General features: G+C 34.1%; 1 protein-coding gene across 1 annotated transcript; it reads left to right on the forward strand.

The window, feature by feature from the left end:
* Positions 1-3481: 3481 nt before the first annotated feature.
* Positions 3482-41565, forward strand: LOC123538735 (uncharacterized). The gene is made up of 9 exons (XM_053529802.1): positions 3482-3659; positions 4735-4918; positions 7239-7425; positions 17221-17397; positions 26920-26956; positions 27967-28180; positions 28738-28895; positions 38108-38326; positions 40958-41565. Exons 1-9 carry the CDS (start codon positions 3482-3484, stop codon positions 41419-41421), a joined length of 1818 nt encoding a protein of 605 aa, XP_053385777.1. The 3' UTR covers positions 41422-41565.
* The last annotated feature ends 30524 nt before the right edge of the window (positions 41566-72089 follow it).

Raw genomic sequence — 72089 nt, forward strand, 5'->3', positions numbered from 1 at the left:
TGACTATGAAATTGTGCTTATTGAGGTGTCACAGTGTTTGTTGTACAATACGTCAAAGCTTCAGACAGAAACCAGAGGTAGACAAATAAGTGGCCGGTGCCAGTATTAACTTTCATTGTAGCCAACTCAATTGAGTAATGACTGCTGTCCTTCTTGAAATTTGTTTAAATCTACATGCCGCTATAGACTCTCACAACCTACCCTCGCTATATTATTACAATTCTTGAGCAAGAACAAACGTGTGCTAAACAAGACAAATCATAATTGATAACAAAGAGGTAATTCATAGATTTTTTTTTTAAATTTCAAGTAAAACTATATTTTTTCTTGCAAGAAACAAAGTAAATTTTATGAAATATCTTAAAATGTTACCTCAAACACTTCGCAAAGAGACTTGACTTTTGGCATCTGTAAGAAATAATGAAGACTTTGAAAACTGCATGTTAAATTTATACTCTTTCGCCATCACTTTTGTAACACAGAAGTACACATTCGCAGATATTCTGATATAAGTGGATAGTTCCTGATGTTCGAACCATACGTTTATAAACTGAAGTATCCTCATGTTCAAATGTGTTTCTCTCTTGTAACTGAAAGATGTTTTTTTTAATTATTTTATCTTATAACCATGAGTTATACTGAAACATTTTTTTTCAAAAATAACTTGCGTCCATTTATGGTATTGGAGGATGTTCTGGATACCAGAAAAGCACACACGTGCATGTGACACTCCTTCGGGCTAACTCGAGGCAGCAAAATATTTGACGCAAACAACCCTTAAAAATGTTTTCTTGCAGTTTATCTGGTTGCCATCAGATTAAGAAGGAACCACTTTTCTTTAAAACGTGCTCAAGAAGTTGATGTTTAAGCTACAAATAGATAAACTGAAGATGTATTTAGTGATCATCTCAACGTTTGTAAAACCTGAAGAATTGTTACTTATTTTTTTGTTATTTAAAGATTTGATGACATAATTCCCAATCATTATCGACACGGTTAAGCGCGCTATACAATTGAATAGGTATATTGTGTCAAGTTACAACGCAAACAAACGTGAAGTATGGTGGAAGGTTTAAGATATGAAACTATCTTTTTAGATTAAACTACCTCGAGAGATCGGTGTAATATGCCTTGCAAATGAAGTATAAGGTCGCAAGGGTCTAGAAAGGATGTCAAAAACTCAAAATAACATGATGTTACTAAATAAATAAGGCAATACTTTTTCTTGTGTTTATTCGAGATTGAATGTGGATTATTATTACGTTTAGGTATACCTTCAAGGTCAACATAAACTAACCAACAATAGCAAAATGTATATTTTAATAAAATTTCTAATTCATCAGTTGTCAAATAAAATATTTATTTTAGGGTATATATTGTTCTATTAATTTATTCAATTAGTGATTGTAGGTTTTGATTTAAGATTTGATTATAAAAAGTCAGAGTCCAACAAACATTGTCACAGGCGTGTCGCCAGATTGGTATGAAAGTTTTAAACCAAAACTGAATTCCGATTGTAAATTTTGTCCATATAGTATTAGAATACTTAATTTATGATGGTGATAGAAATATCCCTGTAACTGGATCATTTTGTTGATATCTTGATAACGTAAATGTGGTAATTTACGATGCTAAACATAAGCGGGCATATCTCTTACATTTATCACAATGTTGGGTATGTATGATATTATCAGAGATAGAGAACTGTACATTCGTTCATAAAAAGAAGCGATACTATATGAATAGTTAGTTTTTTATAACTTGATTTTCCCGGAAAAAAATCATATCAGAATGGTATATTGCATTTCAGATTGGTAGATGCAGACTGAGTTTTAAATAAAATAACCCCAAAATACATCGTTCTACTGATTATGTTCAACACTATATACATATATAGGTGACTTAAGAAGAACTGAAATCAAATTTGACCATATCTCTCTTGGACATTGTGATAGATGTATTCCGTCTGCATTTTTATTAATTCACTTGATTCTAGTACCTCGGAGTGTATATTTGGATATAACTGGCCAACAGGTATTGAAGCCGCTACACAAAGCAGCTTGCCAGCTATCTAAGCTTAAGTGATTAAGGTTTAGATTATATAGTTTCAAAGATGTGTCCTATATATATGAAACAAGTTAACACAAGGACAGGCTCAACTTTGATCCTAGGGGCATGATTTGCCCATACTGCATAGAGAAACACTATATGAAGCTAGCTGACAAATATGACTGTGCCGAGCGTAAACCATGATTCATTGTAATTATAAATACAAACATAATAGGTGCAACGTATCATGTAAGAAGTTTGAGAAACTTTGTAGTGCCTTATTCTGATTATCCGTATACAGGTGACTTGTGTAAATCATGGCTGATTTTATTTTATTCAATAAAACATTGTATTTAAATACGACGTTCAGAGATTATATAAAGCTACACATTTCTTATAAACTTCAACAAGTCAAATTAGTGCTTCACCCTTATCAGGACACGACTGATTCTGCATTTGTGACCAGTGTAGATCATGATCAGACTGCACAGATGTTCATTATAGAAATTTAGCATGGTAAGTATTAATTTGCCTAAATTTAAATGCATTTCTATTTACAGAGAAGATGGCAATGAGGTGCTTGTTCATCCACCCCTCGGAGTTTAACCTTAAGGGCAGTTGAATGCTATAGACGCTTGCAAATATAGGTTGAGCATCGGAGAGCTGAGACAGAGTCCCAAAGTTTGGTAATCTATTGAGATAGGAGAGGTCCAGCTTATAAACGGTTCAGCATTATTGGCGAAGTACAGGCAAGGCATCGAGGATATACCTATATGGTACTTGAATACTACATATGATAGCATGTAGGCGCTGTGCATTCCAGGAGTCAGGACATTCATATATAGTTGTAACTTCAATTAAGAGGACAGAGGCCGAGCATCTATGAGATAGGACTCGTATGTTGTTGATTCAAAGACACTGTCTGACGGGAACTTCAACAAAAAGACCAGTCAAGTATAGAGTCTCCATCCTGTAGGAGTTTGAGCTTATGATTTTCAATTGAATGTTGCAAATTTGAAACGTTTAGTGATTTGCCTAATCTCTGAAATTATTTAGCTCCTAACAGAAATCATTTACAAATGATTGGTACACGAATCGTTTAGGCAAGGCAGCCAGAGGAAAATTCTATATATGAGATATTTGGTCTCACTAGCTATACGTTTTAAAAAAGGACATTCTATTTCGTTTGTCAGCTAGTCTAGGCCATATTCACCTTAGCGACTAGACCCATTTCATTGTACAAAAAACTAAACGCACTTCACTGGGTCTTATAACTCGTATCATGACAATTTGCGGACTTGTCCGGGATCAATATCCAAGGAGGTAAAGAGACTAGTAGTTTTAACATTCTTTTGGTGTACCAGAAGGCGCCGTGTTGTCTGAAGAACATTGAATCTTTTTTCCAGATATAGTTCCAGCCTAAAGCTTAAAAATGAACTACGATAAAAAGGTTGAGATGGGCGAACGTATGGGTCTGTTAGGGACAGAGCTCCTAGAATTTGTAAATAAGAAAGAGAAGCAATATACGGAATGTGAGGAGCGTATGCAGAGACGAGACGAAGACAGGTGTAGGTTTGAGGCTCAAGAAGCCGAGAAATTTCGGCATTATGGTGAATATGACTGAAGGGGGCCCGATGGTACTGGCTACAACTGTACGGAGATCGTGAAGAATCTAACATTTGTGCACTCGTACGATTTTTTTTAAACCGTATGGACCTCATACGGTTTTGTGACTAAGGCATTAAGTAGGTACTAGACTAAGTGTGAATTACAAGTACAAATGAGGGTAGATTTCCTTAAAAAGAAAGACGGAAAAATCAATAGAATCCGAGAGCAAAGGAATTTATTTATACAACTTCTTACTAAGAAGTTTGTTAACGGATCATTTAATTTAGATGCAAGATAAAGGATATGACAGGAAAGGGGATGAAAGCCGAAGTTTCAAAACATTTCCGACATTGTGAAATGTGATGATTCAGATCGGAACCAGTCCATATCCTGTTTTTATAAATGAGGTTTTATGTTAGAGATTCAGGAAAAATCAGGTCATTGTGCATTTTATAGCTGGTGTTAATCAACTTGATCTGCAAGCAAAAAATGATGTTATAAACCAAAGAACTAACCAGTCTGCACTGTAATAAGTAACTTTATTAATTTACAAAATGTGTCGATTATTGCATTACCTATTAGTTTGATAGTACATGTAGTTAGCTAGAGCTATTTTATGACCTCTTTCCTTCAGATTGTCTATGATGATCTATCCGGCAAATATTGAACTGAAAAATAGTAGGCCAGGTACGGATTTCATTTATTAGTAATACATAAATTCAAGAAATATGGAAGTAAAGGGGTAGTCGGCAAGACAAAGTTGTTATACAGCTGGTTGGTGACAGAATACGGGATATACGCCATCTCGAAAATCCATAACAGGCTGAAGCATTGCTCTCTCCTGATAACTTTATCCTCGACAGGGTATACCCTATATCCGTCTGCGTCTTCGAAATATTCCCATTTCCTTTCACCTACAAGCAATGTAACTAATAATACAGACACGTATGAAATTTAACCAAAGAACATAGACAAATGAACGAGGTATACTATTTTCTAAAGAGCAATACATATTCATATCATTTTCTTTAAAATAAGAAGTTACATTGTATATCCAATTTTTACATGAACGACCAGATTTGCCGTATGACCAAAGTGCCACCCTTTTGTTGAACCTCGACCCCTCCATACATGCTAACTTAGACCAGTATAGGGAGACACTTTTCCATTGTCGGACTAATGGCGGCTTCCAGGCCATTTCACCAGAAATTTCATCATTCGGTGAATATTTTCCAACACCAAGGAAGAAACGAACAGTCCGGTGATGAACAGCATCGATGCAAGAGTAAGATCGATATCCCCATAGCGGTGCACTATAACTAATAACAGGCCATACAACTGTGTCATAAAGTTTGGTGTACACATGATATGGAAGACCTCCAATAGATTTACAGTTGGCAATCAACAAACCCAAGGCTCGACTGGCACTCTGAGCAACATACTTTACAGTTATATTTAGATCAAGATGTTCTTGTAAAACAACACCCAGGTTAGTATATCTATCAACAATAGAAAGTTGATTTAAACCACACATAAAAGTAAACGATGTGCATGGCGTTGAATTAGGTCTAAAGTGAACTATATTACTTTTATTACAATTTACAACCATATCATTTGTTTTATACCAATCGTTTAAACCATTAATTAAAACTTGTAAATCTTCAGCAGTTTCAGATAACAAAACGATATCATCGGCGTACAACATACATTGTAATACATACTTTTTCGTTTTCTAAAGACACACCAACGTCAAGTGACTTAAGATATAATGTCAATTCATCAATAAACAAATTAAAAAGTAAAGGGGACAGTATTCAACCTTGGCGAAGGCCACATTTGACATCAAAACCATTCAGTTTCAAAAGCATTTACTCGTACACACGACAAAACACATGAATACAGTGATTTAATAGCTTTTAACATTTTACCAGCAATACCAATATTCTCTAGACGTTTCCATAACATGGTTCTATTTATAGTATCATATGCCTAAAATCAATAAAAGCGCAAAAAGTATCTTTATGTATCTTCTTTCTGCTATCAATTATATTTGTTAAAGATAAAATTTGATCTGTTGTGCTTCTGCCTTTTCTAAATCCATTTTGTTCATCGCTCACTTTTAGGTTTTCCTCAGACCATTTACTTAACCTGTTATTTAAAACATTGCAATGTACTTTATACATGGATGAAGATAACGAAATACCTCTATATGACAAAGGATCTCTTTTATCCGATGACGATGATTTGGGGATAGGTTTTATAACGCATTTACCCCATAAAGAGGGAAATATACCGTTATCAAAACATATATTGAATAAAACATGAAGGAAAGAAACACATGCATCATAGTTTAATACTTCAATTGGAATATTGTCGATACCATTAGCTTTACCCTTGTTAACAGATAACAATGCATTTTTAACATCCAATGAACTGATGTTACTATTAAAACTTAATATCATCTGCATTCAAATCCACGTTAACATTACTATTGTCAATGTGATCTAGTGAGGCCTTTGACGTTTGGAAAAGAGAGCTAAAGTCATGTTTCCACCTTTTCAAAACGGTATTCAAATCATGTGAAATAGATCCATCTGACGTGACGACTTCCATTGGTATCCCGTTACTTGTAGAGCAATTTACCCCAATCTTTCCGATAGATTTCCAAAAATTGGACGAATCAACGTTACACTCCTGTAACAATTGTGTTTGTATTGAATACCAATGGAAAAGCTTAGCTCTCTGGACCATTCGGTCAAAATCCCTGCGTTTTACAATATAAGATGACTTTAAAACTTTCTTACTGCTAACATTATCACAAGATAACCAAGCCTTTTCTGCTAAACAAACTTCGTTCCATATATCTGTCAGTTTATCAGACCACCAAGGCTTTCCTGGCCTTCGTTTTTTATTATTAGACCCATATTTAACATTCTTACATGGTAACCTATTAGACATACTTTGTTGGACTAAGTTACACCAATCATTGTAAACATCATCAATATCTGACTGTGTTCTAAAGCTACATTCAAGTTTAGATATAGTATAATTTACATCTTGCAAAGTACTAAAATCTAACATAAAATCATTTGGCACATTACTAACATCAACCTTTTTAAAACTAGACACATTACGGGTGTTCATATTAGTCGATTCAATATAAGTATCCACAACAACATTCCAAAGTAATAATGAGTGGTCAGGAAAAGAACTAGATGCAACATCTGAGATCATACCAGCTTCATTGATTAAATCAGACACTCGCTTAACATTAAAACGTTCACATGATGATAACTTATCATGACTTACAAAACAATAGTCCACAACAGAATTACCTTTTGAAGATACTGATGTAAAGTACCTTCTGTTTATGCGCCAGGTGTAGGCTGCATTTTTCAGTGCTCTCAAATATTGATAGTTTTCTGACATTTATACTTTGTTCAGAATTCTGAAAATTGGATATATTGGATATCATCTAGTCGTGGTTGGAATGTTATTTTGATTTTTAAAAAAATCATTATTGCAATTAAATTGCCAAACTTTCATATATCAGCATAGCCTGCAGCAATAATGTGTTTCAGTGAGCGAATGTCACCGAGGATTATTTATAAAAGATCAGAGTTGCACAATATTGGACAATTACCAAGTGCACAAAAGAGACCTAATCCCATGATTATCAAAAGATTGAAAGAGTTTCGATTAATTCAGTATAGAGGGACTCGAGGTGGGAAAAACCAGATTAGACGAGCATGGGACACTAACAATGGGGTAAATAATAACAACTTGATACGGATAAAACCTGAAAACTGTACATTAGTTCAGGGGCAGAAAAACATCAAAATTTGCTCCGTCAATACACGATCAGTGAAAAATAAAACACTCTCCATATGTGACTTCATCCTTACAAATGAATTCGACATTTGTGCCATAACTGAGATATGGCTCGGTAGCTCTGTTGACAAAGCGTGCATCGGCGAACTCGTGCCCGACTGTTACAAAATGAAACATGTCCCTCGTAGTGGTAGGCGCGGCGGGGGCGTAGCAATTATTCACAAGAGAGCCATACAAGTGAACATTGTCACATCAAGCAAAGACAACGAATTTTCCCAATTTGAGTATATGGATTGCAATGTAGTTACAGGCGGACACTCCATAGGCCTACGGCTTGCCATTATATACCGGCCACCCCCTTCCAAAGAAAAGGTTTAAACACAAATATTTTCCTGGAGCAAGAATGGCCCAATTTCTTAACTAAATATGCTACAATTGACAAGACCACCATCATTGTAGGGGACATTAACTTCCATCTTGATTTACCGGAAAATAGTGACACAAAAAAGTTTACAAGCAGTCTAGATGCATGTGGCATGCGTCAACATGTACATGAACCAACACATGTAGCTGGGCATACGTTGGATGTAGTGATAACCAGAGATAATGATGTCACGGTTTCAAATATCGAGGTCATAGATCCTGGACTCTCTGATTCAAATGGAAAGATGTCACGTGATCATTTTGCTGTGATATTTGACGCTAAAGCTTCCAAACCACCCCCAGTACGAAAAACTGTGTCGTACAGGAAATTACGTTCGATCGACATTGACTCATTTCGAGAAGACATACGAAGAATTGATTTCTTTAACACACAATGCACTCCATCTGATACTGATATCGATGAATTTGTGGCGGAATATTCAAATCAGTTAATTTCTATAGTAGACAAACACGCCCCTTTGACTACCAAGACTATTGTGTTAAGACCTTCATGTCCTTGGTATACCGAGCAACTCCACAAAGCAAAACATCAGAAACGAAAATTAGAACGGAAATGGCGTGAAAGTAAGCTCACAATCGATCACCAAATTTACCGAACACAGTGTGCTGAAGTGAATAAGATGCTAAAACAAGCTCGTGTTGAATACTATACAGGCAAAATTGACTCATGTGGCAGTGATCATAAGAGTTTATCAAAGATTACCAAAAATCTTCTTGGCGATACAAATCAGGTGATTTTACCATCACAATCATCTCCACAGCATCTCGCACAAGATTTCAGTGACTTCTTTATTGGAAAGATCGAAACAATCAGAAACGATATAGCATCGCAAACACAATCTGTATCTGATTTAGATGACATAGAAACTGAATACACAGGTGTCAATTATGTAGAGTTTACTCAAGCCTCAGAAGACGAAGTGAAATCAATTATCAAAAAGTCAGCGAACAAATCATGCGAACTAGATCCTATCCCAACATGGTTATTAAAAGAATGTCTTGACGAACTAACACCAGTGATAACAACAATTATGAATGCATCTCTAGATGCTGCGTATGTGCCCAAAGCGTTCAAACATTCACGAATAAGACCTCTTCTAAAAAAGCCAAGCCTAGATTCTAATGTCCTAAAAAAACTATAGACCTGTGTCAAACTTGCCGTTTCTGTCTAAAATCTTAGAAAAAGTGGTAGATGTTCGAATTGAAAATCATCTGAGGAACAACGAACTTCATGAAGTTAATCAATCTGCTTATAAAAAATTCCACTCAACCGAAACCGCCCTATTAAAAGTTCAAAATGACATTCTTCAATCGTTGGATAAGAACAATGTGACTATTCTTGTGATGCTTGATCTCTCTGCAGCATTTGACACTATTGACCACGGGACGTTGATTCATCGCCTTGAACGTCACTTTGGTGTTACAGGCAAGCCACTCGCATGGATGATGTCATACCTTAGTGACCGCTACCAAACCGTATGCATAGATGGCGAGCTATCACAACCAGTGCTAATGAAGTACAGTGTACCCCAAGGGTCTGTCCTGGGGCCAAAGAACTACACAATGTACACAAAACCAGTCGGAGCTATCTGCAGAAAGCACGGACTGAACAATCATTTCTATGCGGACGATTCGCAGTTATATCAATCATTCAAACCAATAAATAAAATGTCTATTGAGGAGACCATTCATCGCGTTGAAAGTTGTTTAAAGGATATAGTAAGTTGGATGAATAATAACATGTTGAAACTCAATGCTGAAAAAACAGAATTAATCATATTTTCATCTGAACACAAGACACAATCTGTTTCAAACATATCTGTGAAAGTGGACGGCTCTGAAATCAAACAATCAGGCAGTGTCAGGAACCTCGGTGCTTTCCTGGATTCGAACATGAGGATGGAGCAACATGTTAATAGTGTGTGTAGGAATTCCTATGCACAGTTGCGGCAAATTAGTCACATCAGACAATATATAACCGCAAACGCAACCAAATCTCTAATCAACTCTCTTGTTACATCACGTTTGGATTATTGCAACTCTCTTCTATATGGAATTCCGAAACGGTCAATGAACAAACTGCAATATGTCCAAAACACGGCAGCTAGAATCGTAACCAGAACATCCAGATACGACCATATAACGCCTGTTCTGCGTGAACTCCATTGGCTTCCTGTGCAATGTAGGGTAGAATACAAAATTATAACACATACATATAAGGCACTCAAAGATCAATCACCAGCTTATGTAGCGAACATGCTAGAAATATATACACCATCCAGAAATCTGAGATCGCAGAATAATGCATTAAAACTAGTGGTGCCCAAATGTCGAACAATACGATTTGGTGACAGGAGCTTTCAGACAGCTGCTGCGAGGTTATGGAATGCCCTCCCATCTGGCATAAGAGAGTGCAAGACCGTGCAAAGTTTCAAAAAAAGCGCTAAAGACGCATTATTTCATACAATTCTTTGGCAACTAACATCTCACTGATTACCTGATTTATAATGTAGGTACTTTGCCGGCCAATTAATTACTTTAATTAAGAACTCCAGTGTGACAGAATAATGTTGGCGGTGTTTTTTTTTTTTTTTTTTTTTTTTTTTTTTTTTTTTTTTTTTTTCTGTGGGATGTATCATGGATGTTTTCCGGGCCGTTTAGGTAGCGATTGACCCAATCATCCGGGTCGGTTTGCATGCTGTGATGCATTTCGCAGACATCATACTGTTTAATTCTGTCTGTTCAAAATGTAAGATATCTTCTGTTCTATTCTGCTCTGACCTGTGTCTTTGATAGGTCAGTTAATGTTTTATGATATTGTACTTTTGTTTCATGTTTTGATCGGCCTACCTTCCAATTTAAAATGCTTGGTATCTTATTACCGTAATGTAATTTTAATTTCTTCTATAATAGTTCAATTCCCATTTTTTTATTGAACATTATATAAATGTTTTTATGTAAAGCACTTTTGAACGTATTTTTATATGAAAAGAGTGCTATATAAATGTGGTATATAATAATAATAATAATAATAATAATAAAGTCATTATACACATTATTTCGACCATTAAGCATGCACATGTTAACATTTTTTAGAAAGTCTAAAAATATTTCACCATATCTATTTAAATTAAAATCAATAATTTCTCGGTGAATAATATCATCTACACCCTGTATGAAGTCGTCATTGTCGCCACATCTACTGTTAAAATCGCCACATACATACATAATACCATTATCCTTATACTGATAAAATCAAAGATAATAGAGTATCATAGAATTTATCAACGTCAAGCCATCTAGATGAGTGTTCCGGTGGCAAGTAACACACGCAGAGCAAAATTGAAAAATTACTGTATTTGTGTCGTAACTTTAACAATAGGATACCTTCACACGAATTGTCACGGACTGTTATATTAAAATCGATACAAAGAAACCAACTCCACCGGAACCAGTTCTGGAGTTTCTGTGGATCTGTGTTCTGTTATGCCCGAACCAAGTGAAACCATTAAGATGTAACACTTCGCTTCCAGTTAGATGACTTTCGGCTATACCTAAAATATCTATATTAGAGTTAAAAACACATGACGAACTTAAAACATAATTATCTGAATTAGAGTCTGTTTTCCATCCTCTCACATTCCAAAACCCGGCTCTTATCTATCTGCGGCCACGGTTATAGCCAACAGAGCGTCCCCGATAAGAGCCGTGCCTTGGACCATCACGATCCCTGTGACCATGATAAACCGGATGACGAGAAACATCCCAGCTATCACGACGGTCGTCGTGATCACTTCTCCCGTTTACATGACGAGCCCTGTTGTCCGAGCGGTAACGGTTCGGGTTCCGATTGACATGACCCAAGTCACGATTTACACGGCTAGAGTCACGCCGCTCATCGCTATTGCGATTGACTATTCGGGATCCCCTCATTGTAAGCTGATCCGATTGAAGCACATTAAGAATAGTGGCAAAGTTTCGTCTATTCTTTCGCTGTTCTGGGGCAAGATCATGATTGACATAAACTTTTGAGTACTGACTGATATTAGAAAAAGTCATAAAGGAAGGCAATAAAAATAATTGTATAAGCAATACATCCTAATATTTTAATCAAAAAGGAAATCGTTGCAAAATACATGTATATTGGGAAACAATTATGGAAAATAAGATTCAACAAGAAATCAGTACATTTTGATAATGTAAAAAGCATGGCACCTCGACCTTCTGCAAGCCAAATTGCTGACTTTCCCGAATGATAAATACAAAACTGTGATAATTAAGTAAAGACAAGATGAACAGACAGACCGAATGAAAGGAACTGTGATTACTGAATGTTACCTACATAAAGGGTTAGCATTAATATAAAATAAAGTAATGGAACAATTGAGAATACCGAATACAGTTCCATGCTTATGAAATGCAAAACATAATGTTTATTGAGAACCTGAGCAGTCTTAATGTTTTGGTCATATTTATAGCTATTTCTTCCTCTACATCGCTGTAGATGTTTTATTTAATGCAATATGGCTCGCTGTCTACAGACTCGTCTATAAATGATGCATATAAACTTATGAATACTCGATCCGAAACTGGTCCGGCTCGGCCAACTGATACATGAAGAAAACGTATTCTTCTAGTAAAGCCAGCATGAAACAGTTCATTTAAAGATCAAAATTGAATTTCGTAAAAAAGATTTCTCGTCTTTGTCTGCTTTAATACTGGTAGTAAGATATATAATTAGGGAATATTTATTTATCATATGTCAACACAAAATGTATAACACAAAAACTATTTTGTTTTCATTTACGAATGTATAATTTTAAGTAGTTGACCGTCTTTTTACTCCTTCTAAACAACTTATACAAACTGCTGGACTGATAGAATCGTTTTTCCATCGTTACAACAGTTAAATTGTTTTAAAAGTCTTAAACATATTTCGACATCAAACTGATATTTTACTCGTCATCCTACAAGTCCTTATGTTATTTACATTGTAATGAAGCCCATGTGGTTTATCCTTTCTGTCCATCTGTTCGTAGTTACTCCACTGACATGCTGTTGCATGGCGGCGCTGAATCCAAAACATACGAACATAATTATATAGTAAGCGCCAGATGTAAACCGAATTGTGTCCATCTCTTTAATGCATATTTATATAGCTACCGCATTTAATGGATATATCTGATATTTCTGATAAGGAACGCCCCCTCGGATATTGTTGCTATGTCTCACAAGCTTTCTCCAAAATGGCGGATATACATTATATCGCTATGACGTATTCCCCTTAATAAAGTGTCTAAATCTTTCACTCATTAATGTAAAAAGATCAAAAACCTGTCGTATCACGCGCTAAATGAATCATTGAATAAATATACTTAAGGTTATATTAACTCTATGAAGAAAAGTGGTGAAATGTAGCCGTTAAATGTCGGTGCTAATAAGGTCTTCATAAATATGATAATCGTAGAATTTGATAATTTGTTTATTTTGGGACCGCACAAAATGTTCAGAGACTATAGGTATAAAGTATGATACATATAGTACAAAGAAATCAAGGTACAAGGAATATGTCTTTAGATAAATTAAAGTTAAATTTGTTGATTTAACTGAATCAAACCTGCGCATTGTAAATTCTGTATGTTTGTGCATGATTATGTTTGCTTTTACGCCAACGATATATTAATATGATTAAACATTGAATTCATTTCTGTATTTGTAAGTACCGTCAAATGTTTGTAATATAATACTCATTTTTCAGTACAAAACTCTTAAAACAACACTTATTACACTTTTGTGACATTATCCGAGATCGAACATATCATTTTCCTGAAATCAAATCAGTTAACGCAATTAAAAGAGAGGAATCGGTAAATGGAAATAGATTGTGCATATTCGTCGCATTACTGTGATTAATGTGTTATAATATTGGTTAGTTACAAGTATCCAGCCATTATGTATTTAAATTAAAAGGTTCGTGGTCTCAAGAAAAGAAGAATTGAGTGGAATCATTCATGCCAATTTACCATAATGTAAATTGCACATTCTGACATAGCTGGATTTTGTTGCAAGTTAAACAAAGAGGAAAGTAGTCATCTCTGTATATTTAAGAAATAAGAATTAACATAAGCTTGAGTGATATAATTAATACGTATCAGATGACAAACAATGAAGAAGAAATCCTTAAAGATGATATATTATTTCGATTCTAACACGTTACGAAGGACTTTAAAGTACATCCTTGACGACATCCATCAAATGCTAGTATTTGCCTATTTTCTATTTTGTCTTGATTTCTTTTCCTGCGAGACTGACTTAATTATTATTATTATTATCATAATTATTATGATAAACACGTTCAAATGCGCTTTACAGCAACTGCAGCCACACAGGGCGCGAAATTATCCTCTACTAGTACAGACACAGAACGATCTGACCAGAGGGACAGAGTGAGATAAAGCCCCCAGAACAGACAGAGAGTATTTTTCAGATACAGACGTGGCCGGCTAATTTAGCCTAGCTCTTTTCGAATAGACAGTCTGGTTCTTTAACGTGCCCGGTGTATAGCAACGATACACGCAAAACCGTCTTTCCTGGGAAGAACCTGTTTAGACCTCTAGATAGGTGGGGGGGGGGGGCACTCAAGAGCATCTCAGAAATTCCCAGTGCCTGGACCGGGATTCGAACCCCGGGCCTCTAGATTGACTGTCAAGCGTGTTACCACTAGACCATCGGCCCACCACTAAATAATTGTGACGTCAGGAAAATGTATTGATATATAAATAAACACAGTAATCAGCTAGGAAAATGAATTCGGTTGTGTTAGAATCTGTGATAAACAACGGTTATCGCGCGGACCGGTAAGACAGCATTATGAAATCCATTATAACGTCAAATTGTGGCATGACTTTTCTTTATTACTACTTGGATAAATGAAGCCCAGCAAACTTTTTATCATAACATTTCAATGACCAGGTTAGAATAGAAATAAAGAAGGCCATCGAGTGGGGTTTTCACCTGCTTTATCACAGTTCAGAACTCAGATGCGCAGGAATTGAACCAAAATGTTTTAATATATCTAATTAAAATGCGATATTTTTAACAGCCTGATTTATATAAAGACATGGGTGTGGTATTTTATTAATAAGTGAAATGTTTCTATAAATCTAACAAAGCTGTTTTACTCTTTGTAACGGCATGATTTGTATAACATTCTGTATAACATTTTTGCAACCTAACGTAATTAAAGATATACCTAAATGAATAGTACTAATTCGCGATTTATTTCTTACGTTAATCAAAGTGTATTTATATCTGACATATGAATATTTTTAGATTGAAAGAAAGTTGATATCAGAACATAATTTAATCACACAAAGCATGAAAAAGTCTTACAGAATTATTATTGACCTATCATCCAAAAGGTCTATGGCCATAGTGTAAAATAAATATCAGCTAAATATATTCGTGTTTTAAATGTTAAGGGATGTGTATTTCGAACGCATCAATGTAGTACATACCAAAATGGAAACTGCTAATTTGCTATTTATATTATATAAGCACATTGTTTACTTGTCTTTCTTTAACAGTGTTTACACTGATTCAGCTTTGCATTATTTTAACTGTTTCTATAGATAAACTTTTCAACTTACAGCATATATTTATACTAGCATGCATCATCATGAAAGTGTCTTATGACTAATGTCTAGTGTAATCACAAAGGAATGACGACGCGACGTCTGAAAAACAGTCGTACATTCTAACGTTCTGATATTTTTAGCCCCGTTTTGGAAAGCCAATTAACTTCGGTACAACTATTTATTTCATTTAATTTCATCAAATGCAGTACTAAGTTGTGTAATAAGAGCACCGCTGTCATAAGCTGACTCTTAACATCAAGATACATAACTCCATCCTGCTTTTTGCAAGAATTATGGCCCTTTTTGGACTTAGAAAATCATGGGTAGGACAATATTTCTATTATACAAAAAAATCAGATGAGCGTCAGCACCCGCAAGGCGGTGCTCTTGTTTTTTTTTCAATAAATCAGACGAGCTAAAAATGCTTATATTCATCTTACATTCCCTTTCATTAAGAAATAGACTGTGGTTTAGTGTTTATATCTTGGTATGAAACATATGGACGTGTTTGGCTTACAGAAGGCGGCAATCTTCACACGCGCTTTAAAAAAAAAACCCATGTATTTCATACCAAAATATAAATGTGTAAACCACGATGGTGATGTGTATCTTATAACTACCACTTGGAATATGCAATTCAATTTTACATATTTTGGGAGTTATATTTCTCGGGAACCCTTCAGCAAACGTACTCTTGTCATGTCACAATGCAGTTTTCCAATTGGTCACATTCGGTAACATACACATTTACCATACCGCAATTGTTCCACCTTTGCTTAAAGTCGTAGTAATGGAACGTAGGTTTATCGTTTATAATGCAGAAGCAATTTTGACATATGCTAATGAGGTAGCCTGTCCATATTGTAATGTACTTTGTTGACTTAGAAACATATGTAAAAGTACATTAATAAATATTTTGTCTACAGTCATACGACAGACTAGCACAGTATATCATCGAACTGGTGAAATGCAGTTTGATATAAATATGTTAGATCAAAGTCGCCACACTATAAGAATACCATTAAGCAATTATACAGTTTTTCTCATTAATTTATATAATAAAATAATGTTTCTCTGACAGGTCAAAACACCCCAGAAATGAAATTTAGTAAGGACATAGTTTCAAACATGCGCAAATGTTCAGTTTTATTCATCAGTTAAAAAGCATATTTGGATGACACACACACACAACACACCTTTCCGGACATTTTACTTATAGGGATCAACTTGCATTAGTTCGTGTCAAAACCTTATCTCAAATGCCACTTTTAAATATGGAGTTCTAAACAAATGTTTTAAACGACTACAATAAACAACAAAATATGAGCTAGATACTTAAATAAATATATCAAGTTTTTGACTGAGCCGCTTCTAAATGGGTTGAGGCACTGATGTGAATAAAGTATTTGATATTGCATGTTTCAATTAGCCGTAATTTTGACATTTTACTAATAATATACTTTACTAAATGAGTAAAAATATGTGCTTGTAGTAATTTGAAAGGTATTTGAAAAAGTCTAAGTATGATGCTAGAAGATTTTGAAAGTGCATGTTGTCATACAGTTTACAGCTGTATGCAACATCGCGGTACTAATAAAATCTCTCTGATCTTTCCTACAAATATTCTTTATGGGAATATTTCTTCTTTCAGTTTTGTGAAAGTCATTTGAAAGAGCAGACTTTACGCAGTCAGGAAATCATAGAAGATAAAACATCACAATCAATAGCTGAAATATTACGAGCAAAAGAAGATGCAGAGAAAAACAAGCCGAAAGATCCTAATGCATCAGGCGCAGGCATTGCCATCGAACAGGAACATCATCAAGATGTAAGTTCATGTTTTGCATTTAAGATGTTTACTTCTAATTGAAACGGTCATTGCCGTTTGTAAGAGTTGCTTCATGTTGTTGTTTTTTTTTTTTTTTTTTTTTTTTTTTTTTTTCTTTTTTTTAAGACTTTTTTCGATAACACTATTACTATAAAAATATTCAGCATATACAAATACTTGTACTTTAACAACGACACTCATGAAATAGCTACGTTGTACAAAGACTAGTTCATGTTTTCGTGCATTTTAATGTATTATTATAATACTAGTAAATAGAGGTCACACAAATGTCCTTCGAGGCCGAGCAGTTAAGGTTGTTATCTTCAAATCTCTTCGCCCCTGACCAGTGTGGATTTGAAGCCATATTCGCCAAATGTTAAACGCCCTTAGTAGTAATGCTGTGCCTTAAAGTGTTATCATGGGAGCGTTACTAGGAAACACTCAAAGGGAAAGTAAAACTCTGGAGCTCCGAAACTATTCAAATTTTTGGACTATGTTTCAGATTCTTTATTTCGGAGCCATATTATCTTTTCATCATGCCAAAGGTTGCAAAAATCAACTTTGTTTTTGTAGTAATAGTATTTTGAGTACTTTCAATTTATTACATGAATTTCGTGGAGGTAAAGTTATACTTTTTTATTTATTAACTTTTCTGAAGAACTTTAAACTTTATTTGTTGACACTGAATATTAAAGTGCTCTTGTGATTTTATTTGTGTTCTACGCATATCCTGAAAAAGAAAACTATGATTTCCTCTTGATTCGATTTTTCAGACCAAGACAAAAGAACAATAATTTGTAATGTTTGAATCTAAATTTCAATCACAATTACTTGCAGCTCTTTGAATGTTCCGTTGAATGAATGAATACGTGTACGGTCCTGAAGAATTTAAACGACAATTTGCAGAAATAAGTGTGTACATATAAGAATGTTGATGGACAGAAGAGTATTTCATTGATAGATCATGATATGTGCGACAATTTTTCCGTCAGTAAATTTTACAGACAAAATAAAAAACAACACAAAATTGGTCAGACAGAGGAATTAAACACACAACCCTAAAGTTAGTGGCAAAATGTTTTGTAAGACTTCAACACACGAAAAATAATTGTATATAATTTGTATCATTATTTAGGTTCGGAGAGCGGAAATTAATTTACGGAAACGTACGGAATATTCATGAGTGCCAGGTCAATACTTACGAATAATAAATAGAAATGTTGAACGGTTATCTTAAAATAGAAACCAACAGTAATTAAATAACATATCTAATTTTTGATTGGCCTTTACGCTTGTCATCGCAAGAAGAAACGACTGCTGGTGACTGTGACGTATAAATTGCGGCAATATCAAACATATCGGGTTTTTTTGTTTGTTCAAAGTGGAACGAGGGCAAATCGTCAAACGGGAAAGATCTTAATTCTTAACGAGTAGTAAGAAATATAATTAGGGAGTATTTATTTATCATATCTCAACACAAAATGTATAACACAAAAACTATTTTGTTTTCATTTCCGAATGTATAATTCTACTATAATTTTAGTAGTTGACCGTCTTTTTACTCCTTCTAAACAACTTATACAAACTGCTGAACTGAATCGCTTTCCATCGTTACAACCGTTAATTTTTTTTAAAAGTCTTAAACATATTTCGGCATCAAACTGATATTTTACTCGTCATCCTACCACTCCTTATGTTATTTACATTGTAATGAAGCCCATGTGGTTTATCCTTTCTGTCGATCTGTTCGTAGTTACTCCACTGACATGCTGTTGCATGGCGGCGCTGAACCCAAAACATACGAACATAATTATATAGCAAGTGCCAGATGTAAACCGAATTGTGTCCAACTCTTTTATTAATGTATATTTATATAGTTACCGCATTTAATGGATAGTTCTGATTTTTCTGATAAGGAACGCCACCTTCCCCCCCCCCCACCCCCTCGGATATTGTTGCTATGTCTCACAATCTTTCTCCAAAATGGCGGATATACATTATACCGCTATGACGGATTCCCCTTAATAAAGTGTCTAAATCTTTCACTCATTAATGTAAAAAGATCAAAAACCTATCGGATCACGCGCTAAATGAATCATTGAATAATTATACTTAAGGTTATATTAACTCTATGTAGAAAAGTGGTGAAATGTAGCCGTTAAATGTCGGTGCTAATAAGGTCTTCATAAATATGATAATCGTAGAATTTGATAATTTGGTTTATTTTGGGACCGCACAAAATGTTCACAGACTATAGGTATAAAGTATGATACATAATGTACAAAGAAATCACGATACTAGGAATATGTCTTTAGATAAATAAAAGTTAAATTTGTTGATTTAACTGAATCAAACTAGTATTTGTAAGTACCGTCAAATGTTTGTAATATAATACTCATTTTTCAGTACAAAACTCTTAAAACAACACTTATTACACTTTTGTGACATCATCCGAGATCGAATATATCATTTTCCTGAAAACAAATCAGTTAAAGCAATTAAAAGAGAGGAATCGGTAAATGGAAATAGATTGTGCATATTTGTCGCATTACTGTGATTAATGTGTTATAATATTGGTTAGTTACAAGTATCCAGCCATTATGTATTTAAATTAAAAGGTTCGTGGTCTCAAAAAAAGAATAATTGAGTGGAATCATTCATGCCAATTTACCATAATGTAAATTGCACATTCTGACATAGCTGGATTTTGTTGCAAGTTAAACAAAGAGGAAAGTAGTCATCTCTGTATATTTAAGAAATAAGAATTAATACCACGTGGGCGTAACATAAGCTCGAATGATATAATAATACATATCAGATGACAAACAATGAAGAAGAAATCCTTAAAGTTGATATATTATTTCGATTCTAACACGTTACGAAGGACTTTAAAGTACATCCTTGACGACATCCATCAAATGCTAGTATTTGCCTATTTTCTATTTTGTCTTGATTTCTTTTCCTGCGAGACTGACTTAATTATTATTATTATCATAATTATTATGATAAACACGTTCAAATGCGCTTTACAGCAACTGCAGCCACACAGGGCGCGAAATTATCCTCTACTAGTACAGACACAGAACGATCTGACCAGAGGGACAGAGTGAGATAAAGCCCCCAGAACAGACGGAGAGAATGTTTCAGATACAGACGTGGGCGGCTAACTTAGCCTAGCTCTTTTCGAATAGACAGTCTGGTTCTTTAACATGCCCGGTGTATAGCAACGATACACGCAAAACCGTCTTTCCTGGGAAGAACCAGTTTAGACCTCTAGATAGGTGGGAGGCACTCAAGAGCATCTCAGAAATTCCCAGTGCCTGGACTGGGATTCCAACCCCGGACCTCTAGATTGACTGTCAAGCGTGTTACCACTAGACCATCGGCCCACCACTAAATAATTGTGACGTCAGGAAAATGTATTGATATATAAATAAACACAGTAATCAGCTAGGAAAATGAATTCGGTTGTGTTAGAATCTGTGATAAACAACGGTTATCGCGCGGACCGGTAATACAGCATTATGAAGTCCATTATAATGTCAAATTGTGGCATGAATTTTCTTTATTACTACTTGGATAAATGAAGCCCAGCAAACTTTTTATCATAACATTTCAATGACCAGGTTAGAATAGAAATAAAGAAGGCCATCGAGTGGGGTTTTCACCTGCTTTATCACAGTTCAGAACTCAGATGCGCAGGAATTGAACCAAAATGTTTTAAATTATCTAATTAAAATGCGATATTTTTAACAGCCTGATTTATATAAAGACATGGGAGTGGTATTTTATTAATAAGTGAAATGTTTCTATAAATCTAACAAAGCTGTTTTACTCTTTGTAACGGCATGATTTGTGTAACATTCTGTATATTTTTGCAAACTAACGTAATTAAAGATATACCTAAATGAATAGTACTAAGTCGCGATTTATTTCTTACGTTAATCAAAGTGTATTTATATCTGACATATGAATATTTTTAGATTGAAAGAAAGTTGATATCAGAACATAATTTAATCACACAAAGCATGAAAAAGTCTTACAGAATTATTATTGACCTATCATCCTAAAGGTCTATGGCCATAGTGTAAAATAAATATCAGCTAAATATATTCGTGTTTTAAATGTTAAGGGATGTGTATTTCGAACGCATCAATGTAGTACATACCAAAATGGAAACTGCTAATTTGCTATTTATATCATAGCAGCACATTTTTTACTTGTCTTTCTTTAACATTATTTACACTGATTCAGTTTTGCATTACTTTAACTGTTTCTATAGATAAACTTTTCAACTTACAGCATATATTTATACTAGCATGCATCATCATGAAAGTGTCTTATGACTAATGTCTAGTGTAATCACAAAAGAATGACGACGCGACGTCTGAAAAGCAGTCGTACATCCTAACGTTCTGATATTTTTAGCCCCGTTTTGGAAAGCCAATTAACTTCGATACAACTATTTATTTCATGTAATTTCATCAAATGCAGTACTAAGCTGTATAACAAGAGCACCGCTGTCATAATCTGACTCTGTACATCAAATGACATAACTCCATCCTGCTTTTTGCAAGAATTAAGGTCCTTTTAGGACTTAGAAAATCATGGGTAGGACAATTTTTCTATTATACAAAAAATCAGATGAGCGTCAGCACCCGCAAGGCGGTGCTCTTGTTTTTTTTTTTCAATAAATCATATTAGCTACATATTCCTATGTTCATCTTACATTCCCTTTCATTAAGAAATAGACTGTGGTTTAGTGTTTATATCTTGGTATGAAACATATGGACGTGTTTGGCTTACAGAAGGCGGCAATCTTCACACGCGCTTTAAAAAAACCATGTATTTCATACCAAAATATAAATGTGTAAACCACGATGGTGATGTGTATCTTATAACTACCACTTGGAATATGCAATTCAATTTTACATATTTTGGGAGTTATATTTCTCGGGAACCCTTCAGCAAACGTACTCTTGTCATGTCACAATGCAGTTTTCCCATTGGTCACATCCGGTAACATACACATTTACCACACCGCAATTGTTCCACCTTTGCTTAAAGTCGTAGTAATGGAACGTAGGTTTATCGTTTATAATGCAGAAGCAATTTTAACATATGCTAATGAGGTAGCCTGTCCATATTGTAATGTACTTTGTTGACTTAGAAACATATGTAAAAGTACATTAATAAATATTTTGTCTACAGTCATACGACAGACTAGCACAGTATATCATCGAACTGGTGAAATGCAGTTTGATATTAATATTTTAGATCAAAGTCGCCACACTATAAGAATACCATTAAGCAATTATACAGTTTTTCTCATTAATTTATATAATAAAATAATGTATCTCTGACAGGTCAAAACACCCCAGAAATGAAATTTAGTAAGGACATAGTTTCAAACATGCGCAAATGTTCAGTTTTATTCATCAGTTAAAAAGCATATTTGGATGACACACACGCACACAACACACCTTTCCGGACATTTTACTTATAGGGATCAACTTGCATTAGTTCGTGTCAAAACATTATCTCAAATGCCACTTTTAAATATGGAGTTCTAAACAAATGTTTTAAACGACTACAATAAACAATAAAATATGAGCTAGATACTTAAATAAATATATCAAGTTTTTGATTGAGCCGCTTCTAAATGGGTTGAGGCATTGATGTGAATTTGATATTGCATGTTTCAATTAGCCGTAATTTTGACATTTTACTAACAATATACTTTACTAAATGAGTAAAAATATGTGCTTGTAGTAATTTGAAAGCTATTTGAAAAAGTCTAAGTATGATGCTAGAAGATTTTGAAAGTGCATGTTGTCATACAGTTTACAGCTGTATGCAACATCGCGGTACTAATAAAATCTCTCTGATCTTTCCTACAAATAGTCTTTATGGGAATATTTCTTCTTTCAGTTTTATATACGTTCCTTGTTTTTTAACATTTAGAAAGGGTCTGCTTTTCTTAGTATTTTATATGCCATCCCTTAGCCTAGCTCTGTTGCAAAATATTCATGAAATTAAACCCTCTACTTTGTTCTTCATTATGTTATATCAGGTAAATTTAATTCAAATTAAGATCTACATATGAATTGATTATTACATAAATACGAGGTTTAGTTCGTATCCACAAGAAAGAAACATACAACATTTAGAATGAGCAAAATATAAGACATCGCGACAAGTTTAAAATGACCCGAAAAGGCATTTATAGTCGGAAGAATTCTAAAGCGATATAATCTTATTATGAACACATGTTTCTTCTTTTTTATAACACTATTTTATAAAAATTTCGTCTTTGTTTAAAAACAGGATGTAAAGTTTAAGAAATGTGATACGTCGTTTTAGATAATTTATCCCTGTTCATACAAATTATTCCAAAAGTAACCTTTCTTTGATATTTCTTAAAATAATGTAACTTTGAGAAGCTCTACATATCCCAATTGTTTTGTTATCAGGCCCCGTGTTCACAAAACATTTTCAGTCTCAGCTGAGTTTGATAATGAAACTTAATTTCTCATTTATATCTTAAAAGCATGTTTAAGACTAAATTTTAAGTTGATAACTATTTTAAAGTGATTATTCGGTATTGATGGTCAGTCTCATTTGGAATTTAACCTTGAAGTTTTGGTAAAACTGATATTAAAATTTCAAACTCAAACAGCTGAGATCAAAAAATGTTTTGTGAACACGGGGCCAGATTATTAGAAATTTCGAAATGAGCGATAACATTTTAAACGTTGCTGAACATAATCAAATTATTTTTACGAACTCAAAAAACCTAAAGATAACGTCATATAACAGTTTGGCCAGGCTTTCATGGTTGACTGATTCGAGTGTTCAATGTCCAGAATTTATCTTCTGGTATTGTTCTTTAAGAAAAGTATTATCTTAAGTCTCTACTAGAATGTGCAAGGTTCGGCCATATTTTAGGATTTATAAGCCGGGCTAATAAACACACTAGCTGGGAAACTCTCTGATCACGTGATAAATTTTGTCGATATATCATTAAACTTTCGTAATTTTCCCCCCTATTGTAAATTCAGTTCTCCGGCTATTTGATGCTCTACATCAAAATTTTACTTGTCATAATTATACTTATAACTACTATTTTTGAGTCGGCTAAAGGCTGAAAGCCTTTTGACGAGTCCTTGCTGTTCAGCGATTCTCTAAATGGACCGAATAACACGTGAAGGGATGTAGTTCCATTAGATTTCTCAAACTTCAAACAGTTCACTGCATGAATGAAGTTAAGTTGTGTCAATTCCCTTTGCTATGACCAATATACGATGTAATCTGTCATATTTATGACGTGCAATACTCGAATGTAACTCATTAAGCATAAATGTGCATTTTAAGAATTGCGCAGGCTTACAAAGCTTGGGTAACATCCAGCGAAAGACAAAAAATAGTTCCACAGGGCTCCAGATAAGATGCATATTAGCGTAAATTACGTATAGAAATAATGCAAATACGCATGTCTAATAATTTCTAAGCGTATAAAAACGTATATAAAATTACAGAAACGCACACAATGCTTTTTTAAAAACAAAATCTGAATCGTCCGGATGCGTTAGGTAACATAGCCGATCAGCCTTAATTCTCCCACATTGAACGTAAACACGCATCGTATGATTTCTATAAACTTTGCGTGGGTTGAATTTTGCAGTCAGTAAACGGATAAATTATCGGAAGAAGAAGCTCTTACTGGTTTGTTTAGTTACTACTGATATTAAAAATGATTTTAATTCTTATTTTTCGAGAAATAAACAAATCGGCGAAACATTAAATTATATTTTCTTGTAGTTTTTGAAATCGAAAGTAGATCGTCTATGTTTGGCTGCTTTCACGAAACGAAACAACTTTTTTATGAAAAGATTTAAATAAGAGGTAATTTAACCGTAAACTTCAATGTCAGATACTGCCAATTGCTGCTAAATGTCTTCGTATCATCACAATTTGTAAAATATATTGTTTTAAACTGGAGAAAAGTGTAATCGTATCGGGATATAATATTTTGGGTAAATATCGAGCTGTGTTATGAAATTTTAAGAAAAAAACTAAAAACAAACTGAAACTGGTAGACTATACTGTCAGTACATCAATCATTAGCCGACTCAGGCCCTTCAGGCCTTTGATTAACACTTGAGTTTGATGTGTTCGAAGAAAGATTGAAAGAGCACCATTGAAATATATACCATTTTTATCTGAAATAGAATCTGCTGATATTTTGGAATTTATCTACACCTATCGTGTGTTGGTTTTATTTCAATGTTATTGTTTTGCATTTTCTGTTTCATTCATATTTAGTTTTAATTTAATTTAAGAGCGTAATGATGTTAAAATTATAAGTTTCTAATCTAACACACTCCAGTTTTAGCTCAACTGAGCACGAAGTGCTCGGGTTGGGCTTTTGTGATCGATCCCTGTCTGGTATCCTTCCAACCGTCTGTCATCCGTCCGTCCATACTTTTCTTCAAACAACATTTTCTATGAAACCATAAGCTGGAGGTTGATAAAACATGGACTGGATTTTTTTGTGGTTGTTGTCTTTCATTTTTTTTCCAGATCGTTCTTCTTTGATGTATACTGCTACACTGCTGGTTCGGTTTTGAAAACAAATGGCATAAATGGTCCTAAGTAGCCCTCTACCATGATTGTACGAATTATCTTTATTCGCCTAAAAGCGTGGTCGTGGTCTCTTTTCCTTACATTTATTAAGTGGAAACTTCTAAAAGGCTTCTTGCATGAAACTGCTTGGAATGCCGTTGTTGAAATAATTTGACACAAATGGTCTTTGTGTGACTCTCTCTCTCTCTCTCTCTCTCTCTCTCTCTCTCTTTCAAAATTTTTCAAAATATTAAAAAAAAATCTGATTCGTTGAAAACACGGCTGCCAGAGGTCACGTTTCCTAATATATATATATATATATAGTAGAACTTTGAAAATCTCCTTGAGAGAAACTGCTGCCTCGATTTTAAAATACCTTCACACAAATGTTCTTCACGTGACCCTCTGCCAACATGATTAAACTTTTTTTTTTGTTTGATTTGGCAGAAATCGCTGCTTAGGGGCGAGGTCACTTTTTCTTTTTATGATTTATATTAACATATATATTGCATCAAATCCCCCTTCCCCATCACACACATATACATTATCTGCCTATATGTATTAAGTAGAAATTTTTGAAATATTCCTGTAGGAAAACACTGGCACTGCATTTTTTTTCAAAATGATTTCGCAGTCATTTCCCTTTGCATAACCATCTACCGAAACTGTTTAAGCAAGCCGAGTAACACAGGTGAGCGATCCAGGGACATCATGGTCCTCTTGTTTAACTAACTGCGGCCTATGTGACAACATTAATTTTGTTCTAGTTCCTAGTGGTAATGCACGTGTTCCATAGGTGTCATTTCTATGCACGTATCTTTCACGAAGAACTGTCACATAAGCAATCGAAATGTTAGTCAGAATACATCAATTTGAATATATTCCTTATAACTTCAGGTACCAGTTCAGCACCAAGCGACACCTTTGGAGGAGGGTAATTTGATCATTACAATGTATTTTTTATGTTGAAATATAAAAAAGCTCAAGTCAGTTGTTATCATAGGTAAATGTTTCATTCCAATCCCGAGAGAAATTTCGAAACTGAGAATAAATATTTAAACTGATTTATTGATACAAACGTCATACAATACAGATGCATATGTCATCTTCTCTGACTGTTAAATTGTCTTTTAGATGAGCCATTTGTATATTCAGATAACCATATAATAACTGAATATATCATTGGATTTTCAAACGTATGCCGTTGGTGAGGATGAGCCGTATGTAACTATGTTTTAGAATAGTTTGCCCATAATTTACAATATCTTTATTATTGAACAAGTTACTCTACTGTGTTTGGTCCTATACTTCATTTACAACTTAAAATTTAGTTAATATCATTTATCGTTTCGATTAATTGATTGTATAAGCATGGCTGGCTTCCGTAGATAAAGTTAAAGACTATGAGACGTTGACGCATTCTTCAAGAACATACAAATATAGGGAATATTTCGATGTAAACAGAATCCCCTACTGTTAGAGGACTAATTATCTCCAATGCAGTTTAACGTAATAGTCTGTTATCTTTACTGGTTTATATTTTTATTATATTTTATAATGCAAAATGCTTATGTGTAACATTGCATGTCTGGATATCTACAATTGTTTGCTTTTGAAAATCTGTTTATTAAAGTTTAACTTTAAACGTGTGGAAACACAGAGAAAAATTAAAATGCGTCATAAAAAATAAAGGAAAAAAAGGGTAACAATTCTAAGAAATAAATGTACCAGTTTGTAACCCCGCTTATTATATTGAATAAGGTTTACGCACGAACTGCCAAGAAGCAAACTTAAGACTTTCTTGTAAGTGGTGAAATACTTTTACAGCCGAAGCAAGGTTTCGAACTATCAGTTTTAAAGGAGATATTATTCTTCGAAGCTCTCCACTCAAACCCCACACGAACTTGGAATTTCCTTAAATATGGTATTTTTATGCATCTACAGTACTTCAAGAAAATGCGTTGATACTGAATGACATAGCAGAAACTTGCGCGCAAAAGAAAATAAAACACACAGATAACATACTCTTACTCGGAAACGCTGGATCAGGCAAAAGTGCCCTTTTAAATACAATAATTAAGGCACTTTCTGGAAGATACATACCAAGAGCAAGATATGGTTTTGGACAAACATGTGCCCTGACGAAAACATTACAAAGGTGAGCAAAATGATGGGTTAATTAGAAAATCACGAACAAGTGCCTACCCAAATATTGCATTAAAACTGAATTATTCCTGAGCTAAATCGAAATATATTTCAACATGCTAACATTGTAAGCAACAATTGTGACTTCAAGTAATGCTGGTGTGTTCACGTGACTTATTTTCCTTAACCTGCTTCCAGAAAAGCATCATGGCGTCACAATGGTTATACTGTAATAATGTAAAATGTCTTATAGTTTATACTTAATAATTATGGGGGTGGAAGCATTTACTTTTATCAATTTAAAGGGGCATGTTCTTATTGAAATTTTTGAGAAATAAAGGCTAACTGCTTGATTAACGGTAGGAAATGTCAATTTCTCAACATTTTGATTGAAATGGTTAAGGAAATAATGTAAGTATATTTCAATTAAACATTCAAATATATCGGGGTTTCGTTATATTTTAGATTTGAAAACTTGAAAGCTTAAACTTTATTTATAGGTGAAACACATGATATAAGTGCATTATGCAAATGCTCTTCCGACTGTATACTTCTTTTGATTCACTTAAGGTTTGAGAATTGTGGTATTACTGAAGATGATATTGCCGATGCCGACCGACGGGACATTTTGAAACATGCTATACCTTATCTTCCTTCTTTTTTTGACTCCCCCCCTTTCTGCAACAGTTCACCAGAAATGATGGAAATATTGGAACTGGTCATTGGGGGTAATGTATTATTCCTGTTCTAATCTTAATCATTAATCATGCGAAATATGTTTCTATTTTAATATCAGTAAACACTCATACACTGAATGCATGGTGTAACATGAGCAAGACTGGTCCTGTCTCGAAATATTAGGACCTCCCTAAAATAGGGATTTACTTGGACAAATGCTAATGGATATTGGACTATTATACATCAAAATGATCGTGAAATAACAAGGATTATAAACATTATTGTGATATAAAAAAGTGTTGTTTTATTTGGATATAATTTGATGGACAAAAAGTGAGTTGATTTGATTTATAAATATTGACAATATTGATAAACCTGTATAAAGTACATCGGTACGTTCCACACAACTGACCATCTAACACCGTCCATTGTCCTGATTAAACTTTATCAGCGAATCGGGGTGGATTATTCCTTCAATCCCTGCTCGACAATATTTTCTACGGAAGCGCATAAGAGTCAAAAACCACAATGGGCGTTTCAATTGAACTTTATAGAGCGAGGATAGGAACGTTTTCTCAACAAGTAAAGATGAAATCTAATGTGGACACTATAACTCTGAAGAATGTGTCATTGTGCATCAGACTTTGCCTATTTTTCTTGCTTATTGCACAATGTGTCGAGTCTAATCCGGCTGGATCGGAAACTGATATAGGTTTGGGAACAGCAAAGTCACGAGGTGCGGCGAAGGGTCGAGGAGGTCGAGGAGTTGCGACAGCGGACTAGGAAGTGGCCGATTAGTTGAACGTGAAAACGACACACGAAAATGCTAGTCAACCGTCTTTAAGTTACTGGATGCGTCCGATGCAATCTACAACAGAAGGCTATCTGAAGCAACAGGAGGCTTGTTATCGGACTCTGAAAACATGGATCTGGACTCAGACCTAGAGGACACTACCATTCAGGACACTACGTCGTTGGTACTTGATATACGACGAGAGGTCAGGCATATGAATAAAAAGTTTGACAAAAAGTTCGATTCGATAGAAAAATCAGTGAAGGAAATAAAGGAAGATAACAAACAATTAAAGGAGAAAAATGACAGACTTTCAAGTGACGTAGAAGCATTAACTTCAAAACTTGCTGCCGTTGAAACCAAACTTGCTAATACCACAAGACAACAAGAAAGACTAGAGAGACAAAGCAAAATTAAGAATTTAAAGTTCTTTAACATCGACGAAACAGTGAGTGAAAATACAGTCTCCAAAATAAAGTGATTGGAAATATCAAAGACCACCTTGAACTCAGTGATGACGAAATCTCACTCAAAAATGCATGTCGTTCACCGAGCAAGAAATCTCCGAAACCAGTTCTGGTTAAGTGTTCGAACCAGTCAGTGAAAGATAAAATCTTGTCGGCGTTTAGGAACAAACGAGATGAGGGCCTTAGCCTACCGTTTAGAGTCGGCGAAGATTTGCCCGAGCGTATGCGTAAAGCGAGAGCTGATCTAATTCCCTTCTTCGAACAGTGTTTAAGTGAAGGCAAGTCAGCCCACTTCAAGCACGATATTCTTGTAGTTGAAGGTGTTAACCACACATATGACTCGGAGGGAAAGAAACCAGTTGCTATAGACAAATAACGTGTTGGCCAAAGTCCAAAATACATATCTGATATAAATCTTTACATGGTTTGCGTAAATACCGTGATCACTCTGAAGTTTTAACATTTTGTAAAGCGTTTGAAATAATAGGATTCTGCTAAACATGGCAAACAAAACATGATGACTTTTGTGAATTCTTACCAGGTTATAGAAACTTTGACTGTCCACGAGTCGTTAAGCATAGACAACGCGGCTCAGGTGGTGTAACTGTTTTTGTTAAAGACTGGCTAATAGACAAAGGTTTAGTGAAATGAATTTACTCTGAGTTCAGAGAATGTGTTCGTTTTTGGTAGAAAAGAGGTTTAGTCAATTGCAAACAAATCTTGTATTATGCTTTGCATATGTAGCGCCTGAAAATTCACCAATCTACGACGCAGAAAATTACAATGGAATTGAAATTTTAAATGATAAACTGTCACTTGTCGAATCTGATCTCGGTGATGTTTTATTCATCTTAGCGGGAGATTTGAATTTACGTATCAAAGACTTTAATGACTACATCATATAAGACAATCTTGACTATATATTTTACGATAATGTTGACTACCAAGGTGATTCATTTTGCTTACCTAGGAAAAGCTGTGATACTGAATACAATAACTTCGGCCTATCGTTAATAGAACTATGTTGCACAAAGGACATACATGTGTAAAATGGAAGATACAGATACCTCTCAGATTTTACTTGCACTGCAAACAATGGGAAAAGTGTAGTTGACTATATACTAGCATCGACAAGTGTTTTTGAAAATATAAAAGATTTTTATATCGGCGATTTTGACCTTTCTGATCATTTTCCAGTAATTTGTGTAATACAACTTGGGGTCGTAAACGTTGGACAAACAGTTAAAAATATCGAGCATTCAAACTTGTTCGATTATTCACCGTGCAAATGGCGTGAAACCTTGAAAGATGCACTTTTAATTCAATTTAGAAATATTTTTGATACATTTGAAAACAGCGTCACAGACGACAATATTAGGGAAAGCCAAAGTGAATTTGTTAATTTGTATCAAAAAGCAGGCGAGTGTATGAAAACAAGAAAACGTAATATAGGTCAAACTGACAGCGATCACACTCAACCTGATTGGTGGGATAATGACTGTGCTAATGCCAAGTACACAAAATACTCTAAATAGCGGAAGTTTAGAAAAATAGATTATCCAAATGACCTAAGAGAATACCTCAATGCCAGAAATGTGTTCAAAAATCTATGTAGAGCAAAGCAATGAGCAAAACAGCGTGAACGTCGAAACAAACTTATTGAAAGTCGTACAAATCTGAACAAATTTTGGAAATGCATTAAAAACGTGAAAAAGACACCACATCAGCAAGGCGCTGTAAATATCGCAAGTAGCGAATGGCTAAATTAGTTTGAAAATTTATTTAAGAGTTCAAACGCCGACGAAGAAGCAAGAAACAAAAGTATCTTTGAAATTGCGGACATAGTGCTTGACTCCAGTGTGCTACATGGCATGATAACGGAAGATGAGATCATACAAAGTTTATACTCGCTTCACAATGCACGGGCGCCTGGAGTTGACGGAACGTGCATTGAAATGTACAAAAGTACAATTGATATTGTCTTGCCATACATTAAGCGGTTATTCAATAGTATTTTGGAGTCTGGTAACGTTCCAGCAAACGGGTGCGAAAGTCTCATAACACCAATACATAAAAAGGTTCAATGACCCAAACAACTACAGAGCTATATCAGTAGTGAACAGTTTGCGCAAGTTATTTATGAAAGTGCTGAGTAATCGTTTGAAAAAATGGGCTGATTCCAATAACGTTATCGATGAATCGCAAGCGGGTTTTAGACAGGGATATTCTACCACTGATAATATTTTCAATCTTCAGGCAATGATACAAAAATACCTTTCCAAACGAAACGGTCGAGTTTACGTATTCTTCCTGGTTTACCTAAAGGCCTTTGACAATTGTGTGCATTCAAAATTATGGAATAGTCTAATACGCAAAGGTATAAGTGACAGAAGAAAACTACTTAAGGTCTTTCAGTCCATGTACAATCAGTTGAAATCATGTATAAAACTTAACGACGGTATCACGACATTCTTTCCATGTGAAATTGGGACGAAACAAGGCTGTGACAGCTCTACAATTATTTTTTCGCTATTCATTAATAATTTAGTCAATCATATGAAGTCTAAATGTGGTAGAGGTATCTTTATAACCAATGAAATAGATGACCTATTTGCGTTAATGTTTGCGGACGATGTATCAACAGTAGCAGAAACTGTCGTAGCACTACAAAGGGAAATAAATGCTGTAAGTGATTTCTGTTGCGAAACGGGTATGAAATTGAACTTGGATAAATCCAAAATTGTGGTATTCTATAGGGGTGGGCCTTTAAAAAATGTGAAAGCTGGACATTCAACGGAGAACAAATAGAAGTTGTGTCATGTTATAAATATCTTCGTGCCCTTTTTACACCAAAATTATCATGGTCCAAAACTCAAGAAACACTATCACTCCAAGCAAACAAGGCAATGAATACCATATTCCGCTAGCAAAAACAATTTGGCTTTTTCGACCCAAAGGACGCATTCAAGCTGTTTGACGCTATTGTAAAGCCTATTTTGACATACTCATCCGAACTATGGGGATATAAACATTGTAGTAAGATAGAACAAGTACACATTTGTTTTTGTAAAAGAGTGGCTCTCTTAAATCAAAATGTTGCCAATTACTTTACATTAAGTGAATGTGGGAGATTACCGCTTTACGTAACATATATAACACGTTGTGTAAACTACTGGACTAAACTCATAAATATGCATACAGACAGAACAGGTACCCAAAGCAATGTTATATCATGCTTCGGCGGCTGGATGACGCAGGACGAATAACGTGGGCAACACATATCAAACAGCTTTTGTTCCAGTATGGATTTGGATTCGCTTGGAGAACCGGTGAAATCGGAGACCCCCACGCATTCTTGCATGCGTTTACTGAAAGGGTGAAATACTGTGCCAAACAATCTGTATTCGCTGATATTGGCTCTTCCCCGAAGGCTTTATCATATAAACTCTATAAAAGTCTACTTGAAACAGAAACTTACCTGTATTTACCAATTACATATATTCAGAAGCGCACACTATCGAACTTTCGATGCTCAAGTCATTGTCTAATGATTGAAAGGGGTAGGCACGAGAACATAGATAGAGACTATAGATACTGTAAATATTGTTTGGAGAGAAATGTTTATGCGGTGGAAAATGAGATACACTTTCTTATCGTGTGTCCACAGTACAACGAACTTAGAAAAATGTATTTTAGAGACGAATGGGTGAATGGTGTTATATGTGACCAGTTGTTTATAACGATAATGTCAGATAATAGAACAGATAGTATTTTCTCCTTAGCAGGATTTCTAGGTAATGCATTTCAATTGAGAAGCGTCGAATAAGTAAATTCTAAAAAAAACAGTACCGCTCACGAAAGATATGCCAATAAATGTATGTTGCTTTTCTTGAAATTGTTTACGCATATACGTATATATACAGGATATCTAAAGATCGATATGGTGAAATGTAATTCCTACTCATACCATAAACAATAACAACATCATTTACATTGTATCAAACATGTACATTTGTAAACCATATCTCGACATGTTACACTATGTTATATCAATTATGAATGTATTTTGGGCCGGTGGCCTTTAACTGCTAATAAACTATATTTGATTTGATTTGATTTGACTGGAACACTTGCATTGAAATACACTTCACACAATGATTTTGTTTCCAACGAAGCAATTTGCTTCTTATCTCAGATGATGTGTATATTTTTCAGTAGCTACAGGGTCAGTCAATGTAGTACTGATGTATCATGAAAATGAACTTGCAACGAAAATCTTAAATTACACATTTTTATGGAAACGCTGACGATAAGTGATACCTAAATATGCTACTTTCGAAATAACCTTTTTGTTCCCATGTTTGTCTTAAAACATAAATTGTTTAATTGACTTTAGCAATTAATGTAAGGATAAATAGTAATCCATCGGATGCGCCTCATATATTTTGCATATAAGAACATTTTCTCCTCTGCGACTTCTAGGCCAGTCAAATCAATCAATATATGAAGAGTGGCTATAGGAATACATTTTCGCAATATTCTACCAATCTAAATGTTTCGTTTAAATAGATGACCCTGCAGGATTTGCTATAATCTTCAGAGATACTTAATTAAAAGACTTTGTGATAAAATTTACAAAACAATCGTGTGAGTAATATTGATTCACATTGGCCCCTTGCTCTTAATTTGGATTATCACATATTTGACATCGCGGGAGTGAAATAAAGCCCTCACATAAAATTGATAATACACTAGTGCAATAAAGCTTTGACGTCGACGTCGTTTATATTAATTGAGATGTTGGTCAAGTCAACTCGTTTGTAATAGCAAAAGAGAATAGAATGTTTGATGTTTCGGCAAGAAAAACTAACATGTGATAAAAAGAATATTACAATTGTGACTTCCACGCTAATTTTATTAAACTCGTTGAATAGAAATGATTACAAGCTTGTCAGATACTCGCATTTTATCATTTCATTTAGCTCGTTTAATACATTCAGTATGAATATACACTCATGTAGTATCTTGTATTAATAGAATGTCCTCTTATTGAAGAGCTTCCGTACAAAAAGACCGGCAATTAACGTACCTCTTTACTTGATCTAAATGTATATAGAGCTTAAAAAGAGCTAGAAAGTAGAGGCTAATATACACAATTTGTCTGAAAAAAAATCTAATGTGTATGGGATTTTTATACCACACTCTTCAATACATGTTCTCTAATTTGAACAAAGAAAAAGGCATATGTTCACACATGTTCTTTTATTATTATTCAAAAGAAACACATTGAAAAATGCCATACACTACGAAATATTTACATTCATGATGCGTTTTATATGGAAAGAAATCATCGTTTATTTTTATGTAAACAACAGTGGCGTAATAATATCAAGGACGTTCCTTTTTCCATGCTCATCATTCCTGCTAATGGAAATTATTATAATAAGATACTATTGTGATTATATGATACAAGTTTTTAACTAAATCCGTAAAAAGAACTTAAATGTAATTGGAGATTTGTGAGAAATGAAAACAGAAATTTGAGTAAAAAATGCTATTGTTTAACAAGGGAGAATGTGTAGTACAATTCGGGTGTGTGTATAAAGCAGCATCGAAACTAATCTTATAGGGTTAGTGGACATGTTGTGGAATGTACACCCTCGTTTGTAATGCTAGGCGCTTTGCCTAATTGGTCATGTATATTGTGGTGGTGAAAAAATCGTAAAAATTCTCTCTACTTTTATAATAATTTAAATGCATACTTGTATCCTCGTGGATCTCACGTATGAGGAAGTCAACTGTTCCGAATTTAATCATATCCTAAACGCAAGCTATCTCCTTTTAACTTTCAGAGAGAGAAAATATAGATTTTCTGGTCCTAATCAGTAAAACACACCAACATATCCCTGTGGATTGTGAGAAATGAAAACAAAAATTTGACTATACTTACTAAATTTTAAATGTTGAACCAGTGCGAATGTGTAGTCCAGTAATAGGGTTTGTATATAAAGCAGCATCGGAACTTATATTTGGTAATTAGTAGTCGTCTTGATGTGGAATGTACACGCCCGTTTCTAGGCGTTTTGCCGAAATTGGTCGGGTATGTTGTGGTGGTGATTAGTTTGTAAAAATTTTCTCTACTGATGTAATTAAATTACATTTTTATTACATTTATAAAAGTCAGGATTATGTAATAGAAAAAGTGGAAACTCCACAGGTCGCTCAACACAACAAAAACGAAAATGTTGCAGGCTCGGTTTGATTGAGCCTGTTCATGGACGGTAGTGGAAATGCATGCTACCGTCCACGCCCTCTAGCTCCGGGTTGAGCAGAACTCAACATTTATACAAGTTAAAAGTACAAAAAGCAATTTAGAAACATCCGCAGATGTATTCAAACGGCGATGAACATGGAACCTTCAATGATACACGTGTTGAGGCGTGTAATTCCATGAAGAGCGGCGTTTGGTCCCCAGATAAAATAAAGGGTTTGCCCCAAACGAGAAAACAATGGGCAGAACTAAACAAACTGGAATTTTGGAAGGGGATCTGAGGTTATGAAGCTTGCGTATCACAGGAACTGTCAAATTTTGAAAGACAAAATTAAAAAGCAGGCACCATATCCAAGGGGTGATTAAACAATACCAAAGGCCATGAAAGCGGGAGTATTGGAACCACCTAGACCGAAATGGTCATGTTGAAAAACTAAACAGTACCAATAACACGACAATTAAGCCGTGCTGAACGATCTGAGAAGATCGAAATATAACAGCCCTGACTTTTTACGGCCGCCACACGGCACAAACAACGCTGCTGTGATAATAAAATAGAAAAAGTGGAAACTCCACAGGTCGCTAAGTCTCATAAATCTCACTACATTCAAATGACGTGAGTCGCATTGTACCATAATGAATACTAGTACAGTAGTGTTTACCCTTTGTTTGTGTTTCTTTATATGCCAGAAAGGAACTTAGACCGGATTATGGTATCATAAGCTCAAGTAGAGTACAATACTTTAAGTGAGCGGTTGCAAGTTTTATTTCCAGACAAGTTGTATGTTTTGTTTTTTCGTTATGATTTATCTGGAGTCTTTTGTCCTCCACCAAGGATAAAAGACTGAAGAGGATGTCGGTACAGAATATGTTAAATGGCCACCCTAACTTTATTGAAATAAATTTGAAAAGAAAACGCAAATAATCTGTCAAACAAAGACGTTTTAATTCAGTCTCATTCAGATTCTATGAAATCATTTGATTTGATAAAATAATTCTGTAATAGATTTCGTAACTATTTCTTTTAATATAGCAAGAACCGTGTGGTGTAGTAAAAAGTGAATCGACCCGCGATTACAAAGACATCATAGGCTACAATCTTTCCCGCTGTATTCCATTGTTTTTTATACTGACATGTTATTTTTGTTTTACCATTATTTGCCATATTTTATTAATACATGATCTTGTTACTGCATTAATATAAATGACAAAGATTGAGGAAGGAAAAAAAAATATGAAAACTTTTAATTGATGCGAAACAAAAATGAGATACGATAAGAAACCTTATTTTTAGCTCGAAGCGGATAATCTTTCTAAATGATTACCTGACTATAGTTTTAAAATTAGTTTGTAATATCTGGCATGTTTGGAACTGAATCATCTTAAAGCCTGTGGAAAAAAAAAGACATTCTTAACATAAAATATAACGGACAGCGTAACTTGAGAAATGCAGGAATCTCTAAGGGGTGCTCTTCATAACAGTTGAAGATTTTAATTGTCCAAAAATATATGTGGATTCCGAAAAAGTAGTCTTTATTCTATATTCATACAAAACTTGATTGATGTAAGTTGTTGTGCTATTTGTCTGAAGTCCGCAGCCTCTTTACTGTTTATATCAAATCACATAAAAATCAAGATGTTTATTAATTTACACACAAGGCTCCACTAAACATTAAATTGAGCAGCAGTGTACTGTGAATGTTAGGTTTACTAGATTTTACTTTTTTTCAGGTTTTATTCCGCCAAATACAAGCTTCATATCGCTGGAAAGACTACAACAAGGAAACTACCCAGGTTTCCTCAAAGACAAGTTTGCGCAAAGTAATCCTAATTGGAGGATCAGCAAAATTGTGTTTGTTCAATCACCGAGGGACTCATTAGATGAACGTTTGATTAAAATGGTCAACGGTTTGTTAACGGTAGAAGATCAAGAAAGATGTTGTCCAATATGTACGTTGTTTATTAAAACAATCATTTTAGTTAATGATTTTATTGTTTAACTTGTTTAAGCGCATTTCAGCAACATTTTACGATATTCTTCGGTTTTCGTATACTCGGTTATTAACTTGTGTAAGGAACTGAAAGCTCCATTACTGTAACATTACAGTAACATAGAGTTAGTTTCTAGTTAGAAATATATGTTTTATTAACTTTAAATAGCATTTTCTAATTATCATCTTTTATTATGAAAGTAGTTTAAAAAGCTACTAGTATTTCAATTTAGTTTCTAGTTTAAGAATTCGAGTAGAACAATTTGAACAAAAAGACATGTTTCAGCTTTCGAACATGTTTCGCCACAGCGAGTGAGGTCAATCTGTTTTTAAAACTTGCATTTCTTATGCAGTTCAGCTAAATTATAATGAATGTTTCTACATTCGTATCGTTCTTTGATCAGAAATAATCTTCTGGTGAAATGCAATCTGAGTTGGGAAGCTGTAATAGAAGTAAAATGTTAAGTTCATGAGATGCAAATCTACCACAGAGTTGGCGTTTAGTGAACATAGACAAGTGTGACAGTTTAAAGTTTGAAAAAATACATTATAAAATCAAAATCAGATTGGCCACCTTCAGTACCAGATACGTTTGTACTTTTTCATCATTTTTTCAAGCAAATAATGCGCTAAAATCACATTCTCTAAAGTATATGCACGCTTCTTTTAAATGGAAATGAAAAAGACGACTTCAATGAAATCGCTATAATTTTAAAGACAATTTCTCTCAGTAGATCGTAATGTTTGACTTCCTTTCAAATAACTTTACCTATAAAATAAGATAAGATATAATTTATTATTGTGACATGTACATGAATAAAACATAATTACATAGCAATTAATTGAAAATAAGGCACCCGGCCCATTGGGCCTATATGTCACCAGAATTATCAAGTAAAAATAATTATATACGAAATCCGTAAATAGTTCATATTTTATACATATGTTAATAATGAAGTACATATTACTTAACAAAACGTTAGCAACTGTGGGATTTAACATAAAAATACCTATTTAAATAACAAATACACTTTGGACATCTTCAGACCAGATATTAGAGTAATGGTTCACTAGTAATCCATGGGCATGTGATAAACTTATTATAACAGTTGTATTGTCATAATTAGTGGATAATCCCAGCGTGGTCATAGCGTGTTTAATATTAATGTATTTATTTTTTATGACCAGTTATTTGTGCACTTAAAGTAGTCATAATCAGACATCTTCTTTGTGATCCGTCTGTCATCCATTGAAATCAGTCTGTTCCAGATACGTAACATGTTTCCCCATCGTCTGTAGACACTAGGTAACCACCTAGTGTCCCCAACCGTCGTAAGAATTATATGAGCCGCACCATGAAAAAACAACATAGCGTGTTTGCGACCTGCATGGAGCCAGACCAGCCTGCGCATCAGCGCAGTCTGGTCAAGGTCCATACTGTTCGCTAACGGTTTCTCTTACTGCAATAGGCTTTGAAAACGAACGGCATGGATCTTGTCCAGACTGCGCGCACTATGTTTGTTTTCTTATGGCATGGCTCATATTTTTACACCACTTCTGTTACATCTATTACACATGCAAAATTTCAAGACGCTACTCGAAAGTTCGCAAAGTGTCGCGTTCTACCTTAAGTGTTCTTTCAATACATTGTTGTACCTTTGAAACTACGTGTAATTATACCAAATATAACCGTTGACTTCAATTCAAGAGAGTCTTGTTTACTAACTATTAAAAACATACAATTTTCGGTTAGGATAAAGGTTAATGATAGACAAGTATAATTGCACGCCATAGTTACTACATTCGGGTCAGTTTTCTGAAAAGATAGACAAACGGGACACGGCTAATTGTTTTCGTACAATCATAGTGTTGCAGCAGGAAAAGAACAAAAACAGTCTCTAATGATCTACTATTCAGCTACAGCAACACCTCTAAATCTCCCTATTTTAATTGTTTTATATTGACTCTTACATGTAATTTCATACAAGTACATTTCTATTTCGCATCTAAATAAAATTTGCAACATTTGAGTGGGCATTTTAAACGTTTTCGTATATGTTTTCGACCTGTTACAGGCTCAATCAAAACCTTCCAACTGTTTCGGGTTCTCAGTAGGAATAATCCCATTTATTTTAATAAATGAACATGTACAAAACAATAGTCACATAAGAAGACATTAAAACTAATGCATACAAACATATGAATATTATATTCAGTGATATATTGAACACAATAGTTATTTTGCCAGTAAAATAGAACGTGTTCGAAAACGAAATGACGAGTAAACTTTGACGAAGTTTTTTCTTCGTGTTGTTTTTAAACTTATAAATATTTTATTATTCTCAACATTGTGATACATGTATCTGAAAAAGAATTCACAAATTCCGTTTGATAATTTCATTACACTGAGTTTATGCTCTGTAAAAACAACGTTGTGTAAAATGTTCCAATTAAATCAGTCTACAAAGATAAAATTGCTACGCATCCCTCCTTATCTTTATGAACGGAAAATCCGAATTGGTGCATCTCACTATACATGGCAATTTCAATTTTCATTACAACGATTAATTCACTTCTGTTTTGATTTCAGACTCAATTGATAATTTTGTTGTTATAACAAAATACGATTTGGTAGACAGTGGTGACACGGTTAAATTCAGACAGACCGAAGGAAGCTCTTTTGATGGATTGACGTTAGAGCACTTTGAACGTGTAGAACACGACATTTGTTCGAAATTTAACATTATTGAAGCAAAGGAACATAACATGTTTCGCTGGGTAAGTTATTGTGACACCACAGGTTACGACAATCCATATATAGACAACATTGCTTTGAAGTTTATCCAACGTATGCTGGAAAAAGACAGCCAGCCATTCAAACCTTGCCATATTCCGAAACTCGCGATCAGGAGATGGTTTAAAATAAAAGTCAGAAATTTAGTGTGGAGGTGTCGATATAACTGGATTGGAATGGGTTTGGATTTAATGCAGAAAATATTCGGCCTGTGTATATATCATGCTCTTGTTGGGATCAACTCAATATCGCGTATCTGATCTTATTTATCTGGTCATAAAATGTCATAAATAACCGAAAGCATCGATGTAAGAAAATATCGACAATAAATGATAAAACAGTAGAATATGAAAAAAGTCTGGACAATGTGTAATAACATTCAATTTGCTTATTTACTACTTGGATTCAGTGTTGTTATATTTTCTGTCCTATGGAATCATAGAGTCCATTCAATATCTTTTAAATAAAGTTCCGCCTAACCCGGTGCTAGGGGGCGTGAGGGGTGTTGTACTTCACATTACCTCTCATAAACAAACTCAATCATACGGAGTCTGCTATTATTTTGCTTGTTTGCATTCTGCGTCCAAAGGATCTTCATATATATATTATTGATATACCAATGGCAGTGAATTCATTATGTATTTTCACTGGATTAATCGAGTTGTTAGGCGTTAAAATATGTAATACATTGATATCATGTACACATTAAGATTATCTCTGTTTAAATTTGCACAGATAAACAGAATACATCAAATGTCACAAGAGTGAAGTTACCTTTTTTCAAAGTATTCCTCTTTCGCCTGAATGCACGCCGTCCCCTCAGTATCACCGGCTTGACGCGAGTTTTTTCGGGCTCCCAATAGGGATTATCCCATTTGTTTTTGTAAGGTATGAACATTTACAAATCAATAACTATAAAAAGAGGACATCAAAAACATTAAGACAAACATATGAATTATAGATCCAATGATATCTTGATACAATAGTTACTCCACCAGTCAAATAGAATTTGTTCGAAAACGAAATACCAAGTAAACTTTGACGGAGTTTCTTTTTCATTGTTGTTGTCAAACGTAAAAATATCTTAATATACACAATGTTGTGAAAAATATATAGGTTTATATATGTCTCCGACATGGACTGAATAGATAATTTTATCTGAAGTTTTTCATTATCAGTACTGTACCATTTTATTTGTAAATAGTTTATAGCGTACCTGATTTCATTTCTTACAGTTGGTTGATTTTCTATGTATGACATCAAAATGTCGTTTATAGGCTGAACGTTTATGAAACTAAGCGTGATGTCTTTATATGCCTTTAATATAAAATCAGTTATTTGATGACGATCTCAGCAAAGTCTGATATTTGCTTCTTTTCTAGCATGCACTTGGTAATAGCAGAGAGGCAAATAAACTTACCATTAATGCTAAGCAGGTATCTTCTTGTGATACGGTATTACATGTTCAATGAACAGCTGGTCTGTATTCCAAATACGGTGGTATTATGCAGGCAAACTTAACCAGTGGACTTGACATAAATAGTGTGTTTCAACAAATAAATGTAGTGTTGTTTCTCTAGTTTCCATGTAGTATCAAAATCTGAAATACTTGACTAAATAAATTAAATTATTCTGCTTTAATTTTTTAAACATAATTTACCATGATAAAACTTTTGTGTTATTAATCAACACCTATAGATAAAATAATTTACTAAAATGAAACATAATTTTTATGATTGTTGATATAAAAATCTACACAGTTTATGTTTGTAAAATCTCCTTTTGATAATTAATATTACCTCTTAGACTATTAGCTGTATTCATTACAGAAAAATATGGAATATACCTGACAAAGACCTGTATAATCAGATCATTTTTATGTTTTAAGTATGTTTTTGTCTCACCATTAAACACATTATATGACACTATGGCCATAACTCTCATTTCTACATTTTAATGAATTATCCTTCCTTTTAATTTAGCATTTCAGATTAAAGTTTTGGTGCACTGACACCCTATTTCTATTATTACTACAAAGATATGATTCAGACTTAATTAAACATCATAATCCAGATCTTATGTCACAGGTCATCTATTCGTGCACCCGTTTCTTTTCGTGAATTAATTAAGCCCCATTTTCACTTTAAACTTTAGGATAAGGATGATGCGTTATCTTACTGTATATGTTATTATACAAATGTAGAAGAGATCTGAATTAAATTCAAAATAATTATTCCACACCATCACCCACATCATATGATACAAGGACCATGCGTCTGGTATCAATATGTATTGAATAATTCCCCCACCCCCACTTTCTACCTAATGTTCCGGGTTAAAACTAAATTGATGTTTTTTTCACTCTATGTCTGTATTCACTAAATAGAATCGATTCAAACTAGAAGTTCTTCCGCAGCGTAACCCGCATGATATGGCATAAGGGCTATAACTCCGGTTTCTCGTCAACTATAGTCCCTTCTTACTTTGATTTCTGGTTAATGTTGATGTACTTCCGCTACATCATTGATATAATTACCTAATGGATTTTATTTCAATTTTAAACCGTTACAGTTCTTTCATATCCTCATCCTTATTGTATGGCACTGGGTTCCTATTTAGCTCTTGCATAAAGATTTCATGAGTTCTATCCCTTCATAACTACAGAAAAACTGTTCGATTTTAATTTTGATGGTTTTATCGCACACACATTACTAATTGGAGTTGATTCAAACTTGAAAAGGTTGTTCCACATGATCGCCCACATTATATGATTCCAGGTCAATAACTCTTTCACGAACTGTTATGACACGTGCCCTCTTTTCCATAGAATTTCAGCGCGCATTCGCATTATTACCTCATGAATTTGACCATTTAATTAGTCAGATGAAAAGCCATAGGTGCATTACTTAAGCAGAAATATCACATGTAATATCTCCTTTTAATACTATAATAGTTCTTTTGAAAAAAATAGGGGAATTGATTTTTTTTTTGTATTTTTGTATATAATTAATCGCATCCTTACTGAGGGATACGGAATGTCAATCAGATAGAATGATCTTGTCCTTGTGTCCGATCCTGGGGTTCTACATACTGATGACCAATAATCAAAACAGACATTGCAACCAAAATTTGTCAAGATGAGCGTATACTTATATACCTAATATATGCATTTGTAGATGTGCCCTAGAAGAAACGTTTGCTGTGCTGAAATTACAAAATAGGTTTGACTCAGACTTAAATTATTTCCGATACCGTCATCCACATTGGAGTCAATATACATTCCAGTGATCAGCGTCTCCAGCTTTTAAGCTACGTTAAATGCGTTTTAGAAATAGGACATTATTTTAAATACTTCAAATCGTAAGTGAAGCATTTATATAGTGTTTACACGGCCATTCGTATTTCTTAAAGAACAGACAATATTGTCATAATGCTCCGGCAGCATTCCCGAAACTCGTGAAATATTTTATTTTCATACAATTCAATGAAACAAAATTCCTTATTCATGATGAATAAAAAACTATAAAAGATTGGAAGCAAAGAAAGCAACCAAGAAGAATAATAGCAGACTCGGCTTGATTGAGTTTATTGGTGAGAGGTAATGAAATATGCAACACCTCTCACTCCCCAAGAGTAGCTTAAGCGGAACTCTATTACACATATGTTAAATGGACTCAATGTTCCCAAAGGACCAGAAAATATAACAACACTGAATCCAAGTACGGGGATACCTTTTACAGACGCCAAACGGCACATAAATATTGCTGTTTATCATATACAAAAATTACTGAAAACATCGCTTGTGTACGTCTAGAATGAACAACAGCAGGGACAGTATATTTTCTGTACCGCCGAAAATTAGTCTTTAACAAAAAAGAAGGTCAAAGAGTTCTGTACTGTTTTAACATAAACATTTGTACAACATACTACCGCCGTGGTACTAGAATTTTTGTAAACGAATAAATGAATTTACATATTAATATTTTAACCATTACTTTTGTATCACTCCCTTATTTTGCTAGTAGTGGACAACAATGTACATACCATACCCCATCCCCCTTGCTTTACACTGTTGAAAGCGGAATCACGCGTAAAAAAAAAGGAAAACGTAACTAGAATGTGTCTGTAGGACACAGGGTGGTACATTTGACACAAATAAGGGGCAATAATTCAAATGTTTTAAGTCTTAAAGGGGTATAACCTCAACAAATATTTTATGAAAAGGATTCATTATTCTAGGCCCTATATGTTTTGAGCTATGAGCATCACAAACAAAAAATCCACTATTTTGGCTATTTCAAGGGCCACAACTCTGTAATAAAAGCTAAGATTCTCAAGAAGAATGCCAAGTGTGCAAGATCACATCACGATAAAGACTCAAAGGTTTCCTGAATTTACATCTACTACTTTTTGAGCTAGGCACATAATTAGGTGAAAAAGTGCATATTTTTACTATTTCAGGGGCCATAACTTTAAAAGTAGGGGTAGGAACCAGCCATAAAATTAGAGATGTGCAAGTTTATATCATGATAAAGACATGTGCAAATTTTCAACCATTTATATTAAATACGTTTTGAGCTAGGTGCATCACAATTTGAAAATGTACATTTTTGACTATTTCAGGGGCCATAATTCTAAAGATAGGAGGCGGACCCAAATGAAAAATAGAAGGTGCGCAAGTTCATATCATGATTTGGACTCATGCAAGGTTTCATGAATCTATATCGAATACCTTTTGAGCTAGGCATTTAACAAGGTGAAAATACGCATTTTTTACTATTTCAGGGGCCATAACTCTGAAAATAGGGGACAAACCCAAATGAAAAATAGGAGGTGCGCCAGTTCATATCATGATTAAGACTCATGCAAGGTTTCATGAATCTATATCAAACACTTTTTGAGCTAGGCGTGTCACAAAGTGAAAATGTGCATTTTTGTCTATTTAGGGGCCATAACTCTGACAATAGGGGGCGGGCCCAAATGAAAAATAAGAGGTGCGCAAGATCATATCATGATTAAGACTCATGCAAGGTTTCATGAATCTATATCGAATTCCTTCTGAGCTAGGCATGTCACAAGGTGAAAAATTGCATTTTTGACTATTTCAGGGGCCATAACTCTGAAAATAGGGGACGAACCCAAATGAAAAATAGGAGGTGCGCAAGTTCATATCATGATTAAGACTCATGCAAGGTTTCATGAATCTATACCAAATACTTTTTGAGCTAGGCGTGTCTTAAGGTGAAAATGTGCATTTTTGTCTATTTCAGGGGCCATAACTCTGACAATAGGGGCCGGGCCCAAATGAAAAATAGGAGGTGCGCAAGTTCATATCATGATTAAGACTCATGCAAGGTTTCATGAATCTATATCAAATACCTATTGAGCTAGGCATGTCACAAGGTGAAAATTTGCATTTTTGACTATTTCAGGGGCCATAACTCTGAAAATAGGGGGCAGAGCCAGATGACAAATAGGAGGTGCGCAAGCTCATATCATTATATAGATTCATGCAAGGTTTCACGAATCTATATCAAATACTTTTTGGGCTAGGCTTGTCACAAAGTGAAAATGTGCATTTTTACTATTTCAGGGGCCATAACTCTGAAAAAAGGGGGCAGAGCCAGACGAAAAATAGGAGGTGCGCAAGTTCATATCATGATTAAGACTCATGCAAGGTTTTCTTAATTTATATCAAATACTTTTCAAGCTAGGCGCGTCACGAACTTTTGACGGACGGACGGACGCACGGACAAGACCAAATCTATATGCCCCAACCACTCATGGGGGGCACAAACATTCAGTCTGTATTTGTCACTTCATGTTTAACCAAACCCTAAATGAAATATGAACATAAATATTACCACCAAAGCAAATTGATCTACTCCGCCGGGTACGGATTTAATACCCAATATTTTCTCTCGCCATTTTTAAATTCGCCTACGAATTTCAAAAGGTAAAGATATGTAATAACAGACGTTGGAGACTAACAACTGTTACAGTAATGCCGTCACGGACCCAATACCCAATATGGGCGCCAATTGTCGGGGTAAAAAAGGTGCTGCCAGACCGGGACTAGAACCTTGGGCCTCGAAAAGCAATTCCAATGATGCTCCACCGACTGAGCTATCTGGCCTCCTACACATTTTCTTGCCGTTTAAATAATTATTCAAATCTTATACCATGATTTATTTCCCCTCGATTTTCACATTTGTCCTGTAAGTTCATTAAGCACTTTCATCTATCATCAATTCAATAGACAAAGCGCCAAAATACATAAATATGATATGGACATATGTATGAATATATAGAGGATATTATATGAGTGTCTTTTCATATTGAATTTATTAAACGATTTGAACAAAATAATAAAATGCGAGACTCTGCATTTATCAATTTTATTCATTGACAAATAGTTTAATGAATTCAATATGGCCACTCACAAATGTAATATTCATTTCATCACATGTAAGCTTTTCCGACCGAAACATAAAAATATACTTCCTTTGACGTTTATAAACAACTACGTTTTACCAACGTCTCCGATACTTAGAACGACGTCGACGTCAAAGCTTTATTACATTTATTACATCAGTTTTATGTAATGGCTTTATTACACTTCCACGGCTTTCACACATGTGATGTATGACAAAAATGACAAAAAAATGAATGCAATAACTATTACCTTTACAAACACAAAACACACTCCTTTGAAGAATATATTTACTAAGTGAGCTTGCCTGCAATAACTGATAGTGTGTAAAAAATGTTAGACTGATTAACGAAATAAATAATGATACAGAAATTCTTACATATAGGACAGTGCTGTATGGAAATAACATAATAAGTTTTCCTGTTAAAAAGGAAAGGCTTGCCTGGTTTGGCAATATATGAACTATATCAATAAGTCAAAGTATGACAACTTATGAGCAAAACAAAAACAGTTCAGATAAAACCGAAAATATTGTGTAAAAATATCGTCTGCTTGTTCTGTTTTTAGCCCAAATGAGGGTTTTCTTTCGTTACTTTTTAATTCCGACGAAACCTAAGTAGTCGACTTCTCTGTCTTTTTCGCAAACATGACTAAGAGGTGAAAACATGCAAAGAAGCAGTCTTAAACCAGATGCAGCTTTAAACACTAATGGATTTGGCAAAAAAGTAAGCGCAGAAACTGGTGGCAAATTTTACTTTGAGATACCCATTTGACAGATTACATTATTTCAGGGGTGCGCTTACTATGACAGGTATGAATGTCCATAAATTCTTTATAATAGTAACTAAAATAACTGAAACATGTAAAGTCATATTTGAAACGATCTTCATTTTCAATAAAATCTTAACAAAGATGTAATTGATTTACATTTTGTTATTATATCATTGTTTGTTAAAAACCCTCGAATTGATACAATGTACTAAACTGTCATAAAACGCAAACAACCGTTGAACCGGAGCATATAGGTGTGACTAATCGGAAGATCCTTTTCATCATTGGGCTTTGATTTATTATTAGGTTGAAACCGCGAAGCGGTCGAAACCTATTATAACCGTATTCTGGATACTGCAAGAATTCCATCATGACAGTTTTCACTGAAGCATATTAATACGCCGTTCTATTTCCGCACTACTTTTATTGATTATTACCGCTTATCTCTCTACATAATTTATATGTAAAAGTTCCTGGTCAGGTTTAACAAATATCGCAATGCCCATGATAAAAGAAAATATATCACATTATACATCTTTGAAAAGCTCAGATCATAAGCTTTCAAATTGTGTATACATGTAAAGAGAAACTATGACACACTGGCATTTTCTACAGATTTGTAGCGTAAAGAAACGTTTATATCTTTCAAACTGTTAAAGTCACTGACCTCCAGAGTTTGGCTAAAGAAATTATCTTTCAAACAAATTAAAATTTTGTCATATTATGAACATTATAATATGAGTTTTTGTTTTTAAACTTTTTAAAAAATGCCAACTAAATGGAAGACCGCGTCGGAGATTAAACCCGGACCTCAGCGGCAATAAAGAAGTTTTTCCGGCTGTCGTTACCAAAACAACTATGGAGGAAGAAATAGTTACAATTCATCGAATACCACATTGTCAGGAATCATGGCTAGTAATAACTAAATTTCATATGACAAGTAAGGATGGTAAAACATAATTGTAATGCTATTTGTTTCAACTGAATTTTGTAAAATAAAAAGGAATGTTGCTTGAATCGATTATATACTCACGATACTGGGGTGTCAATCGATAGAGCAGGGCCCGCCGAAGTAGGTAGTAAACCTTTTTGTGCGAGAATGAAGCGCTGAACATCAACGATTAGAGATTTATTCTGCTCAAAAGAAAGCCTGTCGTTGCCATTGAGAAGATTGTTTACGGATAATGGATATGGGGTATTGGACAAAACTTTTTCACGAATTGTTTGATATTTACAACACCGAAGCCGGTAGTGATCGACAGTCTCGGTGCCGCTATAAGTGCAAAGCGCAAATTCAGTTAAAGATCTTCGTTGAATATCGTAATTCAGAGTAAAGTCTTACAAACGCTTTTCAATTTTCATGGTAAAAAGCAGTATAAACAACTAATTCTCATGTGTTTCCGTAACATAAAGGCTGTCAGTAATTAAGTTTATAAGCATTCTTAAGAAGTATAGCATTTATTTTCAGGTATCTTATTTTTGTTGTTGTTGTTGTCGAACGATCTTGAGGCCTTTGCCTTTAACTGTTAACTTTAAATTATAAAATAATTTATCCGCAATACCGATTTGTCACTGCATAAAATCATTGTTTGGAGTTTAGGTTGCCTTACCTAACTTGTCAGGGTGTTTCAAGATACGGTTTTAGTCAGAGCAGAATTTCTATTAAATAATGTAACATGGATGCAAATGGTTTGAATGATATACTGTTTAATGGAAGATGCTTGCACTGTTACAGCGGAGTGGTTTATTGCACATCAAATGCGGGTTTAAACCTTTCTATGCTGTCAGCGCTTTGATATTATATATAATGCTTCTCGGCTTCGTGCAGTAGACACGACTACATTTGGGGAGGCAAAATAACCGAAAACAATATATAGGCTTGGAGCTACGGCTCCAAGTCAAAAATGACATAAAGACATTTATACAATATTATATACAAGGTACGAGGACAATACAACCAAAGATAAACATTGTGACATAAAACAAAGTAGTTAGCAATAGTATGCCAACAAAAAATGTGATTCATGTAAAATGTAAATAAGAACGAAAATGAAGGTAGCGAGTTATCTACTCAAGAGCATTAGTTTATTCATTTACTTACACATGTTTCTAAAGAAGAAAGAATTAAAGTTCGTAATAGTGCATTTTTATGTTTGTAATTGTCTAACTCAACATAGAACAGTATACACCAGAATTCAACACTTTGCAGAATTTTCCCAATCTGTCCGTCATATTCAGAGACTTCCTGATTTGCTAACTTTTTTCTTAAAAGCATGTATTCCAAAAATGGTAGTAATTAATACACATGAACAACAAACAATACGCTGAATTGAAGCTAGTTCAATTTAATTTAAGGACAGTGCATTTCTAATCATCGCATAGGGTAGTAATTATTTAAAACTCAATAAATGTATAAAATAAATGAAAAATATGGCATTCAATTTTTTGACTCCCTTTTCATGCCATCTTTGTTATAATTGTTGTTGAATTGATGTTAATAATACATTTTGGGTCATTTGTGGTTAATTTGGGTTCATTATGCCGATAGCTGGATCCCAGCATCACACATTGAGTCATATACAATAGTTAAAGGGAACCAGACATTTAATAGAGCAGGTACTCGTTGTAAGACGTTATGTTTAAATTTGGACCAATCAGAAACAAGTTCTAAAAATAGCACGTTTGCTGGGGTATAAATAGGTAGATGAATGATAGAGAGCTCATTCGGTATCCAGCGGTCGAAGAAGACACATCGAGGATTCAACTAATAATTTATCCCAGTACCTTGATAAGGAGACTATTGCAGTAACCCTGTCAGGGCGGATAAATTATTAAAAAGAAGACTTTGGAAGTTTATAGACTAAAGAAGAGTTGCAGAATTTCAATAAGGTTTCGAGCTATAGGGCCAGCGCATAGGACTTTTACCTTAAGGGTAGTTGAATGCTATATACGATAGCATATATAGGCTGAGCATCGGACAGCTGAGACAGAGACCCAGAGTTTGGTAATCTACTGAGATAGTAGGAGAGTTCCAGCTTATAGACGGTTCAGCATTATTGGCGAAGTACAGCCAAGGCATCGGGGATATACCTATATGGTAGTTGAATGCTACATATGATAGCATATAGGCGCTGAGCATCCAGGAGTCAGGGCATTCATATAGAGTTGAGAGGACAGAGGCCGAGCATCTATGCGATAGGACTCTTATGTTGTTGATTCAAAGACATTGTCTGACGGGAACTTCAACAAAAAAGTCAAGTATAGAGTCTCCAGCCTATAGGAGTTTGAACTAATTAAAAATTGTTAGTTTGAAACATTTAGTGATTTGCCTGATCCCTGAAATTGTCTAGCTCATAATTAAAATCATTTACGAACCATTAATACACGAATCATTTAGGCAAGGTAGCCAGAGGAAAATTCTATATATGAGCTATTTGGTCTCGCCAGCTCTACGTTTTAACAAAGGACATTCTACATCGTTTGTCAGCTAGTCTAAGACATAGTCACCTTAGCGATTGGACCCAAACCATTGTTCAAGATACTAAAGGCGTAGACACTTCCCTGTGTCATATAACCAGTATCCTGACACACAGTTCTTTCTTTCTTTTTTCTTATAAATAACTAAACAGCAGTACGAGTGAAATATAACTTACACTGGAACATTTAACGTTTGCTTTTTAAGCAGCTAGAGAACGCAAAGGAGATGGGCTAATTGAAAAAGTTTAACTGTCACAATGATTTTACGCGTTTCGATAGGATTTGAAGTGTAATGGTTACAAATTAATTACATCACTGCACTATTTGTCAGTCGGTATTATCTAAAATTGATAACGTCGTTCTCTATTCATATTTATTAGTTACTACAATTTACTTAATACCAGTCAATTACAAAAATCAAGTACAAGAAACACTCTTGGTACGGTCTCTACATATAGGTTTTTAACTTCAGTTTATCTGATGTTATACGATCTTTTTTATTGCGTTTGTATAGAAAATTTCGGTGTAAGCAATTGTGCAAGCAGTTTATCAGTTTTTCTATTGTAATGTCAAAAATGTCTTTTGTGTTATTTATTAGACAAGGATAGTATCATATTATTAGTCTGTCTTAACGAACACTTATAAATGTAGACTAATAACGTCCCCAAAGATTGAATTGATATCACACAAAAGCAATTTAAGTCATGAGTGTGTTCAGAATAAAAACAATATGTAAGAATGAGTTAATTAAATCTTTCGACGAGTCGACACAAACAGGTAATATATCGCCAACAAAATATATAAGAAGATCCCTTGGAAATATGGACAGAAGATTACACTTAACTAAGTCTTTTCTATGAGGTAAAAAACACGTGCAATATTCCCGCTGTAGCCAGGAACGGCCTAAGTGTTGAGACTGTTTTCAATGGAAATATATAATTATTCTATTTGTTTGAAATTTGAAAATTAATGATATATGATCATTAAAGCTAACTTTGTAACTGGTCTAAACTATGTTCTTCTTTTTTGATTATTAAGTAATAAAAGAATTGAGTTTATATTTCATGGGGTAAATGCCATAGTTTTCTTTTCGAAATATCCCTTTATATAATCAGTATTCAACTTAAATAGAGATATTCTTGTACTTCTGTTGAATTCTGATAACTAATATGTTCTGTAAAATAATGTTCTACTGAAAAACGTTAGAGAGTGTTCCAGGTTACGGATGAACAGGCTATAATTTCAGGCATAGACGAGTTTCTTACATAAATTTGAGACAGTTTTGCGGTTCCTTGATGTTTGCCATAACACACAGCAACTGTCCGCTTTCAATATATCATAATATGGAAGATGCGTCAAATTCTATCAGTCTTAAGAGTCTGTTATGGCAACCAATATTATGAATATGTTGTTTCAGAATGCGTTCAATGCATATTTTGCAGGAAATGTTTCTCTATCCATATAGTTCTGCAGAACAACTGAAAGATTATACTGTTGCAAAATGCGAACAATATCGGGTATAAATCCTAAGGAGACAGAGTCAAATTTCATAAATCTGACAAGTCTATTATTGAACACGTTCTTCGCCAAGTATTTGTTGGAAAACTGGCATAATGGCCCAAAAAACTGGAGTTTTATATATTCACTCATCGTTTCTATATAATCTATATTCACAGCACCTAAGGCAAAGTCAGTACTTGTCCCAATATGTAATGACTGCATATACATTATACAAAACCTATGTGATCGTTCAAGCTTCAGAATGTCTGCTCCAGAAATATTATTCCATGATTCGTACCCATACAAACTCTTGGGTATAACAATTCCGTTATATATAGTGTTCTAGAAGAGAGCTGATTCAGTTCATATGCGGATGTACACCACTATTGCTTATACTTAAAATGTTCATCTGAGTGTATCTTCAATGAATTTTTTTGCCGACAAAAAAGGTCACATTTTATACCAAGATGAACATATTTTTCCCTTGATTGTCGCCAAGCATAAATTGTCTACTTCTTAAAATTGGTCTGCTTTAGTTATTGATAAATGTTATTACAGAACATTTCTCACGATGTGCAGCATCCAATATAGTATTTCAATAGGGTTTCAGATATTCAGGAATTCGTTTTGGTGGAAACACCTTTGATGCAGATTCGGACACATTGACACAATATTCTAGAATGCTTGATCAATGCCACTTGGGTCAAGGTCACAGTACATCAAATTTGCAAATTCAACATCATTACTTAACAGCATGTTATATCGCGTTAAAGTAGCATTATCTTCCTTTTATTCAGTTTATACAGTTTTCATCCTGAAAGACAGTATTTGAATGAAACCCATTACATCGTAAAGACAGTTGCGTAATTATAGGTCTATACTTTGATACATGAAGGTAGACTACCCGTAATAGGCCTTAATTTCACCAAAAGCATACATACAACTTGATAATGTAAGCTTTGAAAATGTTAAACGATAAAAAATAAGGGTAATATTGACAAATTATATAGTGACAGAAGTTCTCTAAATTTCCTTTAGATTACCTCCCTTAATAATTTTGGTTTTTCATGAGTTATCTCCCCCTGAAAACTAGGAAAAACAATTTTCTCCTTTTCCATACGGAGAATTTTAGATTTCGTTTTGCTATTTGTATCAGAATCATATAATGCATCTTTCTAATGCAAAATGTTCTCATAATCAAAGAAATTAGGCATCAATGTCAACTTCAATACCGGTTATCTCCAACAAAAATGATTTAATTTGAAAAATCTTTCGGTGCAACGTTTTTGATTTTGAATGTCTTTAAATATTACCATCCAGTTACAAGATATGAAATATTGCTATAAACAATGTTATCCTTAAGATAATGATCATCTACAGCTGGGCAATACTTTACACAGTCAATCATTTTAACAGGAACAAATGTATGAGCGATTAGTTTGTGATACCTATTATCGCCTGAACACATTTTGCAAAATCATTAACGAAATGACAAAGGAGTTTGTCGCGGGCCCTGTTTGAATAGTTATAATAACTAATTTCGGATTATAGTCGTCACTCAATACCATAATTCCTTGAATGGACTGTAAATTCCATAAATCGTACATATTTTCGCTGTAATCTCTCTACACAGAAACAGAATGGTTACAACATGCATAAATAACTGAAAACAAAAAACAAATATGCACTGTCCAACTTAAATTGCAACTTTATGCCACTTTTACGATCATCATCTACTTGAAGGGGCATAAAGAGATTATTAAAACTTTCATGCCATAGCAGAGCTACGCTTCCTTTAGCGACTCTTCTTTGGTGCGATACTGACAAATCTTTATTACATGTTACCTGTAATATAATTATAATCTGAAAAGTTGATCCCTCGGAATCACCGAGGACAAGGCAAACAGTGAAAACTGCACATTCAGTTTGAGTGAGTCTTTTCATGAGCAGTTATGGGAAATGCAACACTGCTCATGCCCCCTAGCACCGGTATAGCAGTATTCGATCTAAATCTAAATGAGTTGAAATCAATGATCCCGAAGGACCAGAAAATACAACAACACTGAGATGAAGTCGGGGCGACTGTTTACGGCCCCAACACAGAACTTCACCCGCTCATCTGAAGTAAATATAATCTGAAAAGTTGATAAGGTTGTCTAGAAAATACACATTCTGTGGTGTAAAAAGCTGTTCAGATATAACACATACATCCACATTATACTTGCTTAATGCGTCACATAAATATGAAGAACTGAACATTATCCAGTCATAGTCCACGTTAACAAGTTAATAATCATGATGTAGAAAATAAGCACCACAATAACAAAGAATATTGCATATATCTTTTGAGCTGCTGATGATACTACAATGTATAAATATACTCGATCAGTTTTCGCGCTGGTATTGTCAATAGAGTAATGAAAGCGACTAGAACGGTTCTGGTCTCACTTTCTGTACGCGGTGTGATGTACATTTTGTGAATCGACTTTGCATGTGTCTCTAAGAGCAGAGCCTTGACCAGTATGGTCAGCGCATGGAAAGCCGAATCAGGTACTTGCAACGACGAGGACGACGGCATTATTTAGTTCTTTTCCCGTTAAGATTTCAAATATAACATATACCCTCCGGCGTTTTTTGAAAAACCCCGTGCGGTATTTTTCGATTATCTTTTTTTCTCAAACAAAGGACAAAACTTATAGGGAATAATGTTCTTTTTTAATGTGTTTATGTGTCCGCGGTATGCTTGAAAAATAATAGAATACCACATAGCTGCAATTTTTCCATACTTTTTAATCAAATATGAATCCAATATATTAGGTTAAATTTCCAATTCTTGCTATATGTTAGATAATCACATTTTATAGACATCATATTACATAAATCTTAAGCTGAACAAATACATGATACTATGGATACAGCTCTGTATTCAGTTGTGTAAGTGTTGTCGGATACGCTTCCAATACTTAGCGAAATATTTTTTGTTTTGGGTTTAACGCCGTTTTTCAACAGTATTTCAGTCATGTAACGGCGGGCAGTTAACCTAACCAGTGTTCCTGGATTCTGTATAAACCTGTTCTCCGCAAGTAACTGCCAAATTCCCCACATGAATTATCAGAGGTGGAGGACTAATGATTTCAGACACAATGTCGTTTATCAAATAGTCACGGAGAACATACGCCCCGGCCGAGGATCGAACTCGCGACCCCGCGGTCCGTAAACCAACGCTCTTACGTACTGAGCTAAGCGGGCGGGCACTTAGCGAAATATAAGGCGAAATATTTTGTAGAACCCAAGACAGACTGAAGACCTCGTTTATCTTTTATTCGTTTGTCTATGTCAAACTGAAATTCAAAACATACAAGAATTCAGTTTCTCATCAGTACAATTGGTATGCAAAACTTACATCACAAAATACTATTTGAATTACGCAATAATAGTCAGAATTATACCTGGATGTATTTTGTAAGCGATGATGCCTATTAAGAAGTGATTTCCTTTAATTCTTTTACAAAAGATCTATCCGAAATTTAGAAAACCACGAAAACAGATTATGACATTCTATACATAAATTCAACGAAAAAACTAGTTAATAACTATGATTCCACAGAAATAACGTGATATTTTATTAAGGACTATTAAAAACATACCTCTTTAGGCCTATATATATTTAAGCACCTTATATTTAAGAAGAAACTGAGTTTTCCATCTATTTGCGCCTAAAATTCTGCAAATGGCGGAGCAACGTAAAAACGGAGATAATCTATTTAATCTAAATATTCAATGAATAACGGATATTATCGTTGTCATCTTATGACAGTCAGTTACAAATTGTATTAAACATAAACTTGTAAAACCACTATAGTTGTTAAGTCTTATAACCACACTGTTAAATGGCTACTGTTTCATTTCATCCTTATGAATAAAACTTATAATAAATAATTAAGATTTTTTTTATTCTTGTCCAAATTGTATACTTTTCGCCAGCATAGATGTGTATTCACGCTTTTTTTCTAAATAAATGTTATGCCAAATAAAGCATTTTACCCATTAGAGGTTATTGATATTTCATGTTTCTTTTCTCAACATGAAAATGAGACAAGGTTCTTCTATTTAATATAGTATCAGCCGCCGAATGGGTTTGTTTGGAGGAATGTTAAAGAAATATATTTAGCAGATAGCTAAGAATGTTACTAAGAAGCAAATAATTTCATTACATTTGAATCCAATCGACGCGGAAACCTAATATTTAGGTATCTAACTGAAGACAGGAAAATGCTGCTTAATTCCATTCTTTAATGTTTTATATCGCTATTGTGTCGTTTGTTAAATAGCAAGATATTGTGGCTGCCTTGCTAAATTCTGAGCAATTATCCACTTTGTCATCGATCACTAAAATCTAATCACGGTAATTAATAGTCTAGACGAAAGTGTTGATCACTTAATTCTACATATTAAGTACACATTTCATTATGCAGTCGTTTACATTATATTTGTAATAAGCCTTTTTCCGAGAATAATCCGAGTTGCTAGCAAGACTTTAAATTTTGCAACTATAATAAGTCAACATGGCTTTGATTCAGACTGAGGTTGTATGAGAATATCATATATGAATAGCGCTTAATTATATGAAAATTGTAATGTTCTGAATTTGACCATATTGAAAACTTTTTGAGATAAATAATAAAATGCGTGTATCCTTTCCTTTTCAAGTAGAAATCGCGACCTCTCTAATACTGAAGAATGCTTTTGAAAAAAAATGATATTATAGAAACGTATTAACTAATCTTTTGTATAATTAATGTTATTTCTAATTTTATTGTCATTATTAGTATAAGTAGCAACAGAGACATTATCATTACTTTTACAATAATACGAATGAAATTGTAGTTCTTATTTTAAGGCCTATGCTATTTTGAAATTAGTATAAGTAGCAACAGAGACATTATCATTACTTTTACAATAATACGAATGAAATAGTAGTTCTTATTTTAAGGCCTATGCTATTTTGAAATTATGAAAGGTGGGTGGGGTACATGATATTATTTCTGAGGAATTTCGAAGTTACTGTAAAACAAACGTTATTCCAATGTGACAATACATCAAAAGCATGAAGTGTTGAACTCTTAATTACAAAAGCTTACACACCATGTGGGTCAGAAAGCACGAAATTTACGTTCTTGAACGTAGATGTGAATCGTCATGTTTGAAATGTAAACAAAGGCATAAAAGTAACTGTTTTCATGTTCGTGGTAAGGATCGACTTGTGATTGTCAATGTTCCCGATAATGAATATATATGAATGTATAAACACGAGCAGTTTCATCTTACAGGACTTACAAGAACATAGTAAGCGGTTGTTTATTTATTGTATTTATGTTCTAGTAACCTTTGACACTGATTTCGAGGACAGGCCAGGTTTGTGACATATACATGCATATGTCTGTTGTTGGGCTGGAAAAAGATAGGTCCAGAATTTAAACTGAAAGCTATATTGCATAAATTTTTCGTTATTTCTGTGCATACAATTCGGTTGTTTAAAGGTAAGAATATCAGAAAATTACAGGAAATAAAACATATCTTTGAAAAACTCCCGATCTTTCATCATTTGTTTGGTTGGCGCATGATTACAAATTTAACGTTAGTAGGCCGTGATGTCCATGAAGCCGTGTAAAGTAATAATTTTGATGACACGTTGGTTTTATTTTGTAATTGTGAGTGATCGTTAAGTATTCAGAAAGATCGGACAGTGGGATGCTATAAAAAGTGATGCTTTATTTAGATTAGAAAGTCAATCGTACTCTACAATAAGGAAATCTAAGGTAAAATTCTCCTTTTATTTCGTTCACTGAAGAAAACATGGCGGATATATTTTTGTAAAAGAGCGGTGCACGTGTGATTCGTGAAACACAGTTTTACGACGTCTTCTTAGAAAACTAACGCTCAGCTCATTTACACTGACATACCCTTGATTGAAGAATATATATATTGTATATATATGAGAGACTTACGGTACCAAATACTTACCCCGAAAATTTCTATGCATTTTCTTCGAGTGCACTGTTGGGACATGTTTTTGAGTGTCATTGATACTTTATAATTTATTCGGAGATACATTTTTTTATTATTATTAGTTTCTTTTTGATCCCCGTGCATTTCTCTCGTTGTTACGACAATCTTAGTTTTACATAGGAATTTTGCATTGTCAAAATAGCATAGGCCTTAATTATGAAGCATATAATTATATTGTTTTACATCTAAACAAAATGAATCCTGGTTTGTGTTAATGTATGGGAACGGAAATGCATATTGATCCTCCCTCTACGATTTGTCAAAATGTTGCATATATTTAGGTCCTATCAGGAATTGTATATCAATTTTACAAAACAGGCATGATTTATGTAATTTTATATATTGATCATATCTAGGTAGCCATATTGCCTTTTAGATATCTATTTACATTTAAAACCTTATCGATGCAGTCCATGCTTATTATTTATCTTCACTAATTGATTGGTTATAATGTCCGAGCGATAAATATATTCAACATTGTATCCAAAATCAATTCTATAAAAACATTGGAGTGCCCGCCCGCTTAGCTCAGTAGGGAGAGCGTTGGTCTACGGACCACGGGGTCATGACTTCGATTCACGGGCGAGGCGTAAGTTCTCCGTGACGATTTGATGAATGATACTGTGTCTGAAATCAATCGTCCTCCACCTCTGATGATTCTTGTGGGGAAGTTGGCAGTTACTCACGGAGAAAAGGTTTGTACTGGTACAGAATCCAGGAACACTGGTTAGGATAACTGCCGGCCGTTACATGACTGAAATACTGTTGAAAAACGGCGATAAACCCAAAACATAAAAAAGAAGAAACGTTGGAACCCATATCAGTCGGTTCACAATTACAAAGATAGTTTTGCAAATCGGACAAATACCGTAATAAAATTTGACTCTTTCAACTTATTTTACATTGGCTAGAATGTTTGTATCGAGTACGAAAGTGAAATATTTTAGACATGATACTTCTATAAATCCAATGACTGTAGACTGTGTGTAACACTGCGAAAAATGAGTTAATATACGGGAGTGTACGGGATCCCGTATATTACCCGTATACGGGAAGAAATAGGGGGAAAACTAAAATCGGGCGTGTACGGGGCTTGATATTTAAAAGCCCGTTAAATAAAAAAAATACGGATTTCGTATACTATGAAATACGGAATTTTAGTATCGATACCCGTATTTATTGAAATACGGGAAATTTTAAAAAGGGTTATTCTGATCGTATACAACACCGTTTTATTCCGTTATGTCTGGTGTACGGGAATTACATAAATCCGTATATTACGAAAATACGGGACGTTTTTCCCGTATATTTTTTCATATAAACCCCGTATATTTCCCGTATATTTGGATATACGGGTATGTTAGTTTGTATATTTCAAAAATTTCAGGGATTAAATTTCCCGTATATTCTTTGTATAAAAACTCCGTTATTTCCCGTATATGCCGGAATTACGGGATTTAAATAATTTGTATATTTCGAAAATACGGGACGTATATGTCCGTATATGTTTATAAAAAAAACCCCCGTATATTTCCCGTATATTTGGATATACGGGATATGTATAGTTTGTATATTTCGAAAATACAGGGATAAATTTCCGTATATTTTTTGTATAAACTCCGTTTATTTCCGTATATGCCGGAAATTACGGGATTTAAAGAATTTGTTTATTTCGAAAATACGGCAAGTATATGTCCCGTTTTTGCTTGGTGTACAACTCCGTATTATTTCCCGTATATGCCAAAATACTGGATTTAAAAAATTTGTATATTTTAAGAATACGGGCTTATATTTCCCGTATATTCTTTGTTTTACAACCCCGGTTATTTCCCGTATATTCTGGATATACGGGGTATGTATAGTTTGTATATTTTGAAAATACAGGGATTAAATTTCCCGTATATTCTTCGTATACAACTCCGTATTTTTCCCCGTATATGCCGGAAATAGGGGATTTAAATAATTTTTTATATTTCGAAATACGGGACGTATATGTCCGTATATGCTTGGTATAAACTCCGTATATTTCCCGTATATGCCGGAAATACGGGGTTTAAATAATTTTATATTTCAAAAAAATACGGGAGCAATCAATTATCTGTAGTGAAAATTATATTTCCGGCCATTTCAAAGGTCAAACGTTTTGCATGTTTCGAACTTGTACGTGTATGTAGAATAAATGCCAATATTGAAAGAAAGAAATGTTTAATACTAATATGACATGAACTGAAAAAGCATTACGGACCAAAACAGGTATAAATTTAAAATCAAACTTGAATGAATTCTCATTTTCATCTAGCGCGTTCCCGATTTATTTTAACATTTAATTAAATAGCCGACTGAGAAAGAAAAGGATTAATCAATTCATCCCTATTTATTTGTAGTGATAAATACATCCGTGGATCATCCCCATTGTAAAAATCTAATGCAAGCAAAATTAACTCTTTTTCTGCACATTTCCAACGTTGTGCATCCCAATGCAAATTATTTATAGAAAAAAGAGGAATTTAAATCCATTTACATTTTGTACTGAAAAAGTATATAATGACATGTGTTGATATTTAAATTATGAAATAAATTCTAATATTTTTACAGACAAAAAAAAATCGATATAATGTGTCTGCGTCCAAAGATTCGAACAAACGCCTTTCGTTCGTTTAATACAGTATCGTCTGCTACCGACCGAGTAGGTCGTTTTTTTTTTTTGTGTTTTTGGGGTTGGGATTAACGTTTGGGGTGAACACTTATTGGTCCTTTAGCGACTTTCCTGTTTTCTTGGTGGGGGAAATACCCCAGGTGCCCTAACGTGCATTTTTTTCATCGTGAGGGAGCGAGCACCTGCTTAATGTCTTCCTCACATGGAGAATTTTGGACACTCTGAGGGAGGCTTGAACCCGCATCGGTGATGGGCAACTGGTTTGAAGTCATCGATCTAACCACTCGACCACGGAAACCCATCGGGTGGGTCGAATCTTTAAACCCAAACATGTAGATAACATAGCATTTTGGTAGTAAAGAAAGCACATAATTACCGAAGTCTTCAGATAAATATAATTCAAAGAGATATAAAATATGTATTTTTATACCATTTTGTTCAATGTTACTTTCAACTGTTACTTAATTATAAAAAATTTAAAGCGAAAACTATTTTCATATCGTTGACTTTTGTTTCAAAGTATTCTGCAGATGTTCTATGTTTGTACGGTGGCATAGCGAGGGGAAATAGGAATTATTTTATTTTTTCTGTGGCACGTGTTAGCTACCACGTGCGTATGTGGTTAATTCACACTTTGCACGGGTGATAACTATCACGTGCGCAAGTGACAGCACGTTATACTACATGTGCCCATTGTGATAACTAAACCGTGCGCACGTGTTAGTGATAATGAAAAAGTGTGAAAGATCTGCAATTTTTCTAAATGGTTGTCTTTCATAAGGAAGTGTTATTTATATTTAGCTGTAATTTACGAAGTAAGTGTTTCTTGTTTTGAAAAAAGGCTGATATTCGATTAGTTTCGTTGGTAATATTTCACGTTCCCCACGTGTCAGCTAACAACTGCGAACTGATAGCTATCACAGTGAACGTGTTAGCAAAGTAGTTACTACGTGCGCGCCTGTTAATCAACACATTCGCACGTGGTATTTTAACATGTGCGAATGTGGTGTAACACGTGTGCAGTGATAAATAAAATGTTTCCTTTGTCCCCTCTATTCCCCTGTAGTTTTTAATGTGGCAGACTATTTTATTTCTCGTGGATTTTGGGTCCTTTAGTATTGACCTAGCACATGTGAATATTTCGTATATTTCCACTATTTCATTTTCAATGTCCAAACATAAATAGCGATACAAATATTAAATATAAAATTTCTTAGTTGATATTATCTATTCCGATGTGCAGGTAGCTGGGCGGCAAAGCGTTTAGCTGCCAATATCAGGGTAGTGGGTTCGAGTTTTGGCCATACCATTTCCCCTAAATTTATTTGAAAACTTTCCACTTATTTGTCAAACACACCGTGATATTTAGGGGTCCATTTATTAAAAGTTATCATATTCACCCGTTGTAAAAAAAGTCAATTATTTAAAATAGTCTAGACAAAAAGAAAGACACATTACCAGTCACAAGGCGTACTAAAAATAAATACTTTAAGAGAAAAAAAAAAATAAAATTTATAAAGTTTAAAAAGGTAGCGATAACATCACATTTAACTTTATTTTAAAGCAATAAATAACCGTGGTAACACTGATTGACTGTATAAAATACAAATATTGTTTAAAAAATTAACAAAAAACGCTCGAAAAATATTGGCAAAGATTAATGAGTGTCTTTCATTAAATCAAATGATATAAGCATTTACACTGATTTGCCCATCTTCACGAAAATAAACTGTACATTTTAATTTCTGCCGAACAGTTTTACTGCAACTTTTAATTGATAATAATTGTATGCATATTAACTAAATCAGATAGATGCCCATGTACCTAACCCTGGTAATCCAGTCTGACAATTTCTAACATTTTTCTACTGCAAATTGAAAATATCAGAAACTCGATGAATGCCAATTACCACAAATTAGCGAAATTAATTGGGATCTTTAATGAAATAGATATTAGGCATCCAATTCAGTTGGGAACACGCTTTCGTCACGCTTCGCGCGTTCATATCCCAAAAGCGATAACATCTGGTTTCAGTGACCGCACGCGATAATCTGTATATTGCTATTTCAGAGGGAAAAGGAAGTCACGAGTAAGTACTTATTTGATTTAATTGTTTTAATTTTTAATAAATGATTTTTTTTTGTGACAAACCAGACCATGAATTATATTTCAATTAATGGGAAAAACACGGGTTGCTTTTTATTGCTTACAAATTCAGAAGCGTCTAAAGGGTCAGTTTAATTTTGTAATCTTAATATAAAAAGAAATTCAGATAGCGGTTAAATAGTTCATTATTCATTCATTCATTTCGATTGATCATTTCTTCACAACTAATCATTTAACTATTATTTCATTTATTCTTTCCCCCGATAGTTACAAGGATGTCAGTCACCAAATGTTGATGTTGCAAGTCTTTGAAAAAAAAAAAAAATATCGTGCAAAAATCATTTGATGATACATTGGGATTAAACGAGATTAAAGTTGAAAGGACAAAACAACCCCTGATAGAAGTTTTATTTCGTGGGGAAAGCTAGGTAGCCGAGGCTAGCTTTTAGAATGAATAAGGCGGCAGCACTTTATTCATTCGATTAAAACTGGAATCTCGGAAAAGCATTAATGAAGTTAAAAATTTTACAATCTTTTATTTCTAGAAAATGGGTTTACCGGTAATCGGGACAAAATAACGTTTTTTTCTAGATGGAAACTTTTGCAAAAAATTACAACATCTCTTGCCTCTGTCCTGAGAGAAAATGTTTTTTCTGCGAAAATATCAGTGACAGTATGAAGAAATTAATACTATTACAGATTATTGTATCTCTACAGACTTTGTAAGTCTATGTAAGCGGTTGTGATGCGTATTTTTTTTTTCAAAGTTTTATATAAAAAAAGGTTGGTAATAATAAAAATTTATATTATGTAGAATTTGATTATTAATCTGAAAGTTATAAGAATTTTATAGTGACCTAAAATACATACATACTATAGATCTTTTGCATTACCAACTTTTAGTAACATCTTTAAAACCGATAAAGCCATAAATAATCCAATTTGCCGATTTCCGTACAAAGTGTTGTGGTGTAGTAACACGGGGGTGGGGGTGGGGTGCATCGACAACAAATTTGTTTTGGTCATTAAAATTTTTTATCTGATGCATTTACAGGCAAACGGTTTACTAACGATTTTACTTGAATGAAGTTTCAATTAATATTAAAGTGAAATGCGGAACAAGTCGAATATGTATATAATACTTATTTATTGTCAAATAAAAATAATATTTAGTAATATGAAAATGGTATCTAAATATTTAAATCGTTAGTATTATACATCTAAAACAAACATTTGCTTTCAGGACCATACATGTACAAATAATAAGTAATTTCTCAGCTTAGTCTGTTATTTTAAATCGATTTTTAAAGGGGCATTTTGACATTTAACAAATTAAAGTTGACGATATTTCGATTTACTGGTATTTTTTTCAGTTCTCTGTTTTACTCCATTTTTTCAGCTGTACATCTTCAAATATGACCACAAATGTCTTTTTTTTTCAGCAGGGCGCAAAATGATGTACATAACAGGTTAACCATAAAACCATTAAAATTTAAAGTTCCCATCACTTGTAGTAAGTGGGTTAACATATTTTTATGACCCCGCTTGAAACAACACTGACGGATATTTGTTATCCCCAGGCAAAATTGTAATACACAATGAAATTTAAAGGGTGATTAAACATTTGACACAATTAAATATCTTATTTTTAGTGTAACTGTATGCAATCTTTGGGGTTAAAATAAATTTAAGAAATAACGCAATTTTTTTAAACGAATACTAAAAAAAGGCACTTGACTCCAGATCGTCCCACAAGAACAGAAAAAAAAATTTTAATTGAGCCGTTGCCATGAGAAAACCACATAGTCTGAGTTTTCGACCAGCATGGATCGAGACCAACCTGCGCATCCGCGCGCGCAGTCTGCTCAGGATCCATGCTGTTCGCTAATAGTTTTTCTTATTCCAATAGGCTTTTAAAGCGAACAGCATGGATCCTGGCCCGTCTGCACGGATGCGCAGGCTGGTCTCGATCCATGCTGGGGCGCAAACCCCCTATGTCGGTTTTTTCATGGCACGGCATTTTTATTTTTTGATATATGGATATTAATGGTGTATAATTATGCTACGTATCTGGGCAGACTATAATGTTGCGGAGAAAACACATAAGAATTGATGTTTTAATAATTTTTACGATAAAAATTGTATTATTTAACGCGCATTAAACACTAAACCCTCCCCTTTCGTTATAACCCGGGAAACGACAGTGGGAAAACTTCTTTATTGCCGCTGCGGTCAGGGTTCGTTTCCCGGCGCGACCCTCTTTTTTTCTATATATGACCCTTTTTTATAGTTTGTTAGAAACAAAAGATTCCTATTTTAAGTTTCATAATGTGACAACTTCAGCTTAAAGGTATTTCCCTTTATGAAATGATAATTCTGCTTTTTAATCGAACCTCCTTTCAAAATTTTACTCCGTAGATGTTTTTTGTAGAATTTTATCGTCAAGCATATCCTGTGATTTAAGGAATATTAAAGCCTGTTTGCCTGGGGTCTATATATTCGAAAAAAAAAAAAAAAAAAAAAAAAAAAACTGTGAGAACAATAAACATCTCGCGGGAAGGTCTATCTTTGCAAGTTTTACGTTTTTCTGTTACTCTAGCCAGGCTGTTCACGTGCACGGGAAAAGACATGCGCTCGTGCAAAACCAATCATTCTGAAAACAAAGTGGTCATTTATTAGGAATGAAATCGAGTATGTCTGTAATTCGATCTTCAACATTCAACGAACTAGTACCATTTCTTTCATTTTACCCCAGATTAGACATGTTACATGTTACATAATTATTATGAATATTTCGGCAACTCTATTTTGAAATAATGTAAATTTATTGATACCCTGATATTATTTATTATATTTTAGTTAGGTTAATCTATGAGATTTGGATTAATTTTAATCCAGATTTACAGATGCATTATATTTATTTGAACATGATAAAGAGATGGGACGTTTATGATGAATATTTTACTTGTTAAGAATATTATATGACCGCGAGATTGGAAAATTTTGGAAACTCTTCGATTGTTTAACCAAATATTAAAAACGTTTAGAGGCAAATATATCGTTCAGAACTTGTTCAGTCACAAAGTTTAAAAAGATGTTTGAAATATTAAATTAAAAAAAAGAAGCTTAACAACGCGACTGTTATGCATTCTCATCCATCAGATGTTCGTCAAAATCCCGGGGGACCACGGTAGACCTCTCTGATATATTTTATCCAAACTGTACAAAAATTTATTGTGCATTTTGAATAAGTTCTAAACGGAGGATTGCGTAATGGCGGGACAGGTTAAGGAACACTAATTTAGCATAGTTTACGTTAACACTTAGCGTTGGTTTTAAATTATACCGTGGCTGTAGTTTTGACATTTTGGTAGGAAAAAATGGGGAAGTGTTTTTTTAGATCCCATTACCGCACTTTATGTGCTTTTGAAGTTTTGTGACAGGTTAAAATCTCTCTTGGAAAAGTCCCTCCCGTATTTATGCTATTACTGTATGTCAGTTTGAAGACAATCCATCAAATGAGGTTAGGATTGACGGACAACGTGTGACGGCACTATGAACACCATGCATTTTTATTTTTTAATTATTTGGGAGATAGATTTTTTAAAGTAATATAAAACCCTAAAATGCAAATAAAACACTACATAGGTAACTTGTAATTAAATATCAAAAGGCACATTAAAGATATCTAATTTCTTTTTCGCGGACGAAATGAGTTTTGGCATTCTGACACTTAATGATGTCGTCATCCCTGCCCACATGTCATTTTATTCGTCATAATTTTCACTCATTTAATAGATATAATTATCAGTATCTATGGGAAATTTCAAGAGTCCATTTTTTATAACTTTTAATGCGTGCATTATTTTTATTCCAGGTTGACACAAGAGTTGTTTACTAGAAACAGAAAACGGGAAGACTATTTATTTTCACGATAGAAAAATACACTTATGTGTGAGTTTCTATAGTTTGATCAACAGATGCACCCCGACAGCCGGATGAGCCATTCGTTCTCAGTGACATTCGTAACAACAGATAAAGCTTATACTTATTGAGATCAGGAAATGAATATTTCCATGTGGTTCATAAATTTTTAACCTGCTTACATTTCGTGTTCCAGTACGAACCAACATGCGTCTTTTTAAATTACATCTTCGGACATTAGGAGGGGTTGTACTGCTCTTTTTAGAAGACGGCAAATCGAAAGCCTATAGCGGTAATCAGCATTCATGGGAATAACGAAACATGTACAGACAATAGTTAAAGAAGTGATACTCAACTGATTTGTTGAGTCAACCGCGCAGAATTAAATGTGCGAATTGCTAGTTTTTCAATTAGAAATGAACATAATAATATTAAGAAATGCTTGATGTTATTGATTACTCACATTTTAATTTGGGTTATTTCATTTGGACAAGAAATGAAAATGATTCATAATCGTTTGAAAAACTTATTTTAAAAAGTAATTTAAGTTGGAATAAAATGTTAGTTAATCTGACATGTCTCCATTATTAACAATATGATTTTTTTTCATACCGGGTCTTTGTCTTGCTTTTTATTTAACATACCGTATTCTGCTGTAGGTATCACCCACATTCATTTTGTCATCTTCAGTGTGTGCCCATATACGAAATCAGTTCACATAAAAGAAAAATACGGGATTTGTATACTACACATGCATATACGGGAAAAGTCTGGTAAATGTATCTTTTTTTGAAATTTCTGGTCGTGAAATTTCCCCCAATACGAAAACCAAATTCAGTCTAAAAGTGACACAATATGGAATCTGTATACTCTGCATATCTTGCATAAACGGGGAAAAACCTGGCCCGTATATCAAAAACTACAGGTTCGTATATCCCCGTATATCGATGCAAATTTCATTCCCTATATGACACAAGTACGGGATCCGTATATTTTCGTATACCATGCATATACGGGATAGTCCGTGGCCCGTATATCAAAAAGTACAGTTTCGTATATGCCGTATATGACAAAAGTACCCGGGGTCCGTTTTACTTAGTATATCATGGTATTTCGGAAAAAAATCCGAAGCCCGTATATTAGAAAATACAAGTCCGTATATGCCCCGTATATTAGATGCAATCACAGTCCCTATATGGCAAAAATACGGGATCGTATACTAGTTTATCATGCGTATACGGAAAAAAACGAAGCCAGTATTTAGAAATACAAGTCCGTATATGCCCGTATATTAGATGCAATCACAGTCCGTATATGACAAAAATACGGGATCCCGTTTACTACGTATATTCGGAATATACAGGCTCGTTACGTGTTCCGTATATTCTAAAATACCCGGGAAAATATACGGGAAAAAAAGTCTGAAGATCCTTCGAATACATGAAAATTTAAACTTATGTTAAAGCAGGACACGAATAAACACCATTTCTAGGGATTTTTTTTAAAGTTCGTATATTGCATATATACGGGAAATATACATTTATGTATATTCGGCTTATACGGGATCCCGTTTAGGCATGACAAAAAATACGGACTTCCGTATACTAGATGTTCCGAATACGGGATCGTATATTAGGTCCGTATATTTGTAATATACATCCGTTATACTCCCCTATTTTCGAAAATATACGGGACCGTACTCCCGTTTTATTGACCCTTTTTTCGCAGTGTAAAGTGCACTTATCCTTCAGCTAAACATTGTTGTGTATCGTACTGCCAAAAAATCTATAAAATACAGCCTCATATCTTCCGTAATCACAGATATATTCGCCGCAAACAAAGCAATGAGTTCTCAAATTCAGATTTAGAGGTTGACTATAACTCATCTGAAAGCCTTATTCCGGATGACTATTTCTTGCAATAAGTCCAATACCCTTCCAGACTGACATATAAGTATTCATTTTACAGTAAACTTATTTACTTTTTTACTTTTCGCTTGGCTTTCACGTCGCGCCGACACAATCATATGGCGACATTCCAGCTTCCATGATGGAGGAAGACCCCAGGTTCCACTCCGTGCAATTATTTCATCACGAGCGGGCACCTGGGTAGAACCACCGACCTTCCTTAAGTCAACTGGATGGATTCCTCACGTAAAGAATTCAACGCCCCGAGTGAGGCTCGAACCCACATCAATGAGGGGCAAGTGATTTGATGTCAGCAACCTTAACCACTCGGCCACGGAGGCCCCACAATAAATTTATATCTTTCTTTTGTTATTCAAGATTATGTTAAACAGCTAAAATATGATTCACTGACACTGACATAACTTATTTTGCAAATAAGAGAGTCAATATATGTTTCCGTAGTAATATTTTTTTTAATAAATTGTTAACACTTACTATAATATTAATCTAATATTCAAGGGGAAGGTATTGATTATTTGTATAGCTTTTTTTTTTACTTTTACCAACCATCATTTATTTCATGGTCTCTGACTCACTTAATGTCAAGTTATAGAGTGTTAGAGAGTGGGAGGCCGTTTATAATTAGTGCTTGTCAGAAGAAATCATACTTTTTATCTATGCACTACAGTCTCAATAAATTTGCACGAATTAGTGCTAATTTGCATTAACTGAGTTTCGGAAATAATAAACGCAGATTAGATTCCCAGGCTAGGAGTATTACATAATCGGATTTAAATCTGTTTAGTACAAAAAAACAACATAAATGCATCAAATTGTTTTGTGCTTGTTCTTCAGCCTGTCACTTTAAGTCAAAAGCATATGTACAATAACGTTGTTTTTTTTTTTTTTGCATACTATATCAGGCAGAACATAAGATATCAAAGTGGCTTGCTTCCAGATTTTATTCATTTTTTATTCATTTTCCTAAATTTAGGAAGAGCTGTTACTAGTTGATAATATTTTCGTATAAATAAAGACTCAGGAAGATGGAATTGCATGTAGAAAAGCTCATTAAAGCGTTATTGAGAATTATCATAGTGAGAATTTGGCTGTTGATTTACAAACTACTTTATGTTATTCGATATTAAGCTTACGTTATTATGTATTAGAAAAATGTTGAAATTTTGACAGTTATTAGGAAGGATATCCATTTAAAAATGACTACAGGCGTTTTATGCCTCTAAGGTTAGTTATTGTCTCCTCAAACTCACGGATATCTTATTTGTTATTAGGAAACGGTCGTTTAAGTATAAGCGTTTAATGTATGATGAATAGTGCTAATAAAAAAGCGCTTGGTATTGCGAAAATGTCCGTGAGCTAGTTGTGTTCAGTTTGATTGAATGAACTCCTAATACAAAGCACTATAAGTCGATTTGACATGATATGATATGATGTGATATTCTATATTTGTAATAAGCCATTTTGACCCATGAACAAAAAAAAAAAAACAACAACAGAAAAATCTGGTAATAAAGCATATCACATAATGTAATATGTATAATTTCAACACACAATCTGAGAATAATTGGAGAAACAAATTTATTCCTGAATTAATGTGTATGATTAAACATCACATTTAGAATACTTTTTTTTTTGTTTATTAAAAGCAAAAGATTTAAGCAATCAAACAAAAATCTGTTCAAGTGCTACTTAAAATAAAGGTTTGATATCATCTTTTTTCCTTTCGTGTCAATGTAGTCTTTTTTCGTTAGACTGGACGCGATAAGTTCATCTCCACTGACGGTCCTTCTACAGAGTGGCAATTAAGCAACTGCTATACAAAGTTCGCGTTATCATGGTACTTCAATCTTTGATTTATTTAAATGCGGAACGAAAACTGTTTCCGATCAGAAAATTTTCTCTTAAGCCTAAAGTCGTGTGATATGTGATATGTCATGCCACAGTAACCGAAGAGTCATCTACTGATTATATTATCTATCTAATTTACGCAGTTGGTGGTGTCAAGCTTAAGTACGTCACAGTTTTCGCACCTCATTCAGTGTCATTTAGAACGGTACTGGATAG

The sequence above is a fragment of the Mercenaria mercenaria genome, chromosome 18 (assembly GCF_021730395.1).
Source record: "Mercenaria mercenaria strain notata chromosome 18, MADL_Memer_1, whole genome shotgun sequence".
Lineage (NCBI taxonomy): Eukaryota > Metazoa > Mollusca > Bivalvia > Venerida > Veneridae > Mercenaria > Mercenaria mercenaria.

What these genes read in the sequence shown, in the direction of transcription:
- LOC123538735 (XM_053529802.1), top strand. Translation starts at nt 3,482, where the DNA reads ATGAACTACGATAAAAAGGTTGAGATGGGCGAACGTATGGGTCTGTTA. An exon ending in CATGGGACACTAACAATGGG is followed by an intron (nt 7,426 to 17,220) that starts GTAAATAATAAC and finishes TTCTTCTTTCAG; the next exon opens with TTTTGTGAAAGTCATTTGAA. An exon ending in CTGACGAAAACATTACAAAG is followed by an intron (nt 28,181 to 28,737) that starts GTGAGCAAAATG and finishes GATTCACTTAAG; the next exon opens with GTTTGAGAATTGTGGTATTA.